Here is a 72089-nt window from a genome sequence, read left to right on the forward strand (position 1 = left end):
ACTTTGAATATTCACCATTGGAACTATTTTCCTATCTCTCCTTAATTGTAATTAATTAGGAAACAAGCAATCTTAATTAATCTTACCATTAAAAAACCCTAGACAAACGCTAAAGATTTAATCTAATGGCAGCCTTAAGAATTAGAGAAATCGATGAAGCTAAACAATACAAACACAAGCAGTTGTATTTAATTTAGTTGAAGTTCTTCTTAAGATTACTAATTCCTGACGCAGCAAATTATTAACCCTAATTGCTTCACAAGTTAGAGGGATCAAACAATTACGGATTTGATATCAAACTTAGCAGTAGATTGCAACAAATAATACACTAGTAAGCCTCCTAGTAATTAAATGCATCAATCATGAAGATATGCACAGAATAACATTCAATACTCAAACACGAAAATTGAACACTAAAATAAAATAGATTAGATCTCACAGTTGGTTGATTCCGAGGTCTCCGTTTCCGACGACCAAGTTACAAATGTTTTAGCTGCTCATGGCCATAATCAAAACTCAAAAGAGAAAATTGCAAAGAAGAGAAAAGAGAGGCGTGGTCCCCCTCAAAAACCCTAATTTGATCTCTTTAACAAAAATCCAGTTCAAGTATTTGAATCCCACTAAATCTCCTAAAAGAAATATTCTAAAATCCTAAAATAACATTAATCCTAATTTGATTCTAATTAATTGAAAATAAGATAAAATCCTAAAATAAAATAGGGAAGTGGTGATTCTGAGCTGTAACTTGCAGGCCACATGTGTTCAAATCTTCCAATAATAAACTGCCCAATTGATTTGCATGACAAGGCAAAATGCTCCAGGACGTCCAGTGCAGATGCGTCAACTTCAAGCTCGATTACAACCTTGATGCAGTGAGTATCTCTCCAAACTCAAAACATGAAAATTGTAGATATATTTCTTAGTGTTCCACATCATTTTGAATCATCTCAATCGGAACTCGGATGAGAGAGGTATGCCTAGATTTTGAAACAACGTCGAAACTGTCCGAATTCACTTAATTAGTTCCGTTTTGCAATTATCGCCTCCATTTGCATCCTAAATCAAAATAGAATAACATTGAGTACATTTAGGCAAAAAATACGTATAAAAGACTACACATTAAGGGGGGGTAAATATGATATTTTGCATTCTCATCAATACAACATAAAATAAATTTCTCTACACAAGTATTTATCCAATCAAAGCTAAAGTTGGATTTACTTACCTTGAATTTGAGCAACTCCAACACTATAATCTCTCTTTGGCAGAATTCCCTTTCCTCTTAAACCCTAAGCATATACAACCATAAGAATTCAAAACTTTAAAATTTAATCTCACTTTTTGGTGTAAGAATCTTACCTTTGGATGCTTAAGATTGAAAATCTATCAAAATCTAGCCAAAATCTTATGAATTTCCTTAGAAATCTAGTGAAGAAATTTGAGAGAATGGCGTGAATGGAGGTGTAGAGTGGCTAGGGTTTCTCCTCTTGAACTCTTATTACATAGTAATATATATATATATATGTAGTTTCCCATTTTACCCTTGCACTTTCTAAAAATTCCATCTATGTCCCTTAGTCAATTACAAGAATGCCCTCATTTTTATTATCTTCTCAATGTTATTCTATTTCTTTTCACTCCCCACTCTTTCATCTAAATATGAGTGAAATGACCATTTTACCCCTAATAACATTTTAAAGAATTTCATTCACACTTGTTCAATATAACTCTAACTAGATTCAACTAAGGGTATTAGGGCATAAATAAAGCTACGTACCTTGATGTGGGCATTACCACGAGCAGGCAAAGGTCGTTGATGCTCCCGAAGAATCCATTCAGACTTTGTTGATCGTAGGGATCAGACCTAACACGGAGCTGTGGAAAGAGGTCTAGAGTGAAGATCATGTTAGCCTTGCCAAATTCTACCAGATGGCTGTGAAGTACCAGTGAGTTGAGAGCTCATTAATGGCGCTACCTAGAAGCTCGACGCGTAGGGGAAGGGGGAAAAGGGCGAGCAGAAAATAGGATCGCCCTTCGGATAAGTGTGGGGGTCAAGATCGCAGCGACAGGGATCACAACATATTTCAAAAGAAACAGAGAGTAGATAATCACGGAGATAGGCAACCTTTCTCGCGGTATGCAGAGTACACCCCCCTCACTCAAGACATCGCCCACATCTATAAAGTATCCCGAGAGGCAAAGAGGCTGCCCGCTCTAGAGAAGATTAGGGGGGCACTAGGCAAAAGAGATCGACATAAATATTATCGGTACCATAAGGATGTCAGGCATAAAACTAATGACTGTCGAGCTCTGAAGAATGTCATCGAGGACCTGATAAGAAGAGGTCATTTGAAAGAATGTTTCAAGGCAGAACTAGCTCGAGCGAATCCTGGTGAGCAAAGTAGCCAGGTCCTAAGTCAAGCATAGACCCCGGCTCAACAGGCTCCGCCAAACCCTAATGAGGTATTTCTGAACATGATCTATAAAGGATTAGATATAGCAGGAAACTCGAGACGAGCTCGCGAGCAATATGCTTGGGAGGCCAGAACAGACTCGGTTCCCTGAAGAATAAGTTGTGAACAGAAGCTGCCCAAGTGTCCCAAACAGGAAAGCGAGGTAGTGGGGTTCACAGTAGACGAGTGTGAAACATACCTTCATCATAATCATGACATGACTGTAATTGCAGCCAAGATTGGCAATGAAAGGGTGTTAAGAGTTATGGTCGACAATGGGAGCACGACAAACATCATTTTGTTGGGAGCCTTCTTAGGAATGGGATTCACAGAAAGGAACTTACGAGCATGCCCTTCGCCGTTCTATGGGTTCACCGGGGATAGCCTTGTTCCCAGGGGTACTATCGACCTTCCCGTAACTCTAAGGGAAAAGTCGAAGGTCAGAACTGTGATGGCCGAATTCCTAGTTGTGGACTACCCAACCACATATAACGTCATCCTTGGAAGGCCAATCCTGGATGATTTAAGCGTAGTCACATCGGTGCGCTGCTAAGTGATGAGATTTCCAACTTCCAAGGGAGTTGCGACGATCAGGAGTTGTACCAAGGAATCTCAAGAGTGCTACAATCAGGCTATAAACGCAACACAAAAATAGCCGCATCCAAAAACAATGATCATCGCAGAATCCAAGCCGAACCCCAGACCACTAGATGACACTATAAATCCTCGCATCCACAAAGAAGAGCCTACAGCGGGACCAACTGAAGAGCTATAGAGATAAGTGTTAGCGAGGAGGATCCGACTCATGTGTTAAAGATCGGAAGTAGCTTGACCAGAGAGATGGCCGATAGTTGGTAGCGTGCTGAATGCACCAAATTAATTAACCTTACTAACCTAACTGCTAAATTGTATATAGGCTGAGCAAGGGTCGATCCCACAGGGAATGCTTCGATTAAATTCTATATTCTAAAACAATGGAAACAACAGAAAAATAAAATAAAACCCTAAACAATAAACATGACAACAGTAATGAAAGGGGGTTGTAGTCAAGGCAAACTAAGTAAAACAAAGAAATCTCTAATGGTAGAAAATATCAAGTTAAAAGCAATCAGTTCTTGGTTCAAGATCTATCTAAACATGCATTGGACATGAACTTACCGTAACATTATTCTATCTCGTTATTATGGAACTACTGACCCTAGGAAACAACAAGCTCTATTACCCGAATTTTCCTTAATTGTCACTACTGAAATAAGCTCTCCAAGTAGATCCCAACCCTTGAACAACCTAGAATAAGCTCTAAGTTTAATTCAATGGCAGCCTTAAGAATTAGGAAAATAGATCAATCTAAGCAACAATCACGCAAGTTCGGATTATTTAACTTAGGTTATGTTATTCAAGATGATAGACTGAAAACTTGTCCAAAATCATCTATCATCATATGTTACTCATTGAATAGAAAAATGACAATTACATATCACAATTCCTAGTTCTAATAGGTAAAATTCCGATTAAACAATTTAGCAGGCCAAAACTAAATCACTCAAACAAGAATCATAAACAATTAAAACAGAATAACATAAACAATTCCAATAAAAACGAAATTAAGAACAATGTTACTGAAGTCAAGTTACATCAATGACATGAATTTAGGCTTCAAAATCCCCTTGAACTGACGAAGAAAGATCAGCCACACCTCTTGACCTAGAAAGTAAAAAACTGAAAAACAAAACCCCACTACCGTCTCTCCCTGGTTAACCTAACACTCCTCAATAAATAACATGTTTTCTTCTTAATTCTACCCTTGGAATCACGCAAAATCTTTCCTAGACTTTTCCTAAAAGATAGACTTCCAGATTTGTCAAAATCTTATCAGATATGGAAAACAGATTTCATCTCCAGTTTGCACCAGGATTCTCGCAATGCAAAAGATCTTTTCTAGGCTCAGTCACTTCATAAAATTTGTAGTTCCAGATTTTTAGATGAATCTGGGCTTTTGAATCACCCGCTTTCGATATCTGACGCTCCAGTTAGGCCCATTCAAAGATTCAATACTCAGCCAGGAAATCCTTCCGCGACTAGAATTCCATGTCTGGTTTTGCAATAACTAATGAGGACCCAAATGTAACAACTGCTATAAGCTAATACAATGCATGCATAATAACAATAGAAAATTGGGCCCAAAAACTTTCTTTTCATTATAAGTCATATGTCTTTTATACACAAAGAGAATTACTTGAGCGACTAGTATACTTGCTACATATTGCATGTTGTAGGAAACACGCATCAAGTTTTTGGCGCCGTTGCCGGGGATTGAGTTTTAAGTTAACATTGAGTCTTTCTATGGTTAGCTAGATTGGAGTTTTTGTTTTTGTTTTTTTTTTTCCTTTCATTATCTGTTTTATTCTCGTTTTTAATTTTCAATTGGTGTGTGATCTCACTTTCCTTCATTTCTTTTCTTGTAGTTTATGCGAAGAGTGAGACGTCAACCAGTGGTTCCTGTTGATCTTGAGATTGAGAGAACCGTCAGACGACTTAACAGAGAGAAAAGAGAAAGAGAGGACATAGTGGTTGAAATAGAGGAAGTAGTTGTTGAAATGGCAGAACCAGAAAACAGGACGTTGAAGGAATTTTCAGCTCCCATTATTAATGGCAGTGGGTCGAGTATTACTAGGCCTACAGTACAAGCCAACAACTTTGAGATTAAGCCGGCAATCATCCAGATGATCTAGCAGTAGGTTAGATTTAATGGTGATTTGAAGGAAGATCCGAATCAGCATATAGAAAATTTCTTGGAAATTTGTGACACCTTCATATCGAACGGAGTCTCAGATGATGCCATTAGGTTGAGGTTATTCCCATTCTCATTGGGGGATAAAGCAAAGGGGTGGTTAATGGCACTACCACCGGGAACTATCACAACTTGGAATGATTTAGCACAGAAGTTCCTTACCAAGTTCTTCCCTCTAGCTAAATCAGCAAAACTCAGAAATGATATCACATCATTTCTACAAGATGAGTCCGAGTCATTGTATGAGGCTTGGGAGAGATACAAGGAGTTAATGAAGAAACGTCCACACCATGGGTTGCCAATTTGGCTTCAAGTCTAAACATTCTACAATTGACTAATGGGTAATGTGCAAACCATGGTTGATGCAGCTTCAAGAGGAGCCTTGCAGAATAAGACACCAAAGGAGGCTTATGCGTTGCTTGAGGTTTTGGCAAGCAACAACTATCAAAGACCAAATGAGAGAGCAATACCAAGAAAATCTTCGGGTCTACATGAAGTTGATGCTTTTACAGCCATCTCAGCCCAACTCACGACACTTCAGAAATAGTTGGGAAGTATGCAGGTAAACTCTATTCAAGCACCTCAACTAACTTGTGATTTTTGTGTAGGAAACCATGTGAGCAGCGAATGTCAAGTTGGGAACACATTTGCTTCGTCATCTTCATCAACGGAGCAAGTGAACTACTTGGCAGGAAATTAGAGGCAACCAAACAACCCGTACTCCAACACATACAATCTAGGGTGGAGAAATCATCCAAATCTGGCTTGGGGCAATCTAAACCAGCAAAATAATCAATGGAACCAAAGGACATTGCCAAACAACCAACCAGGGGTGAATAATCAATCGGAAGATCCAAGAGTGACAAAGTTAGAAGACATGTTTGGAAAATTCATGCAAGAAACCACGGGGTTTATGAATGAGACGAGGACAAATTTTAGAAATCAAGGGGCGTCCATTTAGAATCTTGAGGTACAGATGGGCCAATTGATCGAGAAGCTAAATGATAGACCACAGGGGTCTCTACCAAGCAACACGGTGACTAACCCATGTGAGCAAGTAAATGCAATTACGTTGAGAAGTGAGACAATTTTAGAAGAGGTTGAAAAATCAAGGAAAGAGGAAAGTCCATCAAGGAACAATGAAGAATCTGATGAGGAAGTGAATGAAGAAATCATTGCTGAAGAGAAACCACCCATCCTTAGGAAAGGCGGACATAAGTAGGATGAGAGGCAAAAGAAAAAGAAGAAGGAGAAATTGCCATTCCCTGAGATACCACCAGAGTTGGCGCATCACACACCACCCATGCCTTTTCCTCAAAGACTCAGAAAAGAAAATCAGGATAAGCAGTTTATTAAATTTCTTGATGTTTTTAAGAAACTGCATATTAACATTCCTTTTGCAGATGCATTGCAGCAGATGCCAAGCTACGCGAAATTTCTTAAGGAAATCTTATCAAACAAGAGGAAGTTAGAAGATGAGGAAACGGTGATGCTCACGGAGGAATGCAATGCCATCTTACAAAAGAAGCTGCCCCCGAAACTCAAAGATCCAGGGAGTTTTACTATTCCTTGCACTATAGGAGATATCACCTTTGATTGAGTTTTATGTGACTTAGGAGCTAGCATTAACCTTATGCCTTTTTCTGTTTTCTGGAAATTAGGAATTGGTGAAGTAAAGCCGACGACCATATGCTTGCAACTTGCAGATCGATCAATAAAGCATCTGAGGGGCATTATAGAGGATGTGTTGATTAAGGTGGACAAGTTCATTTTTCCTGCGGATTTCTTAGTGTTGGATATGGAAGAAGACAAAGAGGTTCCTCTTATCCTAGGACGACCATTTCTGGCTATCGGAAGGGCTTTAATCGACGTTTAAGAAGGGAAGTTGATCATGAGTATGCAAGATGAAGAAATAACATTTAATGTCCTTGATTCAATGAGAGCTCCACCTAAAGAAGAGTCATGTTTAAAAATCGATGTGGTGGACTAGGCAAAAATTGAAACCTTCCAACTGAACAATCCTAAGGTGGAAATTAAGAGCTGCATTGTCAAATCGAATTAGTTCAAGAGTGAGGACCATAACGGGAAAGGTTGCAAAACATTCCGGGATGAACCTCACTCGAGATTGTGTCTTCAAAAAGAACAAATGTCTCAGCTTAAAAAGGGTGAGGGAAAGTAAAAAAAAACAGAAAGCGGTTAGTGAGAAGAGTCGAACCACCAAAGCAATGACCAAATGATGGAAATGGGTGGTGAAACTCTCAACAAGGACCATGAGTGAAAAAGATCATCAACAAAAGAAGCTTTAGTACAAGGGAAAATTCCAGGATGTGATGTACTTGGATAATCCGGACTAACGTGAAAGATTAAGAGAGTCGAGCTATCGACTATAAACAAGTGCTTCTTAGGAGGCAACCCAAGTGTTTTTAAAATTTTTGTTTTTCATTTTGGTTGTTTGAATTTGTTTGAAATCATTTTTAGTTTGTATGAATTGTAATGTGTGTGTTTTTGGGTGTTTCAGGTGAAGTTTTCAGCGGAAGAAAGGAATTAAAATGCTTCAGACTTTGCCGGGGCGAAGAAGTATTCTTCGTCGCGGTGAAGCATTGTGTAGAAAAATATGGTGTGAAAGTCCCAGACTTCGCCGGGGCGAAGATGTATTCTTCGCCACGGCAAAGCAACCTAGAAAACAAGTCAGCTCCTGGAAGTTTTCGCCCTGGCGAAGGTGGGACTAAATTTTACTAAGGCATTTCGCCGGGGCGAAGTAAGCTGAAAAAAAAAACGTGTAGCCTCTGTAAGTTTTCGCCATGGCGAAACCTGGGTTTTTTTAGGGTTCTTGAAAGATGAACTTCGCCGCGGCGACAGTGGTTTTTTATATATACCCAATTTTCTTTTTCATTCTTCACGCGACTCTTCATATCCACTTGAGAGAAAAATTTTCAAACTTCAATCCTTTGCCTTCCCAGTGTTTACCCAACCAAATTTCTTACTCCTAAACACCAAAACAACTCATTTCAACAACGATTTTCGTGAAAATTTCACGAAAATTTTTGGATCAAGAATTTGAGGCTTTTCAATTTGGGCTGCTTTTGGTTCAATTGGTGGCAAATACTCCTTCGTATTGGTAAGATCTCAAGTTCCCTAACCTTTTTATTGTACAATTTCAAGTTTTAGTTTATAGATCTGAAAATTTTTGTTGCGATTGAGTTATGGAATTTGGGTGATTTTGAGCGTTGATTTTGTTAGAGGAAGGGTAGTTCATGCATTGGGTGATTGTGAGGAGTGTGGGTTTTGAAATATTGGAGTGTTTGTGTAAATTTGAAAATTTGAAGTTTGGGGAGTAAAGCGCAAATTTTTGGAAGTGTTGTTTGTTTTTACAGGATTGAATTGGTTGTGTAGAACAACTAGGTTTGAATTGTTGGGGTATAATTCTTGAGTGAACTTTAATTTTGAACAATGCCTGCCAAAATTAAGCATCCATACAAGGGTAAGGACAAAGGAAAGAAAGTGGACAACCTCTTTGTGAGTGAGGAAGCCCATAAAAGGTATGAGAGGGCCATCCAAAGGAAGGATAAGGGTATTATTCTTGAGCACGGATTGACCGCGATTCAGGCCTTGGACTGGAGTAGTGGGAGATGTTGGGAGATGTTTATAAGTACTCCTGTACAACCGGCTGTAGAGCCGCTAGTAAGGGAGTTCTATGCCAATCTCCCGGATTGTCAGGAAGGTATAATGTTTGTGAGAGGGGCTAATGTGCCATTTACGGAAAGGGTGATCAATCAGTTCTACAACCTACCTAACCTTGATCAGGATGAGTACGTATAGTTTAAGAGATCATGGTTTGAGGATAGTATCATCTTTCCGGTCATTGCAAAACCGGATGCAAATTGGGCAGTATCGAAGAAACAAAAGAAGACCATCAAGGGAACTTAGTTGACACCGATGGCTCGACTGTGGCAATATTTTGTTAGTGCGAGATTGATGCCAGAATTGCACTACAGCACAGTTACTCACGAGAAGGCAGTACTGCTTTACTCTATTGCCACAGAGAAGAGTATCGATATAGGAGACATGATCTAGAACAGCATTCAGTAGGCCGCCAAGCCAGGGCGAACAAGTTACGGTTTCCCATATCTCATCACAACCTTGTGCATTAGAGCTGGAGTTGAGGTTCAGGATGATGAGCATCGTATTCATGTTGCCCCAGTCCTAGACTCAGATTATTTTCAGAAACATGTTGACCATCCAGAAGCTGCACAACCAAGAGCAGGGGAAAAACGGTAGAGAACCACACAAGGCCTTGCCATATCCTCCAACTCCACAGCTACAGAGAAAGAGATGATGCAGCAGATGATGGATATGATGAAACGTTTGCCAAAACGGCAGGATTGGTTGGCTGAACAGAACCGGATGATGTATGATATGCAAAAGAGCAATTTGGCAAGCTCAATGTTGACACTACGGAATTCCAGCGGGTTGATTGGGACTTGGATGAGTGGATGGGCTCCGAGGAAGATTAGGAAGATGAGGAAGACGAGGGAGGAGAAGAATGAGCACCGTAGCACCTGTTTTTGTTTTTCTTTATTTTATTTTGTTTTAGTTGAATTGGTTTTTCGTTTGAAACATTGAACTCAATTTATTTTTTTGGTTTTGGATTGTGTAGTTGTTTTAGTTGTTTTCTTTTAATTTGTAGTTATTGCAAGGACGAGATTAGGTTGTAATATTTTCAAGTTAGTTTGAGATTTTTTGTTAACACAAGGGACACCACAGTTTCAATTGTTTTGACAGATTTTCGATGATGAAAAGTCCGAGACTGGGTGTGCATTGTGGAGCAACACTTCACGGATTAACTAGGGAGCTTTCTCGTACCTTTGTTATTTTTTATTTTCTATTCCTGATTTATGCGTAATGGAACATTGGGGACAATGTCATATTTAGTTCGGGGGTAGGAAATAGAAATAAAGCCTAGTTTAAGGGTATATCGGCTGGAAACTAGAACCCGCCTTAAAAACTGCCTAGCAATATTTGGCAACCTCTGGTATAACAATGCCATGTACACCTTAAACGAAAAAAAAAAAATACTTTAGTTATTTTTCTTTAGTTTGATTGTTTTTGCCAATGATGAATTGTATAAATCAATGATGAGAATAGGGTTGTTGCAATTTTATTGTTGAGAAATGTTAAGCATTGCCTCAAGTTTATGTTTATTGATTGGATTTTGATTGTTTTTGCCAATGATGAATTATTTTTCTTTAGTTTGATTGTTTTTGCCAATGATGAATTGTATAAATCAATGATGAGAATAGGGTTGTTGCAATTTTATTGTTGAGAAATGTTAAGCATTGCTTCAAGTTTATGTTTATTGATTGGATTTTGATTGTTTTTGCCAATGATGAATTATTTTTCTTTAGTTTGATTGTTTTTGCCAATGATGAATTGTATAAATCAATGATGAGAATAGGGTTGTTGCAATTTTATTGTTGAGAAATGTTAAGCATTGCTTCAAGTTTATGTTTATTGACTGGATTTTGATTGAGGTTTGTTGAGTGGTTCAGCCACAATTTTCATTTATTTCGGCATGCTTAGATTCATTTTATGTGATTAGGTAAAGTTTGATAATGTTGGTGGACTCTAGAACCTAGTAGAGAAGTGCTTGAGACGAAATTGTAGGATTAGACTTGGTTGAGAAGATGATTTAAGCATTTTTCGGAAAATATGAGCCTTTCTAGCCGACCCATGAATGAAATTGTCCCTAGTCACCCATTTGAGCCGTATGAATTTTATTGCTTTATGTTTCTTGGAAAACAACAAAATTGTCCAATCCTTATACCCTAAACACTTTATTCGTACCCTTAGGAGAATTCGGTCCTAATGCAAACACAAGGAATAGAAAGAGTTGTACGAATAAGCCAAGAGAATAGTTTGGGGGTGGGGAGAAGAGAAATAAAAACAAAAGAGGAAGTCACCTCAAATCAATTCAATTGTGAATTTCGTTTCTGTTGTCATTAAAAAAAAAAAAAAAAAAAAAAATTTGCCTAGTTTAAGGGTATACCGGCTGGAAACCAAAACCCGCCTTAAAAACTGCCTAGCAGTACTTGGCAACCTCTGGTATAACAACGCCACGTACACCTTAAACGCAATTTCCCACCGCATTTGTGGTATCCAAAATAAGAAAGATACACGTTGAGGGATGTGAATTAGTGGACATTTCGATTGGTGGTTGAGAAGAAGTGGAGTTCAATTTGATTTTAGTGTTTGCATGAGGAAAACCGAGCTTTCTTACTTTGTGTTTCCTATCCTTTTCTTGGAACCTACTACCTGAGCCTAACGTTACAAGCTTTTAAAGACCTTTTGATTCTTATCTTTGTCTAGTCCTCATTAGTGGAGAGTAGTTCGATATTTAGGCTTATGGAGTCTGCCACCATTTGATAAACTTTACCTTTTTGCATAAAATAATCCGGGAAGTTGGAATATGGATTGAAGTGGGGATCACCTACTTGGTGGACCGATTGAGGAAGATAGTCGATATAGCTTATAACTTCTTGGAGTGTTGAACATTTCCTGATAATAATTTTTCAACAAGTTTTGAGACTTGTGTAAATTCTAGGAAATTCGTTTGTTGAGTTTGAGTTTTGTTGGTTTTTGTTTATTTTTCAGTTTTGTTATGTGAGTGTTTCGTGTTTTTGTTCGTTTGTTTATTGTTTTTGTTTCCGTGAGTTTTGTACTATATGCTCGGGGACGAGCATATCTTTAGTTTGGGTGTATTTGATAATCTGTGGATTATATGGTTTTCATTAGACTTTTTAGTCGGATTTCAAGTACTTTCTAGTTCATATTGACTTGAATTGTTGCTTAATTCTTTACATTTCGTGTTTCAGGTTAAAATGGACATTTTGATCAAATAAGGACAAAATTGGAAATTCTAGACTCAGAAGTTAGCGGATCTCAGAAGTTGGGAGAGTTCTGAAGCAGGATAAAGCACTATGAGGCTTGTTCCCAAGGGAGAGCACGAGGAACGAAGAATCAAGCGAAGATGCAAGCAGAGTGGCAATTTTTTAATTTTAGAACTTTTCAAGAAGCTTCGCCGCGGTGAAATGCGGCAGTCACGCACCATATCTGCTTCTTTCTTCGCTGCGGCGAGATTTCTTCTTCGCCGCGGCGATGGTCGTAATTTCCAGTTTTGTAAAATGCACAGTTTTACTTTTGCATGTTTTTCTGAGGACTTTGGGCAAAGTATAAAAGAAACACTTAGCCTTTTTGGCAAGGGTCGTCCAAGAAGTAGGGTTAGCAGCTTTTACATTTTCTTAGATTGATTTTGGAGTGATTTAGAGATTAACAAGGGTGAAGATTTGATTTTGAACCCAGGGGATTCATCATTTGGGGAGATTTCTTGTCTTTTCTCTTATTTTCATTATGTTGAATAATTTCATTTTTCTTGATTATAGTATTGATTTATCTATGAACTAACCCATTTTGGGTTAGGGTTTTGATTGTAATTCGGATTTTAATGGGTTAAGTGATTGATTGTTTTATTTTCATATGATTATGCTTTGATTGTGTGTTTGCTCTAAGTTTTAATGCTTATATGTGATGAACATGATGAGATTGAGAAATGAATCATGTTAGGCTTCTTGGGTAATCACCATTGTAGTATTGGATGCAAGAGATAGATTCAAGAATCAATGAAATCATTGTAGGATTCTTATGCTTAATGAGCTTGGATTTGTTAACTTTCAAATTGTTGGGTGCGGAAGGTTAATAAGGAAGAGTAGGAAAACATAGCCTGAGAAGGTATGTTTAACAATTTAGAGAGTTCGATTTACAACCAATGCATATGAATATGAATTTAGTTTAATTCTTAGGTTTAACCCATAAAGTCCGAATGAAGTCAAAACCCTACCCGTTTTAATTGAATTGATTTTATCCGTGTTTCTTCCATCTCGCATTTCATAGTTAAATTTTAGTTAGTAATTTCAGATTTTATTTTCTTTAATTAAAATTACTCCCATTAATCCAAAAGAAGTCGGTTGCTCCAACTTGAGAACAGTAGGAAACTTAGTGCTTAGCTAGCAATCCTTGTGGGAACGATACTCATTCATCACTTTATTACTTGAGCGACTAGTATACTTGCTACATATTGCATGTTGTAGGAAACATGCATCAATAATCTGCTACAACATTTTCTGCTCCCTTTTTATCTTTAATCTGCAAATCAAATTCCTGGAGTAGAAGAATCCATCTAATTAGCCTTGGTTTTGTCTCCTTCTTTGTGAGCAAGTACCTAAGAGTTGCATGATCAAAAAAGACAATGACTTTAGCACCCAACAAATATGACCGAAATTTTTCTAAAGCAAAAACAACAGATAAAAGTTCTTTTTCAGTCATAGAATAATTGAGTTGGGTGCCATTAAAGGTCTTGGATGCATAATAAATGGCATGACACGCTCTACCAACTCTTTGACCTAAGACAACACCTAATGTGTAGTTGCTTGCATCACACATAATTTCAAAAGGTAGATCCCAATTAGGTGGTTGTATCACTAGTGTTGTCGTCAACAATGTCTTCGACTTGTCAAATGCCTCCTTGCACTTCTCATCAAACTAAAAATCCACATCTTTTTGTAACAATCTGCATAGGGGCAATGCGATTTTTGAAAAGCCCTTGATAAATCTCCGATAGAAACCTGCATGGCCAAGGAAAGATCAAACTTCCCACACGCTGGCGGGGTAAGGTAAAGCTATAACGAAATCTATCTTAGACTTATCAACCTCTATTCCCTTGGATGAAACAATATGCCCCAAAACTATACCTTGCTCTACCATAAAATGACATTTTTCCAAATTAAGTACAAGGTTAGTTTCCATGCATCTGTCTAGAATTAGTGTAAGGTTATGCAAGCATTGATCAAATGAATCACCAAAAATACTAAAATCATCCATAAACACCTCTATAATTGACTCAACATATTCTGAAAAAATACTTACCATACATCGTTGGAATGTGGCTGGAGCATTGCAGAGACCAAACGGCATTCGGCGATAGGCGAAGGTACCAAATGGGCATGTGAATGTCGTCTTCTCTTGATCCTCTGGTGCTATGACAATTTGGTTATACCCTGAAAATCCATCAAGAAAATAGTAATAAACATGACCAGCTAACCTCTCAAGCATTTGATCAATAAAGGGAAGTGGAAAATGATATTATCGAGTTGTTGAGTTCAACTTCCTGTAATCAATGCACATATGCCAACCTGTTTGAACACGTGTAGGGACCAACTCATTGTCTCGATTTTTCACCACTGTAACACCAGATTTCTTGGGGACAACTTGCACTGGACTTACCCACTTACTATCAAAAATCGGATAAATTACCCCAGCATCTAAAAGCTTTAGGACTTCTTTTTTCACCATATCCATCATTGGGGTATTTAATCTGCATTGTGCTTCCCGTGTCGGTTTGGCACCTTTTTCAAGCAAAATCCAATGCATGCATATAGAAGGACTAATCCCCTTAATGTTAGCTATGGTCTAGCCAATCACTTCCTTATGTTCCCGCAGCATTCGAACCAGTTTCTCTTCTTGATTAGGTGTTAACTTATTCGACATAATTACCGGCAGTGTCTCATTTTCTTCCAAGTACACATACTTCAAATGGCCCGGTAATGGCTTCAACTCTAGTGTAGGGGCCTGCAAAACAGAAGGCAATAATTTCTGGTGAGAATCAGGCAGCTTTATAAAAGAAACTCCATACCTTTCTGGACTCGGCTTCAAAGAACGTAAAGTTGCCACTGTCTCCTTCAATTATTCACTAAGCTCTATCTCTCATTTCTCCTTTGATTCCATATGTTTGAGAAGGGCAACCTCTAACTCATCCGCATTATTTAACTCAAAAATCTCTTGTACTATCGAATCAACAGGATCAACAACATCAATAGCAAAAATAGACTGAACATCAGTTGGATATTTCATGGCATCAAAAATATTAAAACGAATTACTTCACCATCAAGTTCCATCGTGAGGGTACCATTATGGACATCTATTTTTTTTCGAGCTATATTTAGGAATGGTCTTCTACGCAAGATAGGTGCAGGGTCAGGAGAAGAAGAATCATCTATATCCAGAATGTAGAAATCAGTAGGAAACACTAATTGACCTGCACAAGAACATCTTCAACTACCCCTTCAGGGTATGCATTAATGCGATTAGCCAATTGAATAATAACACCAGTATCTTTCATAGGACCTAGATTTAATGAAGCATAAATAGATCTTGGCATAACATTAATCGAAGCTCCTAAATCTAACATAGCTCTCTCAATTCTGGTGTTACCTATCTTACAAGGAATTGTAAACATACCTGGATCCTTGCACTTGGGAGGAAGTTTTCTTTAGAAAACTGCTGACACATTTTCTCCCATTATTATCTTCTCATCACCATTCAACTTTCGCTTATTGGTGCACAACTCCTTAAGAAATTTCGGATACCTTGGCACTTGCTTAATTGCGTCCAACAGAGGTATATTCACTTCCACCTTGCGAAACATCTCCAGGATTTCTTTATCCTTCTCTTCTTTCTTTGACTTCGCGAATCTGCTAGGAAAGGTAAAGTATTAGATTGAAGTTGAATTAAAGGGTTCGGAATTACCTTTGATTCAGTTGTAGCCTTTTCAATTTCATCTTCAATTTCTGCTTCCTTTGCTACACTTGGACTGTTTAGCTTTGGTTCTTCCACTTTCTTGCCACTTCTTAGTTTTACTGCATTCACATTTTCCTTTGGGTTCACCACTGTTTGAGAAGGCAACTTCCCTCTGACTTGAGCCTCTAAACGACTTATAGCAGTTGCCATTTGACCCATCTGATTCTCCAAACTTTGAATACTAGATCTTGTATCTTGTTGAAACTGTTTGGTATTCAAAGCAAGGGACTTCACTATATCTTCCAAGGATGAGTTTGAATTCTGTGAGGCAGGTTGCTTCTGTTGAAACCCTTGTTGTTGTCTATTCTGGAAGAAATTTTGTCCACCTCCTACTTGTCTATTTCCTCCATAACTGAAATTTGGATGATCCCTCCAACCTGGATTGTACGTGTTGGAGTAAGGATCATACTGCCTTGGTGGTCTAGGAAAGTTTCCTGCTGCATTAACCTGCTCAGTCCCTTCCTCTTGAAGTGTTGGGCACATGTCCGTTTGGTGTCCCATTATCAAACATATCCCACAAGCTTTCACCTGTTGCGTATTCCCTACAGCCAACTATCTAACAAGAGAGGTAAGATCAGATAATTGTTGTTCAATGGAAGATGTACTTACCTCATTCACCCTTTTGGGTGGTGCATCATCTCTTGTACCAAACTGTTGGGAATCGACAGCCATGTTTGAGATTAATTGTTTGGCAGCTTCAGGAGTCTTATTGGGGTGCTGTCGTAGGCACCCAAAATTAAAACCTAAAAACACATGTAGTAGTGTGAGTCAGGATCATTCCCACGTAGAGTGTCTAGCTGAATTTAATGTCACGTGAACAAGGCTGGGGGTTTTTGAGTTAAACAGAAACAATTTCAGGAAAACAACAATTCAAATTAATCAATCAATCAAAATAACAAACCTTTGTCTAAGTCAACATCCACCATCGGAATCTTACAACTGATCATCGATGCAAAAATAAATCAATTCATACCTTGAGTATTCATCATTGGAACTATTTTCCTATCTCTCCTTAGTTGTAATTAATTAGGAAACAAGTGATCTAATTAATCTTAATACTAAACAACCCTAGACAAGCGCTAAAAATTTAATCTAGTGGCAACCTTAAGAACTAAAGAGATCGATGAAGCTAAACAACACAAACTCAAGTAGTTGTATTTAATTTAGTTGAATGTTCTTCTTAAGACTTAATAATTCCTGACACAACAAATTCTTAAACCCTAATTGCTTCACAAGTTACAGGGATCAAACAATTACGGATTTGATATCTAACTTAGCAATAGATTGCAACAAATAATAAACTAGTAGGCCTCCTAGTAATTAAACACAACAATCATGACAATATGCATAGAAGAACATCCAATACTCAAAACATAAATTGAACACTAAAAACAGATAGATCTCACAATTTTACTGATTCCAAGGTCTCTATTTCCTTTGACCAAGTTATGAAAATTAGCCGCTTATGGCCATCACGAAAATCAAAAGAAAACACAAATTCCAGTAGAGAGAAGAGAGAAGAGAGAAGAGAGAAGCGTGTGTGATATCTGTGTAATCCCCAATCTGATCTCCCTTTAAAAATATCTAATTCGAATTCTAATTCTACTCACTCTAAATCTCCTAAAAATATTCTAAAATCCCAAATAACCTTTATCCTAATCTGAGTAATTGAAAATAAAATAAAGTCCTAATACAAAAAAGGAAAGTGGTGTCTCCAGCTATAATTTGCATGCAACAGGTCTTCAAAACTGCTTGTAATAATCTGTCTATTTGAATTGCATGACAAGGCAGAATGTTCCAGAACGTCAGCAGTGCAGGTGCGTCAACTTCAAGCCCGATTATAACCTCGATTAAGCGAGTATCTCTCCAAACTCAAAACATGAAAGTTGTATATCTCTTTCTTATCATTCCACAACATTTTGAATCATACAATCGGAGCTTGGATGAGAGAGTTATGCCCAGATTATGAAACAATGTCGAAACTGTCCGAATTCACTTAATTAGTTCCGTTTTGCATTTAACGCCTCCATTTGCATCCTAAATCAAAATAGAATAATAATGAGTACATTTAGGCAACAAATAAATATAAAAGACTAGACATTAAGAAGGGGGGGGTAAATATGACATTTTGCATTCTCATCAAATTCCCTTACACTTAGCTTTTGCACGTCCTCTGGTAAACTAATTCAAACAAACACTATACTCAAGTCATATCAAGAGCACCATCATGATGCATAAGAGACAATATTTAATCCATGCATATTCATACCTAACTTAGGAAGCAACAAAATAAAATAAAGTAGAGTTAATGACATTCATCTCTCTTAATCATTTTCCACAATTACACACAATCAGTCAATGCAAACAAGGAAACTAATCACAACCAATTCATGTACAACTCACCTCTCAACTTTTTTCCTCAACTGTTTCTCTTTACTACTACAAACTGGGTAGCAAACAAGGGATATTTATTTATTTATTTATTTTTTTCCGTTTTGAAAAAGAATGAGTGCATTTTATGCTCCATCTTATTGCATGGTTGTGTTTATGAGTGAGTGCGTTTTACACTCCATCTCGACTCACCACATACCTTTCTTTTCTTTTTCCTATTTGTTTAAAACCAAATTTAGGACTAGCTTAAGAGAAACAATTTTTTTCTAAGGGTCGTTATACACTCCTCAATCATGCTTCGTCACCAAGTTCACACAACTTATCAAGACATATTGTTTCAAAACTACAAAGATTCAAATCTAATTAACTCTATTTTATGAAATATTGCTAATATCCTAAGTCAAGGAATATGCTCAACAACAAAGTCAAGTTACTATTTCATGCATCACTAGATGTTCAAAGACATGACTTAAAGCATAAACCTTCCTAAAAACAAAAAACTATTTGTTTTTTTTTTTTTTTCAACAAATTAAAACACAACCTAAATCCCTTCCCCCAACTTAAAACTGACATTGTCCTCAATGTAAGATGAAATGCAAAGAAAAGGCAAAAATAACCAAAATTTAAAATGCGATAATAAGAAAACAAACTCTCCTTGGGTTGCCTCCCAAGCAGGGCCTTTGTTTATTGTCGTTGGCTCGACTCAAGGCTTTTCTTCTTGCGATGCATTGAGTTTACTTGAGATGATCACGGGTAACTTTCCTCCATCTCCAAGGAACACGTTCTTGAGGTAACTAGGAAGAGGCTTCAAATCTAGAATGGGGGCCTACAAAACAGAGGGTAAAGGCCACTCATTAGAAATTGGTAATGCAATATAAGGAACGTTACTTAATTGCTGTAACTTTGGAGAATCATTCAATGCTACAACAGTTTCCTGCAAATCAGTACTCAAAGCAAACTCCTCATTCTCTTTCTCAAGATGCTTACTAATGGCAACTCCCATTCCATCTTTTCCATCAAGTTCAAAAACTTCCTGTGCTAAAGAATCAATCACATCAATAAAATAAACAGGATTATCATTATCATCAGGATATTTCATGGCATCATAAATATTAAACTTAACGATTTGACCATCAAATTCCGTGGTAAGTATGCCACTGTGAATATCTATCTTAGTCTTGGATGTTTTTAAGAAAGGTCTTCCTAACAAAATTGGAGCAGTTTGATCACCATTTTCCATATCAAGCACATAAAAATCAGTAGGGAAAACTAAGTCATTAACTTGTACCAAAGTATCCTTAACTACACCCTTTGGATAGGCAATAGATCTATCAGCCAATTGAATCACAACACTAGTTTTATTCAAAGGTCTAAGTTTCAAAGAAGCATATATAGAATATGGCATGACATTAATAGAAGCTCCTAAATCTATCATGGCCTTCTCAAACCTAGTGTTACCTATTGTACAAGGGATAGTAAACATACCTGGATCCTTGCACTTCGCTAGGAGTTTTCTCTGAATCACTGCAGAAACATTCTCTCCTACTCCCACCTTTTCACACCTTTTCACACCCTTTAAGTTTCTGTTTCCTTTTAATTGTGCACAGTTCTTTCCATAACTTAGCGTAACGAGGTACTTGTTTAATAGCATTTAAAAGTGGAATATTTACCTCGCATCTACGAAAAGTCTCATATATATCTCTGTATTGCTCATCTTTTCTAGATTCTGCCAAAGCTTGAGGAAAAGGAGGTACCGGTTTATAATCAGACAGAGGCGAAAACTTACGCTTAGGAACACCATCGTCGTTAGGAACATTACTGTCTGCAATGACGTTTCTCTCCTTTTCTTCCTTCGACAATGCAGGGGCTGCCTTTGTTGGAAGCTCCACCTCTTTACCACTTCTCAAAATGATCGCACTTACAATTTCTCTTGGATTCACCACCGTTTGAGAGGGTAATTTCCCTAAACTTTGCGCCTCTAGCTTACTAATTGCGGTTGCCATTTGTCCCATCTGATTCTCTAAACTTTGAACACTGGCCCTCGTCTCCTGTTGAAATTGCAAAGTATTAGTAGCAAGAGACTTAACAATATCTCCTGTTGAAATTGCAAAGTATTAGGAGCGTGCCGAATGCACCAAATTAATTAACCTTACTAACCTAACTACTAAATTGTATATAGGGTGAGCAAGGGTCGATCCCACAGGGAATGCTTTGATTAAATTCTATATTCTAAAACAATGGAAACAACAGAAAAATAAAATAAAACCCTAAATAGTAAACATGACAACAGTAGTGAGAAGGGGTTGTAGTCAAGGCAAACTAAGTAAAACAAAGAAATCTCTAATGGTAGAAAATATGAGGTTAAAAGCAATCAGTTCTCGGTTCAAGATCCACCTAAACATGCATTGGACATGAACTAACTGTAACACTATTCTATCTCCCCCTAGGAAACAACAAGCTCTGTTACCTGAATTTTTGAAAAACCTAGAATAAGCTCTCTAAGTTTAATTCAATGGCAGCCTTAAGAATTAGGAAAATAGATCAATCTAAGCAACAATCACGCAAGTTCGAATTATTTAACTTAGGTTATGTTATTCTAGATGATAGATTGAAAACTTGTCCATAATCATCTATCATCATATGTTACTCATTGAATAGAAAAAGGACAATTACGTATCACAATTCCTAATTCTAACAGGTAAAATTTCGATTAAACAATTTAGCAGGCCAAAACTAAATCACTCAAACAAGAATCATAAACAGTTAAAACATAATAACATAAACAATTCCAATAAAAATGAGATTAAGAACAATGTTACTGAAGTCAAGTTACATCAATGACATGAATTTAGGCTTCAAAATCCCCTTGAACTGACGAAGAAAGATCAGCCGCACCTCTTGACCTAGAAAGTAAAAAACTGAAAAACAAAACCCCACTACCGTCTCTCCCTGGTTAACCTAACACTCCTCAATAAATAACATGTTTTGTTCTTAATTCTACCCCTGGAATCACAGAAAATCTTTCCTAGACTTTTCCTAAAAGATAGACTTCCAAATTTGTCAAAATCTTATCAGATATGGAAAACAGATTTCGTCTTCAGCTTGCACCAGGATTCTCACAATGTAAAAGATATTTTCTGGGCTTGGTAACTTCATAAAAATTGTAGTCCCAGATGTTTAGATGAATTTGAGCTTTTGAATCACCCACTTTCGATATCTGACACTCCAGTTAGGCCCGTTCGAAGATTCAATACTCAGCCAGGAAATCCTTCCGCGACTAGGATTCTAGGTCCAGTTTTGCAACAACTAATGAGGACCCAAACGAACTCGGATTCTCGCCCATAATACCTTCCTGGAAAGATTGATTTGTCAACTTTACTTTTTCTGAAGAACACTTTTGCAATAAAGAAATCTGACTCTATGAAAAACCTGAAAAACACATCACTGGTCAGAATAACAAAAATCTGGAATTTCCTAATCTTTTCTCAATTATTTCCTAAAGTCTGTCCAAATATGCCAAACTTACAAAATAAACTCTAATCAAATCAATTAGGCATAAAACATAACAAAAAGCATAATATGGAAGGAATAAAAAATATATGAATTCCACTCTATCAATTGTCTAGTCAGGTTCCTAAAGAAGAACCTCGACGTATTCGCATGGGTGCATGCGGATATGGTTGGGATCAGCCCCGAGGTGATGTGTCATAGGTTGAACCTCGATCCATAGGCACGATCCAAAAGCTTGGCCCATAAGACAGAAAAGAAGGGACATGGACGCAGAGTGCTCTCAAGTGCTCAAGGATGAAGTCGACAAACTCCTGGAAATTAACTTCATCAGGGAAGTCAAGTACCCCGACTGGCTCGCCAACCTAGTCCTAGTCAAGAAGCCAAATGGCAAGTGGCGAACTTGCATCAACTTTACGGATCTGAACAAAGCATGTCCAAAAGACAGCTTTTCGTTACCATGGATCGACCAGTTAGTAGATGGGACAATGGGAAACGCATTGCTCAGCTTTATGGATGCGTACTCGGGATATAATCAGATCCCAATGTACCAGCCTGATGAAGAGCATACTTCATTTATAACTGACTGTGGAATTTATTGATACAAGGTTATGTCGTTTGGCCTCAAGAATGCAGGGGCGACCTACCAACGCTTGGTAAACAAGATGTTTACTAACCAAAACGGCCATTCTATGGAAGTGTACATCAACGACATGCTCGTCAAATCAAAGGTCACCAAAAGCCATATTGAGCACCTGGGGGAAATGTTTGACATCCTCAGGAAGTATCAAATAAAGCTTAATCCTATGAAATGTGCTTTCGGGGTGAGGTTCGAAAAATTCTTAGGCTTCCTCATGAACCAACGGGGTATAAAAGCTAACTCGGAAAAGATCCAAGCCCTGCTCGACATGAAAAGCCCAACCAACATAAAACAGGTATAGAGCCTGACTGGACGTGTGGCCGCACTCAGCAGGTTTGTTTCCCAAGCCACGGACAGATGTTTACCATTATTTGAGACCTTGAAGGAGAAGAAAGGTTTCAAGTGGACAGAAAAGTGTGAAAGAGCCTTTTAGCAACTGAAGAAACACCTCGAGATGCCTCCCTTATTGTCAAAACCAATCCAGGGTGAGCCGCTACTGCTGTACTTATTAGTATCAAAGTCCGCTGTCAGCCCGACGTTGGTATTGTTAAAGTGGGTGCCCTAGAACCAATCAATTATTGTAGAATTGACTCTTTGTAATAAGGTTCATTGATCAATAAAAAGGCATTTTATACTATATCGCGTAAATCATATTGTATGTATTGATATATGTCTTTAGAATGGTAGAACTGTGATGAGGGTATCAAGTGTTTCAAATCTTAATAGTGAAAACCCTATGAGCACATATGGTGGCCATTCTAGAAACATCCGTAGCCTTAGTATTATTCTGAAGTAAGGGCACATATAATACGGTAAGGCTATCATAGTGTTGAAAGACTCTATCGAAAGGCAATGATTGATCTCACTTGTCAAGGTTGTTTGGTGACAATCTGGTGTAACACATGGGTCCTTGTTGTAGGCAAGTTCACTGGACTGACCCACCAGAGGATTCCATATGGATGGTAACCCCAGTGTCTATAGAACAATTCCTCTAACGAATGGCGGTGCATGTGATCCTTAGACTTGAGATCACCGGAGTGCCTTGTGCACCGATTGGTGTAGTTTGACACTAGCCCAACACAGTTCTATTCAGAGTTGTCAATACAATAGTGATTGGCTGCATCAAGGAATGTATCAAGACTATGGTGGATCGATAAAGGATTCATCACTCTTGGGTACGGGGGAAGTTATCTCACAGCGCAATTCAGAAAATAGCAATGACACTAAAACTGTGGCCACAGTGGGATTGAGTTGTTGCTATGTCTAGTTTATTATTCCGGTCATTGGTCTAGTAATTGAATACATACATATCGAGAGAATCTAAGGTTGACACTATTTCTGTGCCTCAATCTCGATGAGATAATAGATGATGAAAGGATTGGATTGTACGATAACCATATCGTTGATAGATAGCTGCTTTGCTAAATCTGAATCTATTGGGTGGTCATGATGCCTTGCTAGGGGCCAATCTTGGTCTGTGTGTAGTGAGACGATTAATTGGTGTTAATCGCGATACTACACACTATCGGTATGATGAGGAGCCTACGGGTCACACACATAGAACATAATTTAAGAATCAGTTTATCAGAAGGGCGTTTTCATCTTTTTAGGCAAAATGGTATTTTGGTAATCTCATAGTGCAATTAAATTTGCTGAGGTTGTTGCCTTTATTTAAATTAAAAATAAAATTGAATAAGTGAGATTTTATTTAAATATGTGTACGCATATATTTAAATGAATTATTGTTATTGTTAAATGTTAATATATTTTATATATTAATTTAATTTAATTGAAATAATAATAATAAAAATAAAAATATCTAAATGGGGTTGTTTGGACATAGGGGTTGTTTGGGTTGGTGCCCAAGCCTATTCCATGATGGAATAGGGCATTGTGTTCACTATATAAGTGCAGGATTTTTGTGAATTAAATAACAATTCATTCAATCACTTATGATTAAAAATTGCAGTCCCCTTTTCTTTCTTCCCATGCCACTTTTCATTTGGTTGAATCAAATATTTTATTTGATTCTTGTTCTTGGTTCTTAAGGCTAAAGAAGATCTAGTAAATCCCTCTTTAGTTCCTTGGGGTTATCTTTGTGTGGACTACCGCTGGTTCGATCTTACTCTTGGATCGGTAGCGAAACCCATTCAAAGAAAAGTTGGAGGAGCCTCCTAACGTGCATATGAATTCTTAACTTTAATCTGATTTTTCTGCAGATTTTGATTTAATGTATAAACTGAAAATTTGTGCCCTGATCTTGGTTCTAAGGGAACAATCTACTGTTATATATTTTTGTTTTCCGCTGCGATGACTTGATCGTTTCCTAACAGGTACGTGAAGAGGAAGGAATACAATGGCTCATGTATTATGTGAGCAAGAGACTGCTTGACACGGAGACAAGGCATCCGGAGATGGAGAAGCTTGCCTACGCCCTCATTGTTGCCACCAGAAAACTACGACCCTATTTTCAGGCACACTCCATACATGTACTGACAAACTTCCCCTTAAAGAAGACAATACAGAAGCCCGAGGCATCAAATAGACTGATCCAGTAGACGATGGAGATGAGTAAGCACGACATCAGGTATATCCCAAGGACATCGATCAAAGGCCTGGCTATGGCGGATTTTATATTCGAGTTTTCCTATCAACCAGAGACCAAGCCAAGCCAAGCCTGCCCGAGATCAAGCAACGAAAACCAAAGAGTGATGACTTATGGCTATGGACCCTGTACGTAGATGGCTCTTGGAATGAAAAGGAAGCAAAAGCGAGCCTATTTCTCGAAAGCCCAAAGGAGGCCCAATCAGAGCAGCAGTAAAGTTTGGATTCAATCCTCCAATAACAAAGCTGAGTATGAGGCATTGCTCGTAGGTATCTGTCTTGCTAGGGAAATGGGGGTAGAGTCCATCAAGATCTACAACGACTCACAACTCGTGGTCCATCTAGTTACCGGGGAATACCAGGCAAAGGAAGATAGGATGGCATCCTACCTCTAGTAAGTAAAGATCGAGCTTAGACAGTTTAGATCCTTTTCGATTCACTAGATCCCAAGGGAGAAGAACTCGCAGGAAAATGCATTAGTTCGCTTGGCCTTAGCAATGAACAATGAGAAGGCCGATTCGATCCCAGTTAAATTCCTCTCGAAACAAAGCATCCCCACTCTATAAGGCCTAGTGTTGACCACAAGTAAAAGGTACGTTGGATGAATGCAATCACCGCCTACTTGAGGAACACCACACTGCCAGAGGACAAAACAGAAGCTAGAGCACTCCGCGCGAAGGTAGCTCGGTACATGCTTATCAACGATAGGTTTAACAAGCAAGGATTCAATGTACCGTTGTTGCGATGTATTAACCACGAGGATGCAAATTATGTTCTGAAGGAAATACACAAGGGAATTTGTGAAAACAACACAGGGGGTAGATTTCTAGCTTACAAGGTGCTTCGCCAAGGATACTTAGTTTATGATGATGCAGCGGACTATGTTTGCAGATGTGATAGATGCTAGAGATTTGCAAATATTCTGTGAGCTCCACCACAAGAATTGACCACTTTGACAAGCCCGTGATCGTTCATGATCTGAGGCGTCGACCTTATCGACCCATTGCCTTGGGGAAAAAAAGGCGTTAAGTTCACGGTAGTTGCCATGGATTATTTCACCAAATGGGCGGAAGTCGAACCAATGACAACAATAACGTTGAGCAGGTTGAAGGATTTTGTTTATAAGAACATAATTTATCTGTTTGGGATTCCCCACACAATAATAACCAACAATGGGAAGCAGTTTGATAGTAAACATTTTAGGACCTTCTACGAGTAGCTCAGCATCAAGAAGAGTTTTGCTACCATCTATCGGCCTCAAGCCAATGAACAAGCAGAGGATGTGAACAAAGTAATCAAGCACACCATAAAGAATAAGCTCGATGACCTTAAAGGGAATTGGGCTGCTGAGCTGCCAGAGGCTTTATGGTCCTACAGGACGATCGCCAGAAGCTCGACGGGCAAAACTCCATTTTCTTTATCTTATGGATATGAGGTGATGATCTTGGTTGAAGTAGGAATAAGTTTGTTCTGAAGAGAAGTCTTTGACAAAGAAGCAAACGAAGACCTTCTCTACCTAAAGCTAGACCTAATCGAAGAACATCAGGCTAAATCCCAGTTAAGGCTCGCCTCGTATCAATAGCGAGTCAAGCAATACTTCAATACTAAGGTCAGAAATAGAGACTTTGAAGTGGGCAATCTAGTCCTCAGAAAGGTCGTCTAGGGTACTCAAAACTTGAGCTTGGGAACACTTGGGCCCAAATGGGAGGGTCCCTTCAAGATATCTGAAATCTCGCACCAAGGTCCTTTCACCTGGAACGCCTGAACAGCGAAGCAATAATGGGAGCATGGAACGCCGAGATTTTGCAAAGTTATTATCAATAAGAAGTTCGGGTTTCACCATTCTTATGTTTAGTATTCACTGTAAGGCCATTCATGGCCAAAACACTTGATTAATAAATGAGGTACTATTCATTGTTTACTTCGATTCATTGTTAACATCTTAAGGTCGTTAGCATTTCACTAAATCGTGACCTAAGCGATGATATTCTAAAAACTAAGAGTCAAGAGTCCAGGAAAAACAGCTTATCTCGAATAAGCCACGCCAAAATCCAACTCATTGAGGGAGAAACATCCCCAAATCAACAAAGTTATCCTTGAAATTAATTTCAAGGAAGAAACACGTCGAAGGAAATTGGCCCAAAGCCAGCAACCAAATAACTCGAAAGGGACAATAAAGTCTGAGATTGAAGTTTATCGTCGCATTAGATTTCCTCGCAAAAATCAAGATTAAAAGTCCCAAGTCGATGAGGTTAAACTTGGAAAATCCAAGAAAAAGCACGTCAGTGAAAATCGGCCTTAAGCCAACAACGGAATACCGAAAAGGACAACAAATCTGAAATCGATGCTAAACATCACATAAAGATTTTCTCACAAAAATCCAAAAAGCTCTTAAAAAGGTGAGCTACGCACAACTTGGAGCAAATTCGGATGCCAAAGTTCAACTAGGATGAATTAAATGACTCCATAGAAATATAATAACCATTGCTCAAAAATGAAATGATGAAAAAGTTTTCTTTCATTAATTGAAGCTCAATTGCAAACAGGCAATTTAAAAAAAAAAAAAAAATATAGAAACAAAACAAGGAATTCTTTAGGCTGATGGAGGAGTCGGAGCTTCATCTTGACCTTTCTAGGAAGGTTGACACCCTGAGGAAGAGATGGCCTATCAACAGGAGAAGCGGTGACTTCCACTCTGAGATCAGAACCTCAGTTGGTGGCATCGTGTTTGGGGGAGTTGGATCCTCGCCTTGGAGCTAGGGCTCGATCTCCTTCTTGCCTCCTTGGACCTCACCTTCTCCCTCGGACTCGTCTGAGTAAACGTAAATCTCCTCTCGAGCTTCAAGCGTCATCCTTTCAACTTCCTTCTAGTAAGCTCGGCGAAGGAAAGAGAAGTCGATTGAAGGATGGGCTTCCCATAATTTTCGGACAAGGAAGACAGATGTTTTCCAAGCCTGAGCAGTGATGCCCTCATTCAATTCATCAACCTGAAGCCTGGGCTACCTAGCCTCAGCTTCAGCCTCCTGGCGACCTTTCACCTCCCGGCCTAGGTCAAGTGAAGACTTTTTGGATTTAGCCTCCCAGCCTGCGGTAGCTTTCTAAGCCGAGGATAGCTCAGAGTTCAATTTGTTGTTGGCACCCTGCTGCTATGCCAAAGTCTCCACAACCTCTGCTGCCTTAGCCTCCGCCTTGGCTCGGGCAGCCTCGCTTGCTTTAAGCTTGTCAAGGAATTCCCTTTCCTTTACATAGAAGGTCATGACTTCCCCCCTAAGCCACTTGACCTCAGCAAGCCTAGCTTCTTTCTCCTTCTCTGCAAGCTCGGCCCTAGCCACAGCATCTTCCTTTACCGTCTTCTCAGCCTGCCACTTCCAGTGGTTCACCTCTAGAGTGTCATTGCATTCCTCGTACAGAAGTTTTCTCGTCATGACAACCACCAAAGAGGAGACGAGGAACTAGCAAGAAATGAGAATAACCTAAAAAAAAGGGGGCACGAACTATCGGTACCTTCATCGCGTAGTTGCAAGTTAAAGCCAACATTTGGGAGAGAGACGAGTCCCTGACCGCCATGAATGTTCGCAGGGTGACACAATCCTTGGCCACTGCGGTCCCAACACCAATATGGTCGGGAGGTTGGTTGATCAACCTATCGACCATGGCTTGGGCCACTTCGTCTGTTTCCTTATTCTTTGGTTGGGACGAGCTAGGTTTGCTCGCTGCAGAAACACCTACCTCGCCAGTAGGATCGGTTTTTTTCTTGGCCGAGCCTTTGGCTGCTTCCTTTTAAAGATTGCCAGCTTGCGTGGCGACCTCTTTGCCCGAGCCAATTTGCTGCACAGGTGCTTTATTTTTTCTTGAACCTCTAGTTGGTTCAGATGCCTTCTTCGCTAGCCCCTTTTGGGGTTCCGTAATGCTTTTCCTGTCAACTGCCTTAGTGGCAGTTGTAGGCTTCTTTGTGCTTGGGCCTCCCCTAAGTTCGCCACCAACGCGCTTCGAACTGGCAGTTTTCATTGGCTGTTTCATCCTCAAAGCAGATGGAGCCTTTGCAGCAGCCGTAGGGGTAGCCAGGTCTTCTTTTTTGGTTTTTCGGCCCATATTTCTACAAGGAAAAAAGGCAAGAGAATTAGCAATCTATTTTGCATGGGAAAGCAAGCGCGAGCAAGCAAAAAATTACCTTTCTCCAAAAGTGCTAAGAAATTGCCTGTGTCCCAATAAAAGTCATACGCTTTCAGGCGAGGAAGCGTAAGAAACTCGTTGACGTTACGTTGATTGTCCAGAAGATTACTAAAAAGCTACAGCCTCTGTAAGCTCGCAAATGGAAGATAACTCTGCTTGACGTTAACTGTAAAAAACAAAATAGGACGATAAGTTCGAATGTACAGCTCAAGAATGATCCTTGCACGTACATAGGAAGCCCAAGCCTTACTTTCTTCTGCAGCAAAGACACCGGTCTCCCGGGCTTCGTAGAAAAAGAACTAGGAATCCTAGTGTGGAACTTTTTTTAGAACATCGATCAGTCCGTTAAAACATACTCTCCTCACTTTAGAGTCTAGTCTTGCCCTTTTTTGAGCTTGTACAAGTGGATGAGCTCTTTGACAGATGGCTCGCCTAATTCAGCGATCATGTACGCAATGTACATTGCAATAATTATCACATAAAAGTGGGCTGTCAGTTGAAGAGGAACGATGTCAAATTGCCTCAATACGTTGTTGATAAAGTAATGTGGGGGAATGGATACCCCACACCTAAGGAGAGTCTCGGAGGTAGCTACCCATCCAGGTAGGGGGTTCTTCCGAGAATATTCCCCTGGAACCATCAGGTTAAGCTGCAGCATGTAGACCACCCTTATATGTTCGAGGTCCCTGAGGGTAATCGAGGATTATGGTTCTCTTCCTAGCCTATGGACTGGTGACAGTGGAGATTGGGCTAGTTGAATCGAAGCATGATTGGACAAGCCTAGAGCGTCGGGGTCCGAGCTTCGAGTGATGAATTCCTCAGAAACCTCGGGAACAGATCCGTTAGGGCCGTTGAGCCTACCGGTGAATCAAACATTCAATTTATTGTACGACTGCTAGACGACGACATGGTTGTAACTTGACTTTGGGTACCTAAAAAAAGAAGCGAACATGTGTTAGAGCTCGAACAAATCGGCAAACATTCCACACTTGCTTCTATTCTAGGCACCCGAGATAGCTAGGTAATACGGCAAAAATACGCAACCAACCCGAGACCACCGGAGACGCACCCAAAAAACCCTACTAAAACCTTAGTACGTCTAATATGGCCACTATAGTAGCCACTCTTGGACACAAAAATCAGAAAAACAAAAGAGAATAAGGGAGAGAAGCCTTACCGGAATGGGGAAAGTGTCGAGAACTCGTGAGAAAGACCACCGCAACGATTCAAGAGCAATAGCAAAGAGTAGCAAAAGAGTCAAAATAACTTTCAGAGTGACTATTCTGAGGTTTTTCGCCGCCTTATATAGTGGTTTGCATGGGGGATGAAAGGGCGGGGTTTAATTGTGGCCATCGACTTAAAGTCGCTCCTTACCTTTCATCTGTCGAGCAATCTTGGTCCTTGGACGTGGCCACGTGTTGACCATCCATGAGGAGTGAAGAACCATCAGATTACAATAATGATAACCATCACCGCACATCACTTCGACTTCGCGTGTGAACAGCTGTTGTTACCCACGCACGACGAAATGTAACTGACAAAGGCTGCCACATTTAATGCAACACGACCACATGAAAATTACCTTTATAACCTGACTTTTCATATTCTAAATTTTAACAAGTACCATGGGAGATCCAAGTGTGAGGTACGTTGGCTAAGCCTAAGGTCGACCATAGGAGCCCGTTCGGACATGCACTAAGAGATTCACTATTGAAGTTGAGCTTGGCATCAAATCGAGCAATAGTCTTTGAAGCTCGAGGCAAGCATCGAACACTAGGGGGCAGATCTGGTGTGTGGTTGTGTATGGCTTTTTCGCCAAGCTTGGGCCAATGCAAGGATATAGCTTGACCTAGAATGTGCTCGACAATAATGATTAATCGACCCAGCATAAGCTTGTCGAGCTGAAGCTCGACCTAGCATAAGCTAGTCGCGGATAGTTCAAGGAATCATTCAATCAACCTCTAGATTATTTCAAATCCCATATATCATGGGAATGACTAGATCAACCGCGATCACTATGCAATAACAAGGCCCAATCACGAGAATATCAGAATTGCGATTCAGATAAATTATATTTCACTTAATTTTGCTCTTTTCTTTGTACAAATCTTGTATATAAACTCCCTCAAATGAGGAGGAAGAGGTTACAAATTTCACATAGGAACTATATTGTAAGCTCTCACTGCAAATACAAAAACAATGGATGTAGGCTTCAGAGTTAACCTTGCTAAACCACTTTAAAAATCTCAATGTCTTTACTTTATTGAATTCTTTTTACATACATTGCTGATTATTCTTAATCATGCACACATCAGTTCCAATCCCGGCAAGGTCGATCGGATCTCGCTGGTTGGTGTAAATTTCTATATCAACATATATATATATATATATATATATCTATATATATATTTCTATATATATATATATATCTAGATGTTAGGCGTTACATCGTTCAGTATAGATGTTGAGATGAACAGGGTGACTGTGATGGGACATGTATCACCAGCTGTAGTACTTGAAAGCATTTCAAGAGCGAAAAAGGTTAAGTTCTGACGTTAACTTCTTGTATTTACATTCCACTGTGCTAATTGTTTCTTCTTATAGTAATTGATTACTGATGAGGGATGGAATGGAAGCTTGTTTCGTATTCCTTTTTTTACTATTATTAATGCTTCAATTCATAGCCACCTCTACCAGTTTACCAAGCTCAAATAAATATATACGAACTGTTGTAAACTATATGGCCATCCACCACCTTACTTTGAGGCAATGAATGAGAGAAGGTGTGTTGGCTATAAATACCCCATTCCCTTCATTTTTACTATACAATAAATTGAAAAGGCAAAAGAAGTATTACAACCCCTTGAATTTCACTTTCTTAAATTTCAATCCTTCTTAGTCTATTATACTTACACCTTTAAAATTACAACATATTATCAGCATGAAGAGTTTAACAAGTGACACATTGAAAGTACGTACTTCAATCCCATATGTGTTCTTTAATCTCTATTTTTGCCTTTATGGTCGGATCTATTTATTATTGTTAAATTCCGCCTCAATGGTCAAATCTATTTATTGTTAAATTCTACTTCTATGGCTGAATCTATTTATTATTGTTGAATATCGACTTCATGGTCGGATCTGTTTATTCTTGTTGAATACAACCTTTATGATTGGATATGCTTTTATTATATTTTCAATAACCAATGTTAGTAATTGTGCTTCCATCTTATATACGATAAATAAACTTTAAGCTCCATAAATAAATATCGTTTTAGAACTTGAACTTCTAAACACTGATTACAAACATGAAGTTTGTAAAACAGAGATAAAGAGTGAACCTAAAGTTCCATATCATGAAGATTAAGTTCTGCAAACATCCTCACTAATGTATTTTTTTTTCTTTTTTTAGGATGGACTTTGAAACTGAGACATCGATATCCAGTAATGGTGGAGACATTTTTATAGTAGACAGTGCAACAACGCACACCATACTTCGGGATAGAAAATATTTCTCAAGTTTGACCTTTACTGAGGTTAAAATAAATATCATATCAGGATCTGCAAACGTAATTGAGGGCTGCAAAAGAGCAACACTATTGTTACCAAGCAGAACTAAATTCGGTATCATGATGTTTTATATTCTAGCAAATCCAGAAGAAATTTGCTTAGTTTCACAGATATACAACTCAATGGATACCACATTGAAACTTTCAGTGAAAAGGATGGAGAGTTTTTATGTATCACTGCTAATATTTCATGCCAAAAGCATGCACTGGACAAACTCACTGCTTTTGCATCAGGGTTATATTACTTATTCCTAAAGAATATTGAAATCTATGCAGTTATGAGCCAGATGTTCACTAATCCTGAACTTTTTAAGATTTGGCACGACCGTCTTGATCATCCAAGATCTACTCTGATGCGTAGGATCATAGAAAACTCACATGAGCATCCATTAAAGAACCTGAAGATTCTGTCACCTAATGAGAGTGTTTGTACTGGTTGCTTACAAGGTAAATTGGTATTAAGCCATCCATCACTAAAGTTGGCCTAGAATCCCCATCATTTTTACAAAGAATTTAAGGGGACACATGTGGACTTATTCATCCACCAAATGGACCTTTCCACTACTTTATTGTATTGATTGACGCATCGACACAATGGTCACATGTTTGTCTACAATCTACTCATAATGTTGCCTTTGCTAGATTGCTAGCACAAATTATCAGATTACAGGCACACTTTCTATATTACCCAATTAAAGCAATCCGTTTGGACAATACTAGTGAGTTTACCTCAAAGACATTTGCTGATTATTGCACAGCAATGGGAACTGATGTTGAGCACATAATACCACATGTACATACCCAGAATGGTATGGCAGAGTCATTTATAAAGCGTATCCAATTAATTGCAAGAACTTTGCTACTACATACGCAATTACTGACTTCTGTTTGGGCTCATACTGTTTTACATGCTGCGGCGTTAATTCGCCTAAGGCACACTGCATATCATCAATAGTCTCCAATACAGTTTGTATTTGGATATCAGCCTAATATATCCCATTTAAGAACTTTTGATTGTGTTGTCCAAGTTTCAATTGCAATCCCTCAATATAGCAAAATGGGACACCAATGTAGTTTGGCAATATATGTTATGTAACGCCCCACTTGAGGTACGTAGCAAAGTTATGGTGTATTGCTTGAATGTTTATTGTTTTGCTTTTATTTTGGTTGATATATTGTTAATATTGGTTTGCCCTTAGTTGAATTTTTGTTAAAGTTATTTTGAGAAAAATGTAGAGAAAATACCTTAAACTTTCATTAGGGGTAAAATGGTCTTTTCACTCAAAATTAGTTGAAATTGTGGGGAGTGAAAAGAGATAGAATTTCATAGAGAATGCATTAAAAATGAGGGCATTATTGTAAATTGACTAAGGGACATAGATGGAATTTCTAAGAAAGAGCAAGGGCAAAATGGGAAAGTGTGGTTATAAATTAAAGTGTTAAGGGTTTGAAACCCTTCATTCTTCTTCTCCACCGCCACACTCCTCCCCCAATTTCTCTCAAATTGTCATTCAATCCTCCAAGGATTTTGAGGGCTTTTAAGTGGTTTTTCATAGGGTTTTGATTCTAGGCATTAAAAGGTAAGGATTCAAGCTCTTTATCTATGATTTATTTGTGTAAAGGTTGAGTTCTTATGAAGTTTATGCTTAGGGTTAAGAGAAAATTGGAATCCAACAAAAATAGAGAGCTTAGGAGAGACTACTCAAGCACAAGGTAAGTAAATTCCACTCAAAATCCAACTCAAGCTAAAATTTAAGAATTCAAGTGAGTAGAGATTTATTTTAAATATGCATATGTTGTGATTATTGAGAAATTGAGATGAGATTTATGATGAATTATGCTTGTTGTTGGATATATTTGAATATGAGAAGTATATGTGATGATTTGATGATGGGTTGAAATTGGAAGAATTGGAGAAATTTTTGTGGAGTGTGTTTGCCATGTAGGTATGTGATGCTACAAGAGAGTTTTTCTCTCATTTTGGATGGTTTGAGAACTAAATAGAATGATAATTGAATTAGGGTTTGTTTATGCATATGAGTTGTTTGATGAAATGCCTAAGTGAAATCTGCCCTGTCACTGCCGTGACTTTCTAGGTAATTTTTGGGCGACTTACGGTTTGAACTGGGCTGAGACCAAAACATAAAAGTTGTAGCCCTGTCTCTAAGCTTTAAAACGAGACCAAAACCGTAGCAATCCGAGATGTATAACTCAAGTTATGCCTTCTTGAGTGTGACCTGCGCAGAATGGCAGTTTTGATGCAATATTGCATTTGTGCATTTCAAAAGTGCATTAAGTAAGAAACTTTAAGCATGAACCATCCTTATGCATTAATTGTGCATTGAGAAGTAGTTTGAGAAAGAGTAGAGAACTTTGTGAATGGGCTACTCTAAAAGTAAAGAGAATGAGAAAAATCTAAGAATGGGTTGGTGCTTTGTGAACTCCACCCGGAAGTTATGAAGAATGGGTTGGTGCTTTGTGAACTCCACCTGGAAGTTATGAAGAATGGGTTGGTGCTTAGTGAACTCTACCCAGAAGTCACGAAGAGTGGGTTGGTGCTTTGTGAACTCCACCCGGCCGTGCCTCCGGTAAGATGAGGCCGTGACATTCTAGTGAGAAAGAATGAGAAAATATGAGAAAGAATAGAGGAGGAGAAGGAGTACTAGAAGTCACGAAGAGTGGGTGGGTGCTTTGTGATCTCCACTCAGCCGTGCCTCCGCTAAGATGAGGCTGTGACATACAATAGAAAGTTGATAGAAAAGAGCTATGTGAAAGAGAAACAGAAAGAGAAAATAAATGATATGAGAAGAGTGTAAGGAAAGAATTAAGAGAAAGAGTTACGGGGATAGACAAGTAGAGGATTTACTTACTGAGCATTATTTTGTGTTCACCACATTGTTTTTCTTTGTGTTTACAGGATCTAGGTGAGGACGCGGTCGGATGGGCGTCGGCAAGCGAGGAGTAATAGCTACACTGTCCACTGTTTTTGATAACTTTTACTAATGATGCCTTACTTTGTATAAAGAATGATTAAATGTATTAAAAGAAAATTTTGGGCCCATTTACTTTTGCTAATATAAATATATTTACTTGATTTATTTCTATGAGTATCCTAGTATGAAGCAGTTATTACATGTTAGCTATGACTCACCATCCATCATCAGATACCTTAAGCCTCTGGGTGAATTGTTTACCAGACGTTTTACGGATTGCCATTTTGATGAGACAACATTCCCATCCTTAGGGAAAAAGGTAAAGCTGATGCGTTGTAACTACAACATGCAATGTATAGTAAGTGCACCAGTCACACAAGTAATAAAGTGATAAGTGAAATATCGTTCCCACGAAGATTGTTTGTTAAGCACTGATTTTTCCTAATTGTTTTCAAGTTGGAGAAACCGAAAAGTGATGGATTTACGGGAGAAACTTAAACTAAATTGAAAGCAAAATTTACTAAGTAATTAAAAGGCTAATTAATGAAAGCAAGATTAAAGCAAGAGTAATATCAAGTAAAATAAACGGTTAGGGTTTTGACTTCATTAAGATTCTATGAATTAATTCTACAAATCATGCTACTTCTACACTCACATGCACGGATTGTAAATCGAACTCCCTAATGTGTAAAACATACCTTCTTAGGCTATGAATTCCTACTTTTCCCTATTAAACTTCCGCCCCCAACAAATTGAAGATTAATATATCCAAGTTCATTAAGCTAATGGAATCCTAGATTGATTTCATTGATTCTCAAACCTATCTCTAGCATTCAATACAACAATGATGATTACCCTAAGACGCTCATACATGATTCACTTCTCAATCTCATCATGTTCAACAAATAAAATCAATAAAAACCAGAATAATCACACAATCCATGCACTAGAATGTAAAAGCAACAATAATCTATTGATTAACCATAGAAATCCGAATTACATCAAAACCCTAACCCAAAATGAGTTATTTCATAATAAAATTAACACAAATTGTAAGAAAAACAGTAAACACAGCAGTCAACATGTTGAAACAAAGAGAAAAGAGTAAAGATCTCCCCTAATTGATGAATCCACAAGGTTAAATCTCAAATCTTCTCTTCTTTTCCCCCAAAATGGCAAAGCTGCTTTAAACCAAAACGAACCCCTCTCAAAATGTCCAAGTTTTTCTTATATAGTTGGTCTAAAAATCTCAAAACTTCCGTAAAATAAAATTGTGCGTTTCAATTAAAAACTGAAAATCGCAGACTTCGCCGCGACGAACCTTGCTGAACAATTCTAAAATTACGGAATTGCCCTCCGCTTGCTTCCTTACTTGAATCTTCAATCTTCGATGCTCTCCAATGGGAACAAGCTTCATAGTGCTTCAAATCCGCTTCAGAACTTCCCCGAATCCTGAGATTCACTCGCTTCTGGGTCTAGAAACTCGATTCCGCTCATTATTTGCACAAAGTGCATGTTTTGGCCTGAAGCATAAAACATATGAAATTAAGTTGCAATTCAGGCAAAAGAGACATAAGAAGTATCCCAAATCCGTCCAAAAAGCCTCAATAAAATAGTATAATCCTCGGATTATCAAATACCCCCAAATTTAAGACATGCTCGTCCTCGAGCATCAGGTACTAAAAAACAACTAACAAACAAAAAACACAAAACAATAAAATTGAAAATGAAATGAGAAAAATTAGACTCAGACTCAAACACAACGAACTGCCTAGAATTTATACAAGTCTCAAAAATTGTTGAAAAATTATTACTGGAAAATGCTCAGCACTCTAAGAAGTTATAAGTTGAATTGACTATCTTTCTCTATTGGTCCCCTGAGTAGGTAATCCCCACTTCAGTCCACATTCCAACTTCCTGAATTATTTTATGCAGGAATGCGAAGTTTATCAAATGGTAGCAGACTCCATAAGCCTAAGTATTGAACTACTCTCCACTAATGAGGGTTAGACATCACTAAAGATCAAAAGGTCTTTACAGGCTTGTAACGTCAGGCTCAGCTAGTGGGCTCCAAAGAAAAGGAAAAGGTAAACAAAGCAAGAGAACTCGGTTTCCTTTAAGCAAACACCAAGAACTACATCAACTTCCACTTTCTTTCTCAACCATCGCTCAAGGTGTCAACCATTTTATAACCCTCAAACATGTGCACCTCTTATTTTTTATTCTGAAACGCAACTCCCAATTTTTATTTTATTTTTTTTTTTATTTTTTTTTTTTTTTGCCCTTCTCACGACCCCCAAACTATTCTTTTAGTTTTCACACAACTCTCCAAGCTCTTTGTGTTTGCATCAGGTTTAGAATTCTCTTAAGGGTTGTGAAATGTGTTTAGGGTGAAAAGTTTGGGCATTATTGGTTTCACAAGAAACATAGGACAACGATGATTTCATAAGGCTCAAATGGGTGACTAGGGATAAATTTTCATGGTCGGCTGGAAAGGCCCAAACGTTTCGAAAGACTGCCTAAATCACTTCCTCAATAATGTCTATTCCTAGAATTTCGCCTCAAGCACTTCTTAAATAGGTTCTAGAGTCTACCAACATTATCAAGACTTCACCTAACCACATAAAATGAATCTAAGCATGCTGAAATAATGAAAATGATGGTTGAACCACTCAACAAACCTTAAGCTAAATCAAGTCAACCAACCTAAACTTGAAGAAATGCTTAACGTTTTTCAAAAATAAAATCCCAACAATCCTATTCTCATCATAGACTTATGCAATTCATCATTGGCACAACAATACAAAACAAGAAAACAACTAAACACAAATCAAAATTTCAAATTTTCCTACCCCTAAACTAAAGATGACATTGTCCCCAATGTCACATTATGCACAATTTAGGAATAGAAAAACTTGTATTTAAAAAGGTACGAGATAGTTTCCTGATTAATCCGTGAAGTCTGAGTTTCGTTCAACAGCATGCACACCCGTTCCTTAGCTTTCTCATCACCAAAATCTGTAAAACCATTGAAATTTTGTGGTGTCCACTGTGTTAGAAAATTTCACTGACTAATATGAAAATATTACAACCTAATCTCACCCTTACAACTACTAGGAAGTTCAAACAACAATTAACAATCTAAATGAAAAGAAAATTAGTTTCAATGTTCAAAACAAAAGACAATAACAATTGAAAATAAAAACTACAAAAACAGGTGCTCAGGTCTCATTCTTTGTCCTCGCCTTCAGTGTCCTCATCTTCTTCTTCACATCAATGAGGGTTCCATTCCTCGGAATCCCAGTCTTCCCATTGGAAGCTCAAAGTATCAATGTCTAGCTTGGTGCAGTAGTTGTGTTGCATATCATACAGCATTCGGGTCTGCTCTGCCATCCACTCTTGATGTCGTTCCATCCGTTTCATCTTACCCAAAATCTACTACAGCAGCTCCTTTGTTGTGGATGTTGAACTGGATGTTGCGACAGCTGCTGTGGTTCTTCGTCTTTTCATTCCGGAGCTAGGTTCTTCTCTGGGCAGACGCTCAAGATGCTTGTTAAAGTAGTTGGTGTCAAGGATTAGGGCGGGATGCATAAGTGGTTCATCATCTGTCTTCTTGTCTCCCGCTCGAGTGCACAGCTCAGTGATGAGATGTGGAAATGGGAAGCTCCCTCGCCCTGGTTTGGCTGCGTGTTGTATACTCGTCATGATAATACTCCCCACATCCATTTTCTTTCTAGTGGCAATGGAATAAAGCAGCACTGCCTTCTCAAAAGTCACTGTACTATAATGCATCTCCGGAACCATCCTCACACACACAAAGTACTGCCACAATCTAGCCATAGGAATCAAATTCGTTCCCTTAATGCTCTTTCTTCCCTTCTTCGAAATCTCCCAAGGGGTATCCAGCTTTGCTATGACCTTAAGAATATCGTCCTCTTTAAACTGTCTCTTCCTAAATTCCTGATACTCGTCATGGTCAATTTGAGGCAGTTTGTAGAAATCATTGATAACCTTCGCATCGATTGGCACATGAATACCCCTCACAAAGACATGCCCAGGATTACACTCAGGGAAGTTGGCATAAAACTCTCTCACTATCGGAATATGTCCCACTTTCTCCCTCGACTCCACTCTTCTGCATGGACAGTGGTCAATCCACGCTCGGCAATAAACCCTTTATCTTTTCTTTTGATTGCATCTTCATAACGTTGCCGAGCCTCTTCACTAACAAACCTATTGTCTACTTGTTTCCCTTTTCCTTTACCCTTGGAAGCTATTTTGATAGGCATGTTTGGTTTTCACTATGAATACTCAAATGTACCCCCAAACTAAGAATTCAACCAAACAATTCAATGCTAAAGGCCCTTACTACTGACCACAACACTCCTAAATATACACCAAAGTTTCAAAATTTTACACATACACCCCCAAACTAACTATTCTTCCAAACTCAAACAAAACACTCCACAATTGAAAACCCAACTTCTTCAACACCACACAAAGCAAAATCCACACTCCTTTAATCAATATCAAACCACAAACTTCATAACTCAATTCATTTAATCAATATCTCAAAATTAAAGCACTACAATCAAATTTGATCAAATTAAAGGTTGGAGAACTCGAAATCTTACCAATCCCAAGATGAATGCACCACCAGTCTCACCAATTTCGGCCCAGATTCCAAGATCCCCAATTTTTGAAAACCAAGGGTTTCCAAAATTTTCTTCAAATTTTCATGAAAATCTTTGCTAAAATGAGTTGATTTAGTGTTTGTGAGGGTTAAGGAGTGAGGTATAGGGATGGAAATTCATTGGAGAAGCTCTGGATTGAAGGTGGAAGTGTTTGGCTCTTTGGTGGAGTTTGAAACTTCTAGTGAAAATGAAGAGTCACGTTGAGAATTTATATAAAACAGTTTACGTCGTGGCGAAGTTCTTCATGTATATGCAAAACCCAGTTGATGTCGCGGCGAAAAATTCCAGTGAAAACGTTGTCGCGGCGAAGAACAAACTTCGCCAGGGTGAACTTTCCTTAGCTCAATTCCGCAATACCTTCTATGCTGCGGCGAAGAAAATTGTCTCGCCGCGGCAAAAAATTCCAGAGAAAACAACGCCGCGGCGAAGTTTGGAACTTTTTGACTTCCATTTTGTGCAAAGTGTACATCGCCACGGCGAAGAAAAAGCTTCGCCACAGCGAAAACTGGAAAATTTCCGTTTCTCACCTTAATTTGATAATTCACCTAAAACACCCAAAAACACACGAAATTAAAATTATTCTAATTCATAAAACAACTAAACCAATTCAAAACAATACACAAACAAACAACAATTAAAAACACTTGGGTTGCCTCCCAAGAAGCACTTGTTTATAGTCGGAAGCTCGACTTTCTCAAGTCCTCATGTCGAGATGTCAAGTTAGATGGGAAATGACTTGCAACTCATCACCCCATCAATGTATGGCCTCAATCTCTATCCATTGACCTTAAATGTGCCCTTTTCTTCATGTGACACCTCCACTGCCCCGTATGGGTAAACTCTTGTAACTATGAAAGGTCCGGACTATCTAGACTTAAATTTTCCAGGGAAGAGCCTAAGTCTAGAATTATACAACAAAACTTTTTAACCCACTTCAAAGTTCTTCTTCTTGATATGCTTGTCATGCCACTTCTTGGTCTTTTCTTTGTAAATCCAAGCATTCTCATACGCTTCATGACAGAACTCATCGAGTTCATTCAATTTCAGCATCTTTTCCTCCTTAGCATCTCGTAAATCCATGTTTAGCTGCTTGACTGCCCAATATGCCTTATGCTCGAGTTCCACTGGCAAGTGGCATGCTTTCCCATATACTAACCTAAATAGAGACATACCAATTGGAGTCTTGAATGCAGTACGGTATGCCCATAATGCATCATCTAATTTTCACGACCAATCCTTCCTAGATGCATTAACTATGTTCTCTAAAATTCCCTTAAGTTCTCTATTCGACAATTCCACTTGCCCGCTGGTCTGAGGATGGTATGGTGTAGCCACTCTATGTTTCACTCCATATTTTCCCAACAGGGCATCTAATTGCCTATTACAAAAATGAGAGCCCCCATCACTGATGATTGCCCGTGGTACCCCAAATCTTGAGAAAATTTTCTTTCTAACAAAGTTAACCATGACCCTGGCATCGTTGGATGGCAATGCAACTGTTTCCACCCATTTCGAAACATAATCCACCCCTACCAAAATGTACATGTTCCCATAAGAATTTGGGAAAGGACCCATGAAGTCAATTCACCACACATCAAACAACTCAACAACTAGGATGTTATTCAACGACGTCTCATCTCTCCTTGAAATATTTCCACTTCGTTGACATTGGTCGCATTCCTGAACCACCCGAAAGGCATCCTTGAATAGGGTTGGCCAATGAAATCTAGATTGAAGGACCTTGGCTGCTATCTTAGTTCCTCCAAAATGACCACCCACTTCCCTCTCATGGCAATGTCGTAGAATACTCTCCATCTCCTTTTCCAGGACACACCTACGTATCATCTGATCAGCATAATGTCTATACAGAAATGGTTCTTCCTAGAAATAATACTTTAAGTCAGAGAAAAACTTCCTTTTTTGCTGGAAGGTCATGCCAATTGGGAGCACTCTTGATGACAAGTAGTTTGCAATATCCGAATACCAAGGTGCTTCTTCAACTCTCATCAATTTCTCATCCGGGAAGGTTTTCTTGATTTGGGTTTCCTCTTCACTTCCCTGGGTTGGTCATTCAATCCTTGACAAATGATCGGCCACCACATTTTCTGACCCCTTTTTATCCCGAATCTCCAACTCAAACTCTTGTAGTAATAGGATCCCTCTTATCAGCCAAGGCTTTGCTTCTTGCTTTGCCAACAGCTGCTTGAGTGTCGAATGATCCGTGAAGACTATCACCTTAGCACCTAGCAAATAAGAACAAAATTTGTCAAATGCAAAAACCACGGCTAACAACTCTTTTTTAGTAATGGTGTAATTCAACTGTGCATCAGTGAGTGTCTTTCTAGCATACTGAATTACATGCAAAACCTTGTTCTTTCTTTGTCCTAAAACTACTCCTAGTGCAAAATCACTAGCATCACACATCAATTCAAATGGTAGTCCCTAATCGGGAACTGCAATAATAGGTGTAGACACTAACAATTTCTTAAGAGTTTGAAAAGCATGCATGCATTCATCATTAAAATCAAAAGGAACATCCTTAATCAGTAAATTGCAAAAGGGTTTAGAGATTTTAGAGAAATCCTTGATAAACCGTCTATAGAACCTCGTATGCCCCAAGAAACTCTGAACTGCCTTAACATTTGCAAGTGGTGGCAGCTTCTCAATCACTTTTGTTTTTGCTAGATCTACTTCGATGCTGTCCTTTGAAATTTTGTGACCGAGTACTATTCCTTCCTGTACCATGAAATGTCATTTCTCCCAGTTGAGCACCAAATTTGTCTCCTGACATCGCTGCAAAACAAATGAGAGATTAGATAAACAATTGTCAAAAGAATAACCAAAAACAGAGAAGTCATCCATGAAGACTTCTATGAACCGCTCCACCATGTCACTAAAGATCAACATCATTCATCGCTGAAATGTGGCTGGTGCATTGCACAACCCGAAAGGCATCCTTCTATAAGCAAAGGTGCCACAGAGACAAGTGAATGTCGTCTTCTCTTGATCTTCAGGAGCAATGGCAATCTGATTATATCCTGAAAAGCCATCCAAGAAACATTAGTGAGCATGCCCTGCCAATCTCTCTAACATTTGATCGATGAAAGGAAGTGGGAAATGATCCTTCCTTGTCACTTCATTCAATTTTTGATAGTCAATGCACACCCTCTGACCTGTGACTGTCCTAGTTGGTATCAATTCATTACTTTCATTTTGTACCACTATGATACCTCCTTTCTTTGGAACCCCTTGCACCGGGCTCACCCATTGACTATCTGAAATAGGATAAATTATTCCTGCATCTAAAAGTTTCACCACCTCCTTTCTCACCACTTCCTTCATAGAAGGATTCAATCTCTGTTGTGGTTGTACCCTAGGCTTGACATCATCTTCCATGAATATCTTATGCATACAAAAGGATGGAGAGATGCCTCTAATGTCCGAAATAGTCCATCCAATTACTGATCTATGCTCTCTTAACACCTGAATCAACCGCTCTTCTTCCAAATTACTCAACCTTGAATTGATGATCACTGCGAAGGTTTCTGCTTCACCAAGATGCACATATTTAAGGTGAGAAGGTAAAGGCTTTAGTTCAAGTTTTGGAGGTTCCTCAGTTCTTACCTTTTCCTTCTCTTTCTCAATATCAAACTCTTCAAATTCTAGATCTTAGCTTGCATTTATCGACTAAAGTGCTTCCAAAAATCTAGCACACTCATTCCTTGCCAGCTCATCTACCTCTATCATTTTTTATTAGGAAATGCATGCTTCTAGAGGTAGTTAAGGGGTGTTCTCTTCAATAGCCTCTGCTACTAGTCTATCCACCACGTCTACACTAAAACACGAATCCGACACTGATGGAAATTTCATGGCCTCAAAAATGTTGAATGTTACTATTTCATCTTGGACCCTTAATAGCAACTTTCCTTCTTGCACATCAATGAGGGCTCTTCCAGTGGCCAGAAATGGTCGCCCCAAAATTAGAGGCATTTTCCTTGTCATTTTCCATGTCTAACACAACAAAGTCCACAGGAAAGATAACTTTGTCCACCTTCACCAAAACATCTTTAACTATTCCCCTCGAATGCTTGATGCGTCTATCTGCAAGCTGTAATGATATGGTCATGGGTTTCACTTCACCAATCCTTAATCTCCTAAAAACAGAAAAAGGCATTAGATTAATGCTTGCACCTAAATCACATAAAGCTCTATCAAAAGTAATGTCTCCTACAACACAAGGAATAGTAAAACTCCCTGGATCTTTGAGTTTCGGTGGCAGCTTCTTCTGTAGAATGGAGTTGCAGTCCTCCGTGAGCATCACTATTTCCTCATCTTCTAACTTCCTTTTGTTTGATAAAATCTCTTTGAGAAATTTTGCGTAGCTCGGCATCTGTTGCAATTCATCTTCAAAAGGAATGTTAATATGCAGTTTTTTAAATATTTCAATGAATTTGGTAAATTGCTTATCCTGATTTTTCTTTCTGAGTCTCTGAGGAAAAGGCACAAGAGGGGTGTGATGTGCCAACTCTAGTGGTATCTCGGGAAATGGCACTTTCTCTTTCTTTTGCCTTTGCCTCTCTTCCCGCTTTTGTTCATCTTCCCTAGAACTGGTTGGTTTCTCTTCAGCAATGATCTCTTCGTCAACTTCCTTATCAGAATCTTCCTTTTCTTTTAGTGGGCTTCCTTCTTTCCCTGATTGTTCCACCTCTTCCAAGACTGTCCCACTCCACAGAGTTATTGCATTCGCTTGTTCACGTGGGTTTGTCACTGTGTTGCTTGGTAGGGAAGCCTGTGGTCTCTCATTTAGCTTATCGGCCAATTGACCGACCTATACCTCCAAGTTCCGAATGGACGCGCCTTGGTTTCTGAAATTCGACCTCGTCTCATTCGTAAAACCTGTGGTCTCTTGCATAAATTTTCTAAACATATCCTCCAATTTTGTCAATCTTTGCTCCTTTGGTTGATTGTTCACCTCCGCTTGGTTGTTTGGCATCGCTCTTTGTTTCCATTAATTGTTCTGCTAATTCTATTGATTCTGATTGCCCTATGACAAGTTCGGATGATTCCTCTAACTAGGATTATACGTGTTGGAGAACGGATTGTTCTGTTGCCTCTGATTTCCTGCCAAGTAGTTAACTTGTTCTGATGATGATGACACTGAAGCAAACATGTTCCCCACTTGACATTCACTGCTCACATGATTACCTGCACAAAAATCACAAGTTAGTTGAGGTTCTTGAATAGAATTTACCTGCATACTTCCCAGCTGCTAGCAATAAGTTGGGCTGAAATGGTTGTGTATGCATCAACTTCATGAAGACCCATAGATTTCTTCGCTTGTATCCTCTCATTTGGTCTTTGATAGTTGTTACTGGCCAGAACTTCAAGCAGCTCATGAGCTTCTTCAGGTGTCTTGTTTTGCAATGCTCCTCTCGATGCTGCATTAACCATTGTTTGCATATTAACCATCAATCCATTATAAAACGTTTGGACTTGCATCCAAACTGGCAAACCATGGTGTGGACACCTCCTCAGTAGTTCCTTGAATCTTTCCCAAGCCTCATATAATGATTCAGAATCTTAATGAAGAAACGATGTGATATCATTTCTCATCTTCGCAGATTTTGCTGGAGGAAAGAATTTGGTCAGGAACTTCTGTGATAATTCATTCCATGTTGTGATCGTTCCTGGTGGTAGTGTCATTAACCATCCCTTTGCTTTATCCCTCAATGAAAAAGGGAACAATCTCAATCTGATGGTGTCATCTGACACTCCATTTGACTTGAAGGTATCACAAATCTCTAAAAAGTTTGTAATGTGCAGATTTGGAGCTTCCTTCAAATCTCCCTTAAACTGTACCGACTGTTGGATCATATGGATGATTGTTGGCTTTATTTCGAAAGTGTTAACTTGTACTGTTGGTCTAGTTATACTTGACCCATTGCCATCAACCGTGGGAACTGAGAATTTCGTTAGTGTTCTATTTTCTGCCATCTCAAAAACTATGGCCTCTCATTCCCTTCTCTCTCTGTTAAGTTTTCTTGCGGTTCTTTCAATCTCTGGATCTATAGGAACCACTGGCTGACGTCTAGCTCTTCGCATCAACTATACAGAAAGCGAGAAAAAGTGAGATAACAAGCTAACAGAAAAGAACAACAAAAATTAACCAATAAACAATTAAAACAAAAAATAAAATAAAATAAAACTCCAATCTAGCTAACACAAGAAAAATTCAATGTTAACACAAAAATCAATCGGTGGCAACGGTACCAAAAACTTGATGCGTTGTAACTACAACATGCAATGTATAGCAAGTGCACTAGTCGCGCAAGTAATAAAGTGATAAGTGAAGTATCGTTCCCATGAGGATTGTTTGTTAAGCACTGATTTTTCCTAATTGTTTTCAAGTTGGAGAAACCGAAAAGTGTTGGATTTACAGGAGAAACTTATACTAAATTGAAAGCAACATTTACTAAGTAATTACAAGGCTAATTAATGAAAGCAAGATTAAAACAAGAGTAATATCAAGTAAAACAAATGGTTAGGGTTTTGACTTCATTAGGATTCTATGAATTAATTCTACAAATCATGCTACTACTACACTCACATGCATGGATTGTAAATCGAACTCCCTAATGTGTAAAACATACATTCTCAGGCTATGAATTCCTACTTTTCCCTATTAAACTTCCGTACCCAACAAATTGAAGATTAATAGATCCAAGTTCATTAAGCTAATGGAATCCTAGATTGATTTCATTGATTCTCAAACCTATCTCTAGCGTTCAATACAATAATGGTGATTACCCCAAGAAGCTCATACATGATTCATTTCTCAATCTCATCATGTTCAACAAATAAAATCAATAAAAACCAGAATAATCGCACAATCCATGCACTAGAATGTAAAAGCAACAATAATCTATTGATTAACCATAGAAATCCAAATTACATCAAAACCCTAACCGAAAGTGAGTTATTTCATAATGAAATTAACACAAATTGTAAGAAAAACAGTAAACACAGCAGTCAACATGTTGAAACAAAGAGAAAAGAGTAAAGATCTCCCATGATTGATGAATCCACAAGGTTAAATCTCGAATCTTCTCTTCTTTTCCCCCAAAATGTCAAAGCTGCTCTAAACCAAAACAAACCCCTCTCAAAATGTCCAAGTTTTTCTTACATAGTTGGTCCAAAAACCTCAAAACTTCCCTAAAATAAAACTGTGTTTTAATTAAAAACTGAAAATCGCAGACCTCCGCTTGCTGAACAATTCTGAAATTATGGAATTACACTCTGCTTGCTTCCTTGCTTGAATCTTCAATCTTCGATGCTCTCTAATGGGGACAAGCTTCATAGTGCTTCAAATCCACTTCAGAACTTCCCTGAATCCTGAGATTCACTCGCTTCTGGGTCCAAAAACTCGATTCCACTCATTATTTGCTCAAAGTGCATGTTTTGGCCTAAACCATAAAACATATGAAATTAAGTTGCAATTCAGGCAAAAACGACATAAGAAGTATCCAAAATCCGTCCAAAAAGCCTCAATAAAACAGTATAATCCTCAGATTATCAAAAGCCTCCTGAAGTAAGGCTTTCACTTTCTTAGAAAGTGAATTTTATGTCTCATTTAGGCCCTCGCATATCTTAATCTCAAATCAAGTGCAAGGAATAAACATTTGCAAAACATTGCTAACCAAATGCCTGATGCACTTACAAATGCAGCAAAAATAATGAGATCATACATTCCTACTATGAATACACCAACAAGGATTGATGTTACCATTTAACAGTCCATGCGGACAATAATTGATTCATCTATTACATGTTAGAAGCATGGTAGCCTTGTTGGTGCCAATGATAATGTTTCTAGGAAACGAAAGGCACAAAACCAAATAGGTGCCAATGTTGACAATACTAGAATCATAGATAATTTCACATCTTCTAAACTAACTCCATAAGAGTTAATAGTCCCTGAAAGGACACAAGCCCCTAAAGAGGAACAAATCCCTGAAGGAATGCAAGAACATAGAAATGAAGCAATTTCCATAAACTATGCTCATAGTAAAGAAATGTGGAATCGTGAAACAACTATTGTTGATAACATATTCTCATATGCAATAGCTACTAAAATTATGAATGATGAGTTTGAGCCACATTCTGCTGATGAATGTCGAAACAGACATTATAGGCCAAAATGGAAAGAGGGAATTCAAGCAGAATTAACCTACCTAACAAAACGTAATGCATTTGGACTTGTAGTCCAAACGCCTGAAGACATGAAATCTGTAGGATACAAGTGGGTATTCACAAGGAAACAGAATGAGAAAAAATGAGATTGCTAGGTGTAAGGCTTGACTAATGGCTCAAGGTTTCATGTGGAGACTCAGAATTGATTATGATGAGACATATTCACTAGTGATGGATATGATCACATTTTGATACTTGATTAGTTTATTAGTCTCAGAAGGACTTAATATGCGACTCATGGATGTTGTCACTACGTATTTGTATGGTACACTAAGTATTGATATCTATATAAAAATCCCTAAAGGATTCAAAGTGCCAAAAGCAAATAAAAGGAACATGTATTCAATAGAATTGCATAGACCGTTATATGGGTTGAAACAATCGGGACAAATGTGGTATAATCGTCTCAATAAGTATCTGAAGAAGGAAGGATACATCAATGATCTTGTATGCCCGTGTGTCTTTATAAAAAAGGTTAGAATCAGGATTCGCAATTGTAGTAGTATATATCGATGACATGAACTTAATAGTGACTCTTAAAAGCTCACAAAAGCTACTAAGTACTTAAAAAGAGATTTTGAATGAAGGATCTAGGGAAAACAAAGTATTGTCTTGGCCTACAGATCGAGCATAGTTCAGATGAAATTTTGCTCCATTAATCAAATTATATTGAAAAGATCCTTAAGCAATTTAGATCCATTTCGTCCTAAAGAAGACGATGAAAAGATAATTGGTCTTGAAGTACCATATCTAAATGAAATAGGTGTATTATTAAATTTGGCACAATGTACGAGACCAAACATAACATTTGTAGTGAATCTATTGGCAAGATTTAGCTCTAAACCAACTCCCCGACATTGGAATGGGATCAAACATGTCATTTGTTACCTCAATGGAACAAACAGCTTGGGATTATTTTATCCAAGGAAATCTGTTAATGATCATAAATTAGTTGGCTATATAGATATTGGGTACCTTTTCTATCCTCACAAAGCCTAAACGCAGATGGAATATGTTTTCACCTACAATAGTACTCCAATATCATGGCACTCTATCAAACAAACATTAATTGCCACTTCCTCCAATCACTCCGAGAGTCTTACGCTTCATAAAGCCAACTGAGAATGTGTATGATTAAGATCTGTCATCCATCACATTGAAAGTACAGGCAAATTGCCATGTACCTCAGAAGCTCCCATAATTATAAATGAAGACAATGTTGTAAGTGGACGGTCCCGTATACGCAGCGGAAACAAAACAAATATAATATAGAGATCGTTTACATGAGCCAAGATCAAGGGTATAATTTTACAATTCATATTAAATAAAATCTGTAGAAAAATAAATCTAAGTTTAAAGAAAACAAACGCACATTGGAGGCTCCTCCAAATTTGTCGACGAATGTTTTGCTACTGATCCAAGTGTAGGATCGAACCCACGTAGTCCACACGAAGACAATCTCAAAAGAACCAAAGAGGGATTTGCTAGATCCTCTTTGGCTTCAAGATTAAGAAGACAACAAATCAATTGAATTGATTTTAGGCCAAAAGGTGTTACTGCCGTGGGAGTGAAAGAGAGGGGCTATGTGTTTTTCAAAGAAAAATTTTGTCCCATTTAATTAACACATTTTTCTTTTTATAGTACATCAATTTGCCCTAATCCCATATGGAATAGGCTTGGCCTGCAACCCAAACGCCTCATGTTGCCAAACACTCCCAAGTTGATATTTTTATTTTTCATCATTATCTCAATTAAAATCAATTAATATATATTTAAATATATATATTAACATTTAACAATAATGATAATATATATTTAAATATGTGCGAACACACATTTAAACGTAATTTCACTTATTTAATTTTTCTAACAAATTAAATAAAGGCTCGAACTTAGCAAATTTAATTGCACTGTGAAATTACCAAAATACCCTTTCACCTTAAAAGACGAAAACGCCCTTCTTTCTTCTTGGATCTTAAATTGTCTTCTATATGTGTGACCCATAGGCTCCTCATCATATCGGTAGTGTATAGTATCGAGATTAACACTAATTAATTGTCTCACTAATACACAGACCAAGATTGGCCCCTAGCAAGGCATCATGGCCACTCGAAAGATTCGGATTCAGCAAAGTAGCTACCTGTCAACGATATGGTTACCGTGCAATTCGTTCCTTTCATCATATGTTATCTCGACGAGACGAAGGCATAGAAATAGTGTCAACCTTTGGTTACTCTCGATATTATGTATTCAGTTTCTAGACCAATGACCTGTATTATAATTCGGATAGAGCAACAACTCAATCCCACTATGGCCACAGTTTTAGTGTCATTGCCATATACTGAATTGCAATGTGAGATAACTTTCACCCGTACCTGGGAGTGATGAATCCTCTGTCAATCCACCATAGTCTTGATACACTCCTTGATGCAGCCAATCACCACCATATTGACAGCTCTGAAAAGAACTGCGTTAGGCTAGTGTCAAACTACACCAATCGGTGCACAAGGCGCTCCGGTGATCTCAAGTCTAAGGATCACATGCACCACCATTCGTTAGAGGATTTGTTCCATAGACACTGGGGTTACCATCCATATGGAATCCTCTGGTGGGTCAGTCCAGTGAACTTGCTGCGGTATATTCGCCTACAACAAGCACCCATGTGTTGCACCAGGTTGTCACCAAACAACCTTGACAAGTGAGATCAGTCACTGCCTTTCGACAGGGTCGTTCAACACTATGATAGCCTTACCGTATTATCTATGCCCTTACTTTAGAATAATACTGGGGCTATGAACGTTTCTAGAATGGCCACCATATGTGCTCATAGGGTTCTCACTATCAAGATTTGAAACACTTGATACCCTCATCACGGTTCTACCATTCTAAGGACATATATCAATACATATTGCAATAATAATGATTTACGCGATATAGAATAAAATGCATTTTATTGATTAATGAACATTATTACAAAGAGTTAATTCTGCAATAATTGATTAGCTCTAAGGCATCTACTCTTACAAATGCAACATCTATTGCTCAAGTTAGAGGAGGATATATCAAAGGAGACAAAACCAAGCATATTTCACCGAAGTTCTTTTACACTCACAAACACCAGCAAAATCGAGAGATTGATGTCAAACAAATAAGCTCCAGTGATAATCTTGCAGATATATTCACTAAGGCCTTATCGACATCAACATTTGAAAAAGTTAGTGTATAGCATCAGTATGTAGTAGCTCAAGAAGTTACTAAATTAATTCTACCATTATGAGGGCGAGCATTGATTAGGGGGAGTTGTTTAGAAATCTGACTATTTATTGTACTGGACATATGTACACTGTACTCTTTTTTCCTTGATCAAGTTTTGTCACACTAGGTTTTCCTAACAAGGTTTTTAATGAGGCAGTATGAAGCACGTCCAACTTCACGTTACAGTTTCATTGTAGAGTTGTATTTCTTTACTTAGGTTTTTCCTCACTGAGTTTTTCTTTAGTAAGGTTAAATACAATTATCTATAAGTGGTGGATGTCCAAGGGAGAGTGTTGTAAACTATATGGCCCTCCACGGCCTTAACTTTGAGGTAATGAATGAGGGAGGGGGTGTTGGCTATAAATACACCAAAGTTCTTTTATCAAAGGAGGATATAAATGCAACATGTATTGCTCAAGTCATAGGAGGATATATCAAAGGAGACAAAACCAAGCATATTTCACCGAAGTTCTTTTACACTCACGAACTCCAGCAAAATTGAGAGATTGATGTCAAACAAATAAGCTGTAGTGATAATCTTGTAGATTTATTCACTAAGGCCTTATCGACATCAACATTTGAAAAAGTTAGTGTATAGCATCGGTATGAAGTGGCTCAAGAAGTTACTAAATTAATTCTACCATTATGAGGGTGAGCATTGATTAGGGGGAGTTGTTTAGAAATTTGTATTGTTTATTGTATTGGACATATGTGCATTGTACTCTTTTTTCCTTGATCAAGTTTTGTCCCACTATGTTTTCCTGACAAGGTTTTTAATGAGGCAGTATGAAGCATGTCCAACTTAACGTTACAATTTCATTGTAGAGTTGTATTTCTTTACTTAGGTTTTTTCCCACTGAGTTTTTCTTCAGTAAGGTTAAATACAATTATCTGTAAGTGGTGGATGTCCAAGGGAGAGTGTTGTAAACTATATGGCCATCCACCGCCTTAACTTTGAGGCAGTGAATGAGGGAGGGGGTGTTGGATATAAATACTCCCCCCCTCCCCCCTGGGCTTTTCATTTTTACTACACAATGAATTGAGAAGGCAAAAGAAGTATTACAGCCCATTTAATTCCACTTAAATTCCAATCCTTCTTAGTCTATTATACTTACACCTTTAAAATTACAACAACAGGGACGATATTCTTTTTTACTTTCTCTTTATTTATTATAAATATTCATATAAAACCAATCAAATTTGCACAGAGGACCATAGCCAGAAAAGACTTACTCCACTAGTGAATATTGAATATCTATATATCTGTATAATCCTGAAGCACTTGCTATTTGAATGCCACAAAGGACTCTATAATTGTTGCAAGTGTTTGCATGTTACTGGTTTAGGCTATTTTGTATTATTAATAACAGATATCTATATAACCACATACATTCAATGTTTTATGGATGTGTTTAATTAGATAAATAGAAACACTTCACATTCACATTAAATGTTTTATTATTATTAGATCAAGAGAAGCTCTTCACATTCATATTAAATGTTTTATGATTATACGTTAGTTTGATTCAATGGTTTTGTGTAATTGAATGTGAAGGGTCGTAGAACGTGAAAGGGTACACATATAATGATATTCATTCATATTAATATGAATGAATAAATGTGAAGATTAATGTATTGATAAGGTGTATTATTGAATTTTGTGAATGTGAAAAGATACGTTGTATCAGTTAAAGGATTCATTACTTTGAATCATATATATATATATATTAACAGTTTGTTACATGATTTATCTGAAGAAAGAAAGGTAGTCAATTTTTAATTGTTATTTGTAATTGTTTTCTTTTGTTTTGGCCAGTGTATTGTTAAACTTTTTATTCTAATTTGATGCAGGTATATACTTTTAGTTGAAGCATAATATAATATTTGTTGTCAACATTGCAAATTACGTGCTATCAAAGGTAATGTATTTATTTGACTACGCCTCTGTAATTGCGGTTTATTATTGCTATATATGTTTTGTTAGAAATGTAAAATTTGTACTCATAGTTTGAATGTTTTAGTCCAAATGGTGAACTGTAAATTCTGCTACAGAATTGTTAGATCCGTTTGCCAAACCAGTAATTTTGTTATTCAAATATAAGAAGACATAAGCCAGACCATTCCAAACCATTTATTTTTCTACTACTGTACTTAAAAAATCCATGTGGTGAACTATTTGGATAAATGGTTTTGGTGCTATTTTCTGATCCATGTGCCGAACCATTTTGATCATCAAGTTGTTTACAATTGTACTATAGCATTGTAGCCACTGGCCAAACCATTATGTTTAATTGTAAGAGGAAAGATGGAAATCTATTTAGATTGTACTATAGAATTACAAGAGACCAATTGTTGAACCATTATTCATTAATAATTGTAATATTATAATGTCCTTTTTAGTTAATACTATATGAAAAGTTAATTTCATGCTGTTGATTACAATTTCTGCAAGCAAGTTGCTAAACAATATTTCATAAGTTATATTGTTATAACATAATATTATAATTTAACAATGGTTCATTTTACTATTATAATATTCATAAACGGTTTTATGAACCATTACAATTATAATATTATATTTAAAAAACAATATGCAACCATCAATTGTCATAATATTCAAATACATTTTGTTTTGTTCATTTTACTATAATAATGTTCAATCCATTCATTTTGGTGGATTGTGATATTATATTGTTATATCCATGTACCATGAATAACGCATATTCATGATGAACCATTCACCATAATTATTGGAATAGAACTGGTGGCATATTATGGGTTATAGCTTTATGAACAGTTTTGGACATTATAATCATGCTATTGATTATAATTTCTGCAAGCAAGTTGCCGAACAGTAATTTAAAGCATACATCGATTCCTTTAAAGCCAAGATCAGAGTATAGATCATACAGTTAACATGTTAAATCAAACTGAGAAAATATAAACGATCAAGACAAAGATCAAAGATCATACACACGTTTGGAGGCTCCTTCACATTGTCTCTTAGTTGGATTCACTACCGATTCAAAGTAAAATCGAACAAACGGAGATCCACATGAAGATAACCCGAAGAGCTAAAGAGGGATATGCTAGATCCTCTTTAGCTTCAAGAACCAAATTGAATCAAAGGAAATTTTGATTCAATAAACCCAAGGGGTAGCGTGAGAGTAAAGGGAGATAGAGGGTAGCCTTTTTCTTTCAATGATTGAATAATGATTGATTCAATTAATTCTCTCAATACACATGCACTTATATAGTGCATGTGTGAAACCCTAATCCCTTTAGGGAGAGGAATGGGCTCCAACCCAATATAGCCCTTGTGTCCAAACACTCTCAATTTGTATTTTATTTTGATTATTATTATTATTGTAATTAAAATCAATTAATATATTTATTAAAATATATTAATATTTAATAATAATAATAATAATCCATTTAAATATATGTGTACATATATGTAAATATAATTTCACTAATTTAATTTTAATATTAAATTAAATCCAAGCAACAACCTCAGCAAATTTAACTGCACTGTGGGACTACCAAAATACGATTTCGTCCTGAAAAGACAAAAATACCCCTTGCGCAAATTGATTCTCAAATTATCTTCTATGTGTGTGACCCGTAGGCTCCTCATCATACCGGCAGTGAGTAGTATCGCGATTAACACTAATTAATCATCTCACTACACACATACCAAGATTGGCCCCTAGCAAGGCATCATGGCCACTCGATAGATTCAGATTCAGTGAAATAGAGACCTGTCAACGATATGGCTACCGTACAATCAAATCTTTTCATCATCTGTTATCTCATCGAGACCGAGGTACAGAAAAAGTGTCAACCTCAATTATTCTTGATATGTCTGTATTCAGTTACTGGACCAATGGCCAGAATAACAAATTGGATTGAGTAACAACTCAATCCCACTGTGGCCATAACTTTAGTGTCATTGTAATTTACTAAATTGCACCGTGAGATAACTTCTCTTGTACCCGAAAGTGATGAATCCTCTATCAATCCACCATAGTCTTGATACACTCCTCGATGCAACAATCACTACTATATTGATAGCTCTGAATAGAACTACGTTAGGCTAGTGTCAAACTACACCAATCGGTGCACAAGGTGCTCCGGTGATTAGAGTAGGTGCCCTAGAGCCAATCAATTATTGTATAATTGACTCTTTGTAATAATCTTCATTGATCAATAAAAGGTATTTTATTATATATCATGTAAATCATATTGTATGTATTGATATATGTCTTTAAGATGGTAGAACCGTGATGAGGGTATCAAGTGCTTAAAATCTTGATAGTGAGAACCCAATAATCGCATATGGTGGCCATTCTAGAAATGTCTATAGCTCTAGTATTATTCTGAACAAGGGCACAGGTAATAAGGTAAGGCTATCATAGTGTTGAACGACCCTATTGAAAGGCAGTGACTGATCTCACTTGTCAAGGTTGTTTGTCGACAACCTGGTGCAACACATAGGTGCTTGTTATAGGCAAGTTCATAGACTAACCCACTAAAGGATTCCATATAGATGGTAACTCTAGTGTCTATAGAATAAATCCTCCAACGAATGGTGGTGCGTGTAATCCTTAGACTTGAGATTACCGGAGCACCTTGTGCATTGATTGGTGTAGTTTGACACTAGCCTAGCGTAGTTCTATTCAAAGCTATCAATACGGTAGCGATTGACCGTATCGAGGAGTGTATCAAGACTATGGTGGATAGATAGAGGATTCATCACTCTCGGGTACAGGAGAAGTTATCTCACGACCCAATTTAGTAAATGGCAATGACACTAAAGATGTGGCCATAGTGGGATTGAGTTGTTACTCAATCCAATTTGTTATTTTGGTCTAGTCTAGTAACTGAATATAGACATATTGAGAATAACTGAGGTTGACACTTTTTTTGTACCACGGTCTCAATGAGATAATAGATGATGAAAGGATTTGATTGCACAGTAACCATATCGTTGACAGGTAGCTATTTCGTTGAATCTGAATCTATTGGGTGGCCATGATGCCTTACTAGGGGCCAATCTTGGTCTGCGTGTAGTGAGATGATTAATTGGTGTTAATCAAGATTCTCCCTGCTGGTATGATGAGGACCTTATAGGTCACGCACATAGAAGATAATTTGAGAATCAGTTTGTGCAAGGGGTATTTTCGTCTTTTTAGGATGAAAGGATATTTTGGTAATCTCATAGTACAATTAAATTTTCTAAGGTTGTTGCCTAGATTTAATTTAATATTAAAATTAAATTAGTGAGATTATATTTAAATATATGTACACATATATTTAAATGGATTCTTATTATTATTATTATTAAATTTTAATATATTTTAATAAATATATTAATTGATTTTAATCACAATAATAATTATTAAAATAAAATACAAATTGAGGGTGTTTGGACAAAAGGGCTATATTTGGTTGGAGCCCATTCCTATCCCTAAAAGGATTAGGGTTTCACACATGTATTAGGAGAATTAATTGAATCAATCATTGAAAGAAAAAGGTTGCCCTCTATCTCCCTTTACTCTCACGCCATCCCTTGGGTTTATTGAATCAAAATTTCCTTTGATTCAATTTGGTTCTTGAAGCTGAAGAGGATCTAGCAAATCCCTCTTTTGCTATTCGGGTTATCTTCGTGTGGATCTCCATTCGTTTGATTCTACTTTGAATCAATAACAAATTCAACTCAGAGACAAAGTGAAGGAGCGTCCAAATGCGCGTACGATCTCTGATCTTTGTCTTGATCATTTATATTTTTGCAGAATTTTTTATTTAACATGTTAACTGTATAATCTATACTTTGATCCTGGCTTTAAAGGAATCGATCTATGCTTTAAAATTTTGTTTTTCTGTTATGTTGGGTAGATCAGTTCCTAACAGTGGTATCAAAGCCTAGGGTACCAGATTATATAATTTAATCTATGTTCGATAACATGTATTTAATTGATAACATGTTGTTTTGTTAAATCTGTATAAATTCTGTCTTGAAAGCATGTTTTGAGAAATCGATTAACTCAATACACTTGATTAATCTTGATTTGTTGATGATCTGCAACTATGGTATATTATGATGTGGATTTTCGTTGAAATCCAATGTTAAGTTTGATTACAAAATTGATTTGGCGTTCTGTGCAACTAATTGAACTGATCTGAAGCAGATTAGTGTACACTCGGCGATATAACCCATTGCCACGACGATCGTTGTTTGGCATACTCGTTGATTGAAACTCAGTGCTTGCCATGGCGATATAACTCAGAGCCGCGGTGATCGTTCTTCAGCGCGATCACAAATTGAATATCTGTGCTCGCCTCGATGATATAACCTATCGCCGAGGTGATCAAAGTCTAAAGTGAAGCGCTGACGAAAACTAGCGCACGCCGCAGCGATATATCCCATCGCCGTAATGATCGCACATGTTGCATGTACATGACAAGAATCAGTGAACGTCATGGCGACATAACCCATCGCCACGACGAGCGTGTTTTCGAGTATGTAGGGGCCTAAATGAAAAGTTTCAAAACTTTTGGACCAAACATAGATCTGCAAATTGTCAGAAGGTAATTAATAATTTCACCCACCCAATTCAAATATTTATTGTTTTTAAATGTATGCAATGTACTTGTTTGAATATTGCATGGTGCTTGGTACATGAGCCTTAGACCTATGGTGTATGTTTTAAATTATTTTTTGGAAGGTATGATTGTAAATATTAAATAGAGCCTATGTATCCTGCCTTTCTCCTTTCTCTTGATGTACATTCTCTTCTCATCTCATTCCTCTCAAATGTAAATCAAAGTTTCTAAATTTATTGATGTAAAATTAGTTTGAGATTAATTTCACTGAAAATTTTAGTATGATGTATTTTGAAATGTACTTGAAGACGGAGCAAGGACAAAGCGATCATACTTGAAGACTCAAGTTATTTGTTATAGGATCCCTAGATGACTACCAATTCCTCTAGGCTTGAGGAAATTGGTTTTAGTTGGGCCATGTACCGGCACGTATATTTTTTGTTTAGAATGCATGCTAAGGTTGAATGTTCAATAACATGTCAAACAATGACATTCTAACAAAGATAATAATCTGGTGAGAAATTAAAAAAAAAAAAAAAACCCTCAAATAAAGTATATTAAGTCATTTGTAAGCCTCCCATCACCATGGGTTTAATCAAACCACTGTTCATTGGAACCTTGTTCGCCAAAGCGAAGGGTACACTTCTACCAATGGGAGGTTAAAGTTCATTGGAGTTTTCCTTAATGGTGATGGGTCAACGTAAAATGACGTGTTTTGTTTGTTTGCCAAAGCGAAGGTTGATAAGCATGTCATAGGCATATTAGAGAAGTACACATGTTATGTGTACAAGGTAGCATATAGTGTCTACTCTACTGATACTGAGAATAACACTTGTGGACGATGGCTAGGCCAGTGGATGTGTGATTGGCTTGTTGGCTTGCTTCACATTTGAGGTTGATAGTGGGAGCTATCAACTGGTGTGGATTAAGTTTGTTGGCCTACCTAATCAACCCATTTTGGCTTGTTCGCCAAAGAGAAGGTTTAAAATAAGCAAGATGGGATCTCAGTCCACTAAGAAAGCCAACGGGCTTTCTCGAGTTAATAGTGAGGGCTATTGACTTGAGGAAAATAGTGGGAGTGTTTTTTAATACAAGACCATACTAAATAATAATGAACATTATAATGACTCTCACTTTTCTGTAATTGTAGATTCACCAAAATAAGCATTATGTACCTGCGACCGATAATCGAGAAAGAAAACAGGTTGGATGGATCCAATTTCTCATACTAGTAATGTAATCTTCGGATTATACTAAAGCCCGAAAAGAGATTGTATATCCTTGATAAGCCTTATATGGTTGAGCCTAATCCTGGTGCCACTTAGGAAGTAAAGGACACTTTTCAAAAGTTCTTTGATAATGCTTATGGCGTTCAATACCTGATGTTCGCATTTTAAGTTTGTTATCCTAACCGTCTCCTCTGCTCCACCGGGAGCCTGGCCCTTTCTTTTATCTTATCTACTGTCTTACTCCTCAGCTTCCTACAGCTTTAACCGCTTGCTGTAATAGGTTGCTTATTGGGTGGATCGCACCCCGGGTGGTGTAGTTGAGCCAGAGTAGGCTCAGCAGTCAGCCTATGTTTCCAAGGGCACACATAAAGGCATGATTAGTTCCATAATCTCACTACACTGACCATAGTAAAATCCTTCTCGTTGTACTAAAATAGAGATCTGATTTAATGATGTTGATGGCGTTCAATGCCTGATGTTGGCATCGATGACACTTGAGTTGCAAAAGCAACATGAGAATATGGATGTTGCTGCCATTATTCTGCACCTCAAGGAGTTTTTTGAAGTAAATGCTCGATATGAGAGGTACAAGGTGTCAAGTACGTTGTTTAAGAGCCGCATGACCGAGGGAACCCAAGTTAGCCCTCATGCGCTGAAAATGATCGAGCACATGGAGAGGCTTGAGACTTTGGGGTTTGGGGTGGATACAGAATTACAAGTGGATTTAATTCTGCAATCCCTACCTAATTCTTTGTCATCGTTCATAATGAACTTCAATATGAACACGATGGTGAAATCCCTGTCAGAGCTTCTAAACATGCTAAGGACTGCAAATCAAGATATGAAAAATTCCAAGCCTATTTTATTGGTGGCTGCCAGTGAAGGAAAGGGTAAGGGCAAGGGAAAGGCCAAGGCCAAACCCAAACCCAAACCCAAACCCAAGCCCAAAGGACACGATGCTCTTAGGCCTGAGAGTGGCATTAGGAAGGGCAGGAAAGTAATCTGGTTCTATTGTGGCAAGCCTGGCCACTAGAGGAAGCACTACAAGGCTTTCCCCGCTGGCAAGAAGAAGTTAGAGGCTTCAACTTCAAGTATGTACATGATTGAGATTAACTTCTCTCTTTCAACATCTTGGGTCATTGACACTAGATGTGGTAGTCACATTTGTACTGATGTGCAGGAATTAAGGCAGAGTAGATCGCTCGCCAAGGGAGAAGTTGACCTATTAGTTGGAAATGGAGCACATGTGGCTGGATTGGCTGTAGGAACTTATATCTTTGCCCACGGGCTTGTTTTTGGAACTTCATAACTATTATTATGTACCTTCTATTTTTGGAAATATTAATTTAGTATCCGCTTTGGATAATATAGGGTATCATTTTGAGTTTTCTAATGGATTGTTATCCTTTAGTTTGAATGGTATTTTATTTGGAATTGCAAGGTTATATAATGGATTATATGTTTTTGATTTAAACAATAAAGATATTCTCAATGTTGAAACCAAGAGAGCTAAACATAGCGATAGAAAGTAGAGTTACCTCTGGCATTGTAGATTGGGTCATGTTAATCATACTCGCATTGCAAAACTTCAAAGGGATGGAGTTTTGGATCCTTTTGACTTTCAATCATTTGAGGTGTGTGAGTCATGCCTTTTAGGCAAGATGACCAAGTCTCCTTCATAAGACAAAGTGAAAGGGCTACTGAACTGTTAAACATCATCCATAGTGATGTATGTGGTCCACTAATAGTTGAAGCTAGAGGTGGATATTCATACTTCATCACATTCACTGATGATTTCAGTAGATATGGTTATGTCTATCTTATGAGACATAAATCTGAAGCCTTTGATAAATTCAAAGAATTCAATAATGAAGTACATAATATGTTAGGCAAAAGTATAAAGGCTCTTCGGTCGGATCGAGGAGGTGAATACTTAAGCTCAAGGTTTTCTAGATACCTAAAGGAATGTGGGATAGTATCATAATTCACCCCTTCGTATCACCCAGCATAATGGAGTGTCTGAAAGGAGGAATAGGACCTTACTTGATATGGTTAGGTTTACGATGAGTTTTAGTGATCTATCTGCATCATTTTGGGGTTATGCCCTAGAGACTAAGACTCATGTTTTGAACCGTGTGCCATCAAAGTCTATAGATAAGACTCCATATGAACTATGGAGTGGGCGAAAGTCAAACTTGTCTTATCTAAGGATTTGGGGTTGTGAAGCTTATGTGAAGAAATTGACTTCAAACAAGCTAGGCCCGAAATCATGTAAATGTACATTTATGGGGTGTCCTAAGGAGACAAAAGAATACTATTTCTACCATCCAGAATAGCGCAAAATTTTTGTTGCTCATACTGGTGACTTCTTAGAAATGGAATTTTTCTTAAGAAGCACTAGTGGGAGAAAAGTGGAACTCGATGAAGTTCTAGTACCACAAGATACATTAGATGAAGGACGAGAAGATGTGCCACAAGAGGCGGTTGAACATCGTGAGAAAGTTACTCCACAATTTGTGGATCAAAGTAAACCATCTCAGGTAGCATAGGAGCTACGTAGGTCTGGGAGAGTACGTCATGACCCTGAGAGATATGGTTATCTCGTGACTCAACATGGTGATGTACTGGTCTACCAAGCCAATGAACCTAGAACCTATGAAGACTCTATATCAGATCTAGATTCCGTTAAATGTCTTGAAGCCATGAAATCTGAGATGGACTCCATGTACCAGAACCAAGTATGGTCTCTAGTGGAACCACCTGAAAGGGTAAAACCCATAGGGTGTAAAGGTCTTCAAGAAGAAGACTGACATGGATGGTAATGTGCATACATATAAGGCAAGACTAGTTGCCAAAGGTTTCAGAAAAATTCATGGTATTGGCTATAAAGAAACCTTTTCGCCAGTTGCCATGATTAAATCCATCCGGATTATGCTTGCGATTGTTGCATATCATGACTATGAGATTTGGCAAATGGATGTCAAAACGGTTTTCCTGAATGAAAACCTTGAAGAGGATGTGTACATGACATAGCCTGATGGTTTCGTTCTTGATGGGCAAGTTGATAAGGTATGCAAGTTACAGAGGTCCATTTATGGACTCAAGTAAGCTTCAAGGAGCTGGAAAATTTGTTTTGATGAAACCATAAAGGAATTCGGTTTTATTAAGAACGAAGATGAGCCTTGTGCTTACAAGAAAATGAGTGGGAGCACAGTGGCATTCCTAGTGTTGTATGTCGATGACATACTTTTAATTGGGAATGATATACCAAACTTGCAGTCGATAAAGACTTGGTTATCCAAGTGCTTTTCCGTGAAGGACTTAGGAGAAGCAGCTTACATCCTCGGAATAAAGATCTATCATGATAGATCGTGTAGAATGCTTGGCCTAAGTCAGAGTACATACATTGACAAGGTACTAAAGAGATTTAGTATGGAAGAATCCAAGAAGGGATTTCTTCTGATGTCACATGGCGTTTATCTTTCTAAGAATATGTGTCCTAAAATAGAAGATGAGAAAGACAAGATGAAGAGGATCCCATATGCATCAGCAATTGAATCTATCATGTATGTCATGTTGTGTACTCAGATTGATGTCTCATGTGCATTAATCACTTGTAGTAGATATCAATCAGATCCAGGTGAGCATCACTAGATGGCTATCAAGAACATTCTTAAGTACCTAAAGAGGACTAAGGATATGTTTTTGTTTTATGGAAGGGAAGATGAGCTCACTGTAAGAGGATTCAATGACGCTAGTTTCCAAACAGATAAAGATGATTGTTGTTCACAATCCGGGTTTGTATTTAGTCCTAATGGAGGTGCAATGATCTGGAAGACCTCCAAGCAAAGCACTATAGTGAACTCTAGAATGGAGGTTGAGTACATTGCATTATCCAATGCGGTTAAGGAGGCAGTTTGGATAAAGAAGTTTGTCACTGAACTTCGTGTGGTTTCTACGATTGTTGATGCAATAGATGTTTATTGTGACAATAATGGAGCAATAGCTCAAGCAAAGGAGCCACAACCTCACCAGAAGTCTAGAAACTTACTCAGACAATTTCGTCTCATCAAAGAAATGTTTGAGAGGAAAGATGTGAAGATCAGTAAAGTGCATACTGATAACAATCTTGCAGATCCACTAACAAAGCCTCTATCATAGCAGAAGCATTAACAACACTTGAGGTCATTTGGTATTAAGTACACGAATGATTTGCTATAGTGCAAGTGGGAGATTATTAGAGCAGGTGCTCAAGAGTCAATCAATTATTGTAGAATTGACACTTTGTAATAATGTTCATTGATCAATAAAGGGCATTTTATTTTGTATCGTGTAAATCATATTGTATGTATTGATATATGTCCTTAAGATGGTAGAACGGTGACGAGGGTATCAAGTGCTTAAAGTTTTGATAATGAGAACCCTATGATCACATATGGTGGTCATTCTAGAAATGTCTACAGCCCCAGTATTATTCTGACTAAGGGCACAGATAATACGGTAAGACTATCATAGTGTTGAACGACCTTGTTGAAAGGCAATGATTGATCTCACTTGTCAAGGTTGTTTGCCGACAACCTGGTGCCACACATGGGTGCTTGCTGTGGGCAAGTTCACTGGACTAACCCACGAGAGGATTCCATATAGATGGTAACCCTAATGTCTATGGAATAAATCATCTAACGAATGGTGGTACATGTGATCCTTAGACTTGAGATCACCAGAGCGCCTTGTGCACCAATTGGTGTAGTTTGACACTAGCCTATCGTAGTTCTATTCAGAGCTATCAATACGGTAGTGATTGGCTGCATCGAGGAGTGTATCAAGACTCTGGTGGATTGACAGAGGATTCATGTAATGCTTTCTTTCTAGCTAGTATACTCGTAAAATAATCACTAAAACTCATTAAAAATATATATAAGAAAATACACATATATATATACGAGTAATAAAGTATGGGCCCATATTTTATTTTTCTTTATATACAAATATTTACAAAATGTTCTCAAAAATAGCAACTTGACAGTGTAGCCCAACCCTTCCATTGTGTGATGCTCCGAGCGACCACAACTCACCTATTACCTGCAAAACATTAAAAACAATGGAGTGAGCACTAATGGCTCAGTAAGTAAACCCGTTATGCTACCCTTCTCTCTTCATTGCTTAAATCCTGAATTTTCTTTCCTTATAACTCATTCCCCAAGTATTCTCTATTCTTTCTCTGCTCTTCTGTAATACCCCACTTGAGGTACATAGTAAATTATGTTGTATGTTTGAATGTTTATTGCTTTGTTCTCATTTGAGCTTGTACGTCGTTATTTTCAGTTGGTTGGCCCTTAGTTGGTTTGGTTGAGTGTTTGCCCTGATTTTGGTTGAGTTTTGGCGAAGTTTGGAATTTCGGTCTTCGCCGAGGCGAAGAATAGTCTTCGTTGCGGCGACGTTGACTTTGTAATTGCAGTGTCGGCTCTGTAATTTTTTACCAGGGCGATGAAACTTTCTTCGCCACGGCGACGGGACGGAAGAAAAGCTTATTGAGGTTTTTAGAGAATTCTCCATAGGGGTAAAATGACCTTTCTACCCTTAATTAGCAGGAAGAGTGGGGAGTGAATTGTAAGGAAATTTTATGGAGAATATGTTAGAGTGGAGGTGTGATTGTAATGATTGAAAGGACAAGGATGGAGTTTTCAAGAAAGAGCAAGGGCAATATGGGAATGAATGAAGATATTTTGAGCTAAAAAGGGGTTAAGCTTAGTGAACCCTTCATTCTTCATCTTCATTCTCCATTTCCTCTCAACTTTCCCTTCAACCTTTCAAGACTTTTAGAGGGCTTTTTGAGCAGTTTGGGCTAGAAAATTTTTCTAAGGCATCCTAAGGTAAGGATTCTTGCTTTAGATATGAAGTTTTGCATATATTTGTATATTAAAATCTTATGGTGTTATTGTTTAGAGACAAACATTGTAAAGGGAAGGAAAGTGCTAGTGAGATCTCTCCATTACAAGGTAAGTAAATCTCAATCCAAGTTGATATTTGAGAACTCTTTTGATTAGAAATTTAGTAGAAATTGTGTATGCATGTTAGATGATATGTTATGGAGAATTGAGATGGAGATGAATAATTTCTTTGTGGTTGTTAAATACACTTCAATCATGAGAAGTGTGATATGTGGTGAGAATGTAGTTTGAGATGAAATTGGAAGAGATTGAGACACCTCTTTGGAAATGTTATGTTGTGACAGGAATTATAGCTTGGTGAGGGAGTTTTCTCCCATTTTGAATGGTTTAAGAGAGGAATAAAACAATAGATAAAGTAGAGTTTATGTATGCACACTAGTTGTTTGATGAAATGCCTAAGAGAATCATGAGTAGTAAACCTTAATTCTTGCAACATTGCATGTTGGCATTTCATGAGTGCATTAGTGGAGAAGATTAATTGTGCATTGAGAAGTGGCTTGAGAAAGAGTAGAGAACTTTGTATATGAACTACTCTAAGAGTAGAGAGAATGAGAAGAAAATACTAAAAGCAGGTTGATGCTTTGTGATCTCCACCCGATAGTTACTAAAAGCGGGTTGGTGCTTTGTGATCTCCACCCGAAAGTCACGAAAAGCGGGTTGGTGCTTTGTGATCTCCACCCAAAAGCCACGAAGAGTGGGTTGGTACTGTGTGAACTCCACCCGACCATGCCTCCTGTAAGATGAGGTCGTGACATATAGCAGAAGTTAAGTAACGAGAGCTATGTGAAAGAGAAAATAATAAATGAGATAACAAGAGTGTCAGGAAAGAATTAAGAGAAAGAGTTACGAGGACAGTCGAGTAGAGGATTTACTTACTGAGCATTATTTTGTGCTCACCCCATTGTTTTCTTTGTGGTTGCAGGATCTAGGTGAGAACGCGGTCGGATGGGCATCGGCAAGCGAGGAGCAATAGCTACACTGTTCGTTGTTTTAATGGCATTTTGTAAATGATATTCTATTTTGTATAAAGAATGTTTATATGTAATAAAAGAAAATTTTGGGCCCATTTACTTTTAATAATATAAATGTATTTTACTTAATATATTGCTATTGAGTATCCTAGTATAAAAACTTTATACTTAATATATTGCTATTGAGTATCCTAGTATAAAACAGTTATTACATCTTCTCTCTATTTTGTCTCTATTCTTTCTCTGTTTTTCTCTCTGATTTCTAATTTTTTCACAACACATGATAATGAGCATGGTATTATGCATATTCATGATGCAAATGCACAAATGCATAAATTCTGCATTTTCTTTTCTATTTTTCTTATTCTGTTTTCTTTTTCTTTTTCTTTATTTCTTTCTTTCTTTTCTAGTCTTTCTTTCTATTCTTTCTTTTATTTCTATTCTTTCTTTCTATTCTTGCTTTCTTTCTTTCTATTCTTGCCAATCGGACTCGGTTGAGGCATAGATTTGGAGCCTTGGCCGTGTGAGTGAATTCTCTAATTCTGGGTACAGTCCTCATCCACACACACTTCTAATGAACTGTACAATTCTTCTTTCTGAATTCTGAGGCCACTCACTAAAGACAGCGTGCATGTGGGACTATGTCACTCACAGCTCCCCATTGCAACAACCTTCTCTTCTTTCTATCTTTTTTTTTACATTTCTTTAAGAAAAATTCAGATTTGAATATCTTTAATATCTTTGAATATCTTTAATATTCTCACTTCTTTCTATTTTCTCTTTAACATATTTTAGGGCTTTTTCATGCTCTTATGAATATGTATGCATGTTGATGGTTTCATGCTTATAATTCTTTCTAAATTCATATATTTAAATGCAATTATGCATTATGGAATGCAAACATGTCATTCTCTACCATCTACAAACTCAACCCAAAGTAACACATAATCATTCTCATACATACACTTCTCTTTGGCATTTCATCAAACAATTCATGTGCACAAATCAACACTAATTTGGCTACACTTCTATCTCTATTTTAGGCCACAAAAAATTTGGAATAAACTCCTCCATAATTAACACCAAATCTGCCCAAAATACACACTTCAAAATTTTCACTTCAATTCTTCCAAATCTCATCCAAACATTCATCAAATAACAACTACACCAACACAACTTATCATGGATAGGTTCTAATCATTATTCAACACCAAATCCATCAACAATTTTACATATAACGCATATATATGCATAAAGAAAGTTCTCTACACAACATAACTTAAATCATACTTAGGGTAGGATTTGCTTACCTTGTGCTTGAGTAATTCCACTAGAATCTCTCTTTCTTTTGGTAGACTTGTTCTTTCTCTAAAACCCTAAGCATAAACACTATAAGAATTCAACAATTTAAAAATTAATCTCACATCTATTGCAAGAATTCTTACCTTTGGGTGCTTAGGATCAAATCTCTACCAAAATCCAACCAAAAGCCCTCTAAAATCCCTTGGAAATTTGATGAAGAGATGAGAGAAATTGAGAGTGAAGTGGCATGAGAGGGAGTAGAGAATGATAGGGTCTTTTTGCTTGAACTCTTAATATCTCATATTAATATGCATATTTTCCCATTTTGCCCTTGCACTTTCTTTAAAATTCCATCTGTCCCTTAGTCAATTACCATAATGCCCTCATTTTTAATACATTCTCCATGAAATTCTACCTCTTTTCACTCCCCACTTTTTTAACTAATTTTGAGTGAAAAGACCATTTTACCCTTAATGCAAGTTTAAGTCATTTTGTTCACATTTTCTCAAAATAACTTTAGCAAAAAAAATCAACTACAGGTATAAGAGCATAAATTACATTACGTACCTTCATGTGGGCGTTACAATTTATCACTTCCGGGTATGGGAGAAGTTATCTCACAGCGCAATTTAGTAAATGGCAATGACACTAAAGTAGTGGCCATAGTGGGATTAAGTTGTTACTCAATCCAATTTGTTATTCCGGTCATCGGTCTAGTAACTAAATACAAACATATCGAGAATAACTGAGGTTGACACTTTTTCTATACCTCAGTCTCGATGAGATAACAGATAATGAAAGGATGTGATTGTACGGTAACCATATTGTTGACAGGTAGCTATTTTGCTAAATCCAAATCTATCAAATGGTCATAATGCCTTGCTAGGTGCCAATCTTGGTTTGTGTGTATTAAGACGATTCATTGGTATTAATCGGAATACTACTCATTACCGGTATGATGAGGAGCCTACAAGTGACACACATAGAAGATAATTTGAGAATCAGTTTGTGCAAGGGGTATTTTCATCTTTTTAGGACGAAATGGTATTTTTGTAATCTCACAGTGCAGTTAAATTTGTTGAGGTTGTTGCCTGGATTTAATTTAATATTAAAATTAAATTAGTGAGATTATATTTAAATATATGTACACATATTTAAATGGATTATTATTATTATTATTATTATTATTATTATTATATTTTAATAAATATATTAATTGATTTTAATTAGAATAATAATAATGAAAAAAGAATACAAATTGAGAGTGTTTGGACACAACGGCTATATTGGGTTGGAGCCCATTCCTATCCTTAAAGGGATTAGGGTTTCACACATGCACTATATAAGTGCACATGTATTGAGAGAATTAATTGGATCAATCATTACTGAATCATTGAAAGAAAAAGGTTGCCCTCTATCTCCCTTTACTCTCACTCCACCCCTTGGGTTTATTGAATCAAAATTTCCTCTGATTCAATTCGGTTCTTGAAGCTAAAGAGGATCTAGCAAATCCCTCTTTAGCTCTTTAGGTTATCTTCGTGTGGATCTCCATTCGTTCGATTCTACTTTGAATCGGTAGCGAATCCAACTCAAATACAAAGTGAATTAGCTCCAAACGTGCGTATGATCTCTGATCTTTGTCTTGATCATTTATATTTCTACAGGATTTTTTATTTAACATGTTAATTGTATAATCTATACTCTGATCGTAACTTTAAAGGAATTGATCTATGCTTTAAATTTTTGTTTTTCCGCTACGTTGTGCAGATCAGATCCTAACAATCCACAATCACATTTCGGTTTCTCCTGTTTCTCGGTTTCCACTGAACAGCCAATAGTAAATTAGACATAAATTGTTCAATAAAAATCCAATTGATGAGCGGTTTGAATCTTAGGAAACTAGATAGACAAGGCTTTAATTTGATATATTATATGCTGAATTTCGATAATTGTAGACCCACTTCTGGTTTCCATTGAATAGTCAAGAGTAAATTGGTCATAACTTGCTCATTAAAAATCCAATTGATAAGTGGTTTTAATGTTTGAAAACTAGACAGACAAGGCTTTAATTTTATATATTATATGCTAAATTTGATTAATTATAGACCTACTACTGAACCATTCATTTTATCATCACACATATTGGTTTCCCCTGCTTCTTAGTTTCCATTGAATAATCAGTAGTAAATTGATCATAATAGGCTCCATACAAATCCCATTGACAAACGGTTTGAATATTTGGAAACTAGACAAACAGGACTTTAATTTGATATATTATACGCTAAATTTAGATAACTATAGACCCACTGCCAAACCATTGATTTTATCTTCACATAAATTTTGGTTTCCCCTGTTTCTTAGTTTCCACTAAACAGTCAGTAGTAAATTGACCATATCTTGTGCAATAAAAGTCCAATTGATGAGCGGTTTGAATCTTTGCAACCAAGAAAGAGATCTACATCTTTCATGTTTTGAGTTTGGAGAGATACTCACTTCATCAAGGATGTAATTGGGCTTGAAGTTGACACACCTATACTGTTGACATTCTGAAACATTTGGCCTTATCATACAATTCAAATAGGCGGTTTATTATTGGAAGTTTTGAAGATCTAGTGCATGAAAATTACAGTTGGAAACACCACTTTCCTAGTTATATTAGGACTTTATTTTATTTTTAATTAATCAGATTTGGATAAATGTTATTTTAGGATAAAACTTATAATATTTTTAGGAGATTAAGTAGAATTCAAAGACTTGAATTGGATATTTTTAACAGAGGGAAAGAGATCAGATTAAAAAGACTACACATGCCTCTCCTTCCCATTTTCTTCAATTTCTCTTTTGAGTTTTCATGATGGCTATGAGCGGCTAAATTTTCATAACTTGGTCGAAGAAAATGGAGGCCTCGAAATCAATAAAACTGTGAGATCTAATCTATTTTTAGTGTTCAATATATGCTTTGAGTATTGGATGTTCTTCTATGCATATTTTCATGATTGTCTAATTTAATTACTAGGAGGCCTACAAGTTTATTATTTGTTGCAATTTATCGCTAAATTAGATATCAAATCCGTAATTGTTTGATCCCTCTAATTTGTGAGTAACTAAGATTTAAGAATTTGCTGCGTCAGGAATGATTAAATCTTAAGAAGAACACTCAACTAAATTAAATACAACCGCTTGTGTTTGTGTTGTTCAGCTTTATCGATCTCTCTAGTTCTTAAGGCTGCTTCTAGATTAAACCTTTACCGCTTGTCTTGGGTTGTTTAGTAGTAAGATTAATTAGATCGCTTGTTTCCTAATTAACTGCAACTAAGGAGAGATAGGAAAACAGTTCCAACAGTGAATATTCAAAGTATGAATTGATATATACTTGCTTCGATGATCAGTTGTAAAATTCTGATGGTGGATGTTGACTTAGACCAAGGTTTGCTCTTTTGATTGATTTCGACAATTTAATTTGAATTGTCCCTTAGTTGTTTTTTCCTAAAATTGTTTTCGTTATATTCAAATCCCCCCATCCTTGTTCACGTAGCATAAAACTAGGCTAGACACTCTCCGTGGGAATGATCCTTACTCGCACTACATGATGTATTCTTGGATTTTAATTATGGTTGCCTGCGACAGCACACCAATTATTACAAATAATTAAATGTTAATATATTATTATATATATATTAATTGATTTTAATTATAATAATAATTACTTAAAATTAAAATACCATAAAGGGTGTGTTTGGTTGCAAGGATGGATTAACTTAAGAATCCATGGCTATTCCTATTGGGATTAGGTTTTAATTAAGTGACACTATATAAGTGAAACTTAATATAAACATAATACGACAATTTATTCATTCATTGAATAAAAGAAAAAAACCCTAGCCACCCTCTTTCCTTCTCTCGCATTTTTTATGTTAGTGAAGAGAAAAATTCTTTTTCTCTTCTTTTGATTCTTGAAGCCTCCTTGTTTTTCCAGCAAAACAACAGTAGGTTCTACAGATTATCTTCGTGTAGACGACGTGAGTGCGATTCTACTTTAAATCGGGAGTGAGATCAAATCAGAGATATTGAAGGAGCCTC

The 72089-nt window shown here is 37.4% G+C and overlaps 2 non-coding genes across 2 annotated transcripts; one reads left to right on the forward strand and one right to left on the reverse strand.

Moving 5' to 3' along the window:
• Window positions 1-5434: 5434 nt before the first annotated feature.
• On the reverse strand, window positions 5435-5541 carry LOC116122719. Its single transcript, XR_004126951.1, has one exon. It is a non-coding gene; the product is annotated as a small nucleolar RNA R71 (small nucleolar RNA).
• Window positions 5542-45954: 40413 nt separating this feature from the next.
• Window positions 45955-46061, forward strand: LOC116122720. The gene has a single exon (XR_004126952.1). It is a non-coding gene; the product is annotated as a small nucleolar RNA R71 (small nucleolar RNA).
• The last annotated feature ends 26028 nt before the right edge of the window (window positions 46062-72089 follow it).

Source organism: Pistacia vera, unplaced genomic scaffold (assembly GCF_008641045.1).
Source record: "Pistacia vera cultivar Batoury unplaced genomic scaffold, PisVer_v2 Contig1366, whole genome shotgun sequence".
Lineage (NCBI taxonomy): Eukaryota > Viridiplantae > Streptophyta > Magnoliopsida > Sapindales > Anacardiaceae > Pistacia > Pistacia vera.